The sequence below is a fragment of the Eriocheir sinensis genome, unplaced genomic scaffold (assembly GCF_024679095.1).
Source record: "Eriocheir sinensis breed Jianghai 21 unplaced genomic scaffold, ASM2467909v1 Scaffold912, whole genome shotgun sequence".
NCBI classification, from domain to species: domain Eukaryota; kingdom Metazoa; phylum Arthropoda; class Malacostraca; order Decapoda; family Varunidae; genus Eriocheir; species Eriocheir sinensis.
In genome coordinates, this window is record NW_026112289.1 from 10,001 (window position 1) to 80,000 (window position 70,000).

Consider the following 70,000-nt stretch of genomic DNA (forward strand, 5'->3'; position numbering starts at 1 on the left):
CACACACACACACACACACACACACACACACACACACACACACACACACACACACACACACACACACACACACACACACAAAAAAAAAAAAAAAAAAAACTTGCAGCACAAAACAACAAATAAAAACATGCAAACAGAGCAAAAACAATACCTAGCAACACAAGCTATCCCTGCACAAAACAACAACAACAACAAAAAGAACAACTCCCAACCAGTGCCGTACCGGGGGGGGGGTGGCGCATCGGGCGATGCCCCCCCCAAACTACAAAAATAAACAAGATTATAAAAGTAATGTTCGCTCAAGGTACATAAAATTTGTAATTTTAAGGTTATTTAAAGCTCCCAGATTTATGTTGTACTTATCTGCTATCAATACATGTATGTATAAAAAATAAATTTACCCTAGCGATCTAACCCAAACCCTAAAGCTGTATGGGATCCCTGCACTTGCAATAATACTGGACGCAGAAAAAAATATATATATATATATATATATATATATATATATATATATATATATATATATATATAGATATATATATATATATATATATATATATATATATATATATATATATATATATATATATATATATATATATATATATATATATATATATATATATATATATATATATATATATATATATATATATATATATATATATATATATATATATATATATATATATATATATATATATATATATATATATATATATATATAATATATATATATATATAAATAAATAAATAAATAAACTGGCCACACCTTCACTAACCAGAAAAGACACAACAAAATACAACACAACTGGACACACAACAACAACAAAAGCCAACCTGCACACACCACAAAAGATAAAACACCTACCAACACAACACAAGTTGAACCATCACACACCACAACAGAAATAACACATCCCAACACCCCACAAGCCAAACATGCACACACCACAACAGATAAAACACCTGTCCACACAACAAAAGCCACACCTACAAACACCACAACAGAACAAAAAACCTACCAGCACAACACAAGCTGCACTTTTTTTTTTACAGCTGAGGAGACAGTTCAAGGGCGTAAAGAAAAATATAAAGAAAAAGCCTGCTACTCACTGCTCCTGAATATAGATCAAAGGAGTGTCCAAAAACAGAGGTCAGTTTCGGGACGAGAGGTGTCCTGATACCCTCCTCTTGAAAGAGTTCAAGTCGTAGGCAGGAGGAAATACAGATGAAGGAGTGAAGATGCTGGTTGACTCTTGCATAAGGGGTTTGGACAGTATAGGGATGAGCATGAGTAGAAAGACGTGTACAGCGGGCTGGGAGGGGGCACGCATGCAGTTAGTAAGTTCAGAAGAGCAGTCAGCATGAAAATATCGATAGAAGATAGAGAGGCAACATAGCGGCGGAATTTGAGAGGTAGAAGACTATCAGTATGAGGAGGAGAGTTGATCAGACAAAAGAGCCTTTGACTCCACTCTGTCAAGGAGAGCTGTGTGAGTGGACCCACCCCACACGAGATGCATACTCCATACGAGGGCGGACAAAGCTCCTATAAATGGATAGCAACTGTGCGGGGCAAAAGAACTGGCGGAGACAGTACAGAACGCCCAGTCTAGAGGAAGCTGATTTACTAAGAGATGAGATATGAAGTTTCCAGTTGAGATTTTGAGTTAAGGATAGACCGAGAATGTTTAGTGTTGAAGAAGGTGATAGCAGAGTGTTGTCAAAGAATAGGGGATAGTTATTTGAAAGATTGTGTCGAGTGGATAGGTGGAAAAACTGTGTTTTTGAGGCGTTGAAGGACACCAGGTTCCTCTTGCCCCAATCGGAAATAATAGTAAGGTCTGAGGCCAAGCGTTCTGTTATCTCCAGCCTTGAATCGTTAAGTTCCTGTGGAGTGGGTATTCTGTTAAAAGAAGTTGAGTAATGCAGAGTGGAGTCATCGGCGTAAGAATGGATAGGACACTTCGTTTTGGAAAGATCATCATCAATGAACAACAAAAAGAGAGTGGGAGATAGGACAGAACCCTGTGGGACACCACTGTTAATAGATTTAGGGGAAATAAAACAGTCAGAAAGGAAACTGGAGATAAAGGTACAGACAGGATAGAAACTGTTGGAGGGTAGTTTGGAAAGCAAAGATTTGTGCCCAACCCTATCAAAAGCTTTTGATATGTCCAGCGCAATAGCAAAGGTTTCACCGAAACGGCTAAGAGAGGATGACCAAGAGTCAGTTAGGAAGGCGCAGAGATCGCCAGTAGAACGTCCCTTGCAGAACCAATACTGGCGATCAGATAGAAGGTTAGAAGTGGAAAGGTGCTTTTGAATCTTCCGGTTAAGGATTGATTCAAAAGCTTTAGATAGACAGGAGAGTAAGGCTATAGGGCGGTAGTTTGAGGGATTGGAACGGTCACCCTTCTTAGGCACAGGCTGTACAAAGGCATACTTACAGCAGGAAGGAAAGGTAGATGTTGATAGGCAGAGATAAAAAAATTTGACCAGGCAGGGTGTCAGCACGGAAGCATAGTTTTTAAGGACAATAGAAGGCACTCCATCAGGTCCATAAGCCTTCTGAGAGTTGAGGCCAGAGAGGGCATAGAAAACATCATTTAGAAAAATCTTAATAACAGGCATAAAGGAATCAGAGGGGGGATGAGTAGGAGGAATATGCCCAGAATCGTCCAAGGTGGAGTTCTTACAGAAAGTTTTAGCGAAGAGTTCAGCCTTAGAGACAGATGAGACGGCAGTGCTACCGTCAGGGTTAAGGAGAGGAGGGAAAGAGGAAGAAGTGAAATTGGAGGAGATATTTTTGGCTAGATGCCAGAAGCCACTTGAAGAATTAGAAGAAGCAAGATGTTGACATTTTCTATTAATAAAAGAAGTTTTTGTAAGTCAGAGAATAGATTTGGCACGATTCTGGGCTCAAATGTAAAGGTCAAAGTTAGCGGGTGTTCGAAGGCTCTGGAACCTTTTGTGAGCTGCCTCTCTATCTTTAATAGCACGAGAATAAGCATGATTAAAACAAGTCTTTTTAGCATGAGAAGTAGAGAAAGAACATGGAATGTATGCCTCCATTCCAGAGACAATCACCTCTGTGATGCGCTGGGCACACACGGAGGGGGTCTCTCTCCTGGAAGCAGTAATCATTCCATAGGAAATTGGAAAATTACATCCTCAGGTCGTCCCACCGAACTGAAGCAAAATGCCAGAAGCAACGCCTCTTCAGTGGGTCCAGAGGATGTAAACCTGCACACAACACAACAGAAGCAACCCTTGTCCACACAACAAAAGCCACACCTGCACACACCACAACAAAATCAGCACCTGACAACACAGTACAAACCACACCTGTCAACAGTGATGTCCCACAGGGCTCTGTTCTGTCACCCACTCTATGTTGATCAATCATTGATGATCTTTCAAAAAACGAACTGTCCTACCAATTCTTACGCCGGCCAATGATTATACTATGCATTCCTCAACTTCTTTTGCTAGAAAGCCATCCCAACAGGAACTATACCATTCCAGGCTAAAGGCTGCAGAATGCTTAACCTCAGACCTTAATATCATTCCCAATTGGAACAGGAAAAACATGGTCTCCTGCAAAACCTCAAAACATCACTTACTTAACCAATCAACTCAACACAATCTTCCAAACACTTATCATCAATGCTTTGAACACTTTGCTGTCAAATTCTCCTACACTTAACATCATCGGTCTATCATTTACACAAAATCTCAACTGAAAACTACATAACTCCTCTCTCACTACATCAGCTTCATCACAGTTAGCAGTTTTGTATCGGCTCCACACGTTCTTCACAACACAGATGCTGTCTGTATACAGGGGCCTTGTCTGCCCTCGTATGGAGTGTGCACCTCACGTGTGGGGGGGGTCCACTCACTTACCTCTCTTGGAGAGATTAGAGTCTCTTCCTCATACCGACAGTCTTCTACCTCTTACATTTTGCCACCATGTTGCCTCTATGTATAGCTTCTATATTTATTTACATGCACACTGCTCTTCTGAACTTGCTAACTGCATGCCTACCCCCTCCCATGGCACCACTCCACTTGACTTTCTACTCTAGCTCATCCATCCTTATATTGTCCAAACCCTGTATGCAAAAGTTAACCAGCTTCTTCACTCTTTCATCCCTTACACTGGTAAACTCTGGGACAGTCTAATTTCATCTGCATTTCCTACTGCCTATGACTTGACCTCTTTCAAGAATGTTCCCAAGACACCTATCCACCCAAAATGGACCTCTCTTTCAGCCAATTTTAACTTTTATTTGCTGTGGGAGCAGTGATTAGTGAGCTTTTTTCTATACACTCTTCTTTTTGCCCTTGCGCCCCCTACTTCATTGAAAAAAAAAAAAAAAGAAAAAAAAAAAATCCATGCAACACAAGCCACACCACACCTGCACACAACACAATCTAAACCTGCAAACAAAACACAAGCCACACCTGCACACACTGAAACAGAAACATCTACCACCACAACTTGACGAAACCTGCCAAAACCACAACATAACAACAACTGTCAACACAACAAAAAAATGCACCTACCCACATCTTTCAACACCTGGAGACAAAACACACACACACACACACACACACACACACACACACACACACACACACACACACACAAAAAAAAAAAAAAACAAAAAAAAAAAAAACACCCACTTATGACACCAAGCCACACGAATAACAAGCAAGCAAGCAAGCAAGCAAGCAAGCAAGCAAGCAAGCAATACAACAATAATGACAAGCAGGCCACACCACAACACAACTCAAAACTAATGCAACTCAACATATCAAAAACAAGTAAAACACACCACACCACCATTTTCTATTACCCTCGGAGAGCATGTACCATCCTACCTGTTACCCCTTCGGGGAAACTCAACAGAACTGCAGGAGAGGATGCCCACCGCTGTCATACCCCAGGAGTTTATTTTTCTACTTCCTCTATTTCCCAACATGACCTCTGCATGTATCGAAACACAAGAGAAATTAATCAAGATCATGGTATTCGCCGGCTGCCAGGGATTGAACCCACAACCAGCGTGACGGGAGAGCCACTCCTTACCAAGTCAGCCAAAGAGGTACCCCGGTGGCTTAGTGGGTTATGGGAGGTTCATTCAACAGGCATAGTCGCCGCACTACACAATGACAACCAAACCACAACACATCACAGCACCAATGACATCCAAGCCACACTACACCACACCACCAATGACAACCGAGCCAGACCAGAAAGTGATACAGAACTTGAGGGAGGAAATAATAAAACAGACTAAGGCTAAGGAAAAACTAGAAAACTAGAAAGATATAGCATAAATAAAAAAGGAAAAACTTGAAAGATGAGATAAAAATAATGAAAATGAAAAGGGAGCAGGGTGTGAGGGAGAAAAACAAAAACATGGAGAAGATGAAGAAAGAAATGATAAAAGGAGAGGTTTGGATGGAAGTGTGAAACAAAAAAAGATATAGAAATAAGGCATGGAGAAAAAAAAAAATAATAAATAAATAAATAAATAAATAAATAAATAAATAAATAAATGATAAAAAAAAAAAAAAAAAAAGACAAATCTCTCTCTCAATATCTATCTATCTATCTATCTATATATCTATATATATATATATATATATATATATATATATATATATATATATATATATATATATATATATATATATATATATATAAAAGAGTATGTGAAAATAATGAGAAGGAAGCTGGATTTGAAAAAAAAGTTTTTAAATGTCAAGAAAAAAGTTATAGAAATATGTAAACATGAAGTTAAAAAGAAATGAAGGAGTGGAAAGGCAAAAAAAAAAAAAATAAAAAAATGTACAAAAAGGACAAAGAAATTGCAGAAATATTAAAGAAAAATTCTCAGAAAGTGTTTACTAAAGAAACCAACTTGATAAAAGAATAAAGGATATTCAGTGATACGTCTACAATGGAAAGAAACATAGGAATAGCATTCAACTACATGGATAAGGACATAGCTGGGCGTTATCGCGATAGGTTATCGCCATACTTTATCGCTGATAACAAAATTGGGTTATCGGCCATCCGCTACTTATTTAAATATATATCAGTATCTTCGTTACTTTTGTTACCAAACTGGCGATAATCGCTACTTTTTTCCGACTCAGAAAAAAAAATGTAGTCTCCTCCCTACATGTGGCCCGGGCGCCCGGTGTTGTATGAAAAAACTTCGGGGTATGAAATATCTTCGGTGAAGATATTTCATACTTTGATCATCACCATTAAAACACTATAGATTATTTTTTTTTTATGTAAGACTCAAAAATCAATATATCAAAAAGAAAAATCATTTCACTTTGCCCCCCAAAATTATTATTCACTGCCTCAAATTTGATATTCCATATTCATTTGTGAGCATGCCATGGTATTGAAGGCACCCGGTGTTGTGTTATTTGGTGTCCCATCGTCAAATGTTGGCGCTTTTGTTTACAAATACTCTCTCGTGAACTACGCATGTTCAGACCAGTAAGTGTAGCCCTATAGAGTCCCACAAAGCTTTTTAACACATTAAGACATACAGTACCACCATCCTCGCTGTTTCTAAAATGGCACTCTGTACATATAAATACAACTCGCACAGAGTGTCGTTCTAGAAACAGCGGGGATGGTGGAAGTGGTACTGTATGGCTGATTCAGCCTTCCAGCAACTCTTAATTACGGTTAAAAAGCTTTGTGAGATTGTACAGGTCTACGCTTGCTGGTCTGAGCATGCACAGATCACGAGAGACCAGTGTTTGCAAACAAAAGCGCCAACATTTGACGGTGGGGACACCAAATAACACAACACGGTTCAGACGTTTCTAGTATTACCGTCCATAGGTACGTGTCAACGTGTGGTTTTCAGGTTTTGTAAGTTTTCTAAAATAAAAGTAATGAAAATTTGAATTCATCAATGTTTTTTTATTGGAAATAATATAGTATCATTTTCGCCTATCGGACTTATCGCTATCGGAATTGTGGATTAATATCGGTTATCGCCTATATTTGTGTTTCCAGTTAACGAATATCAGTTATCGCCGATAAGGTTTTCCATTATCAGTTTTCGGTTATCGGGAATAAGGTTTTCTGTTATCGTGCCCAGCTATGGATAAGGACATGATGAAAAAGATAATAACCAATATGATTCAACCAAAATTGGAATATGCAAAAACTTTGTGGTCTCCCCTTACGAAGAAACACATAAAAAACAACTAGAAATAATGCAAAGGATGGCAACAAAAATGGTTCAAGAACTGGAGGGATTGTCATATGAAGAGAAGTAAAAGGAAATGGACCGGCAAACATTGGAACAAAGAAGAGAAAGGGGAAACCTAAAACAAATTTATAAATTATGCCAAAAAAAAAAATATAAATAAATAAAATAAAAAAAGGAATAGACCATGAAGAGTTACTACTAAGATAAATAAACAAGAGCAACACACGAGGACACAGTTAAAAAATTGAGAAAAGGAAGACGCTTGAGAGACAAAGAAATATAGCTTCCCGCAAAGAAACATAGAGGTTTGGAACAGACTAAGAGAGGATCTAGTATCAGTGAAGAGTGTCCACAACTTTAGGGAAAAGCTGGACAAATATAGATATGGAGACGAGACCACATAAGCGTAAACCAAGGCCCTGTAAAACTACAACTAGATAAAAACACATGAAATACAAAAACACAAAACAAAACACCACATCCAGCCACACTAGAAAAAAATTAAACACATCCTGCCAAACAAGGCAAAAACATCACCACATCCTGCCAAACAAGGAAAAACCATCACCACATCCTGCCAAACAAGGAAAAAAACATCACCACATCCTGCCAAACAAGGAAAAACCATCACCACATCCTGCCAAACAAGGAAAAAAACATAACCACATCCTGCCCAACAAGGAAAAACCATCACCACATCCTGCCAAACAAGGAAAAACCATCACCACATCCTGCCAAACAAGGAAAAACCATCACCACATCCTGCCAAACAAGGAAAAAAACATAACCACATCCACCAAGCCACACACTACAACACAACACCAAAGACACCATCCAAAAAAAACTTTACTGATGATCCCTACATAACAATCCACACACACACACACACACACACACTCACACAGATGGACACAACTGATCTCCAGACATGCTCCAAATTCACACCACAGCTGCATGGGATTAAATCCTGGACGTGAATTACTAAGGTGGGAGCCGTGCTAGGGTACAATCGTGCTGTCCCGAAGAAGCAAAGGCTGTTGACAGAGTACAACATCGAGAAATGAGCGAGGAGGAGGCGGGAGCGGCGGCCTTACCGACCCTCCTGCTGGCAGTGCTTTCACCGCCGGGCACAGGGGTCAGGACAAGACAGGCAGCAAAAAGGCAAGAGTTTGAGTGTGAGGGCTTCGCGGATGACATGGAGAGAACCAGAGACAGAGACGGTATGTTGAGAAGGAGGCTCATAGACTTGGAAAGGGAGATGAAGGATATAAGAGATAGATTGGGGACACTGGAGAGAGAGGTGGACATTCTGAAGACAGAGAAGGATGTTTGGAAGAATGCATATAATGACCTGCACAAGCAGGTAACATTGAACGAGAAAAAGGCAGAAGACGCGGAGGTTAAAGTCAAGGAATTTAAGGAAACGCATAAAGTCTGGAAAGAGGAGCAAGAAAAGGAGAACGTTAGCTTTAAGAAAATTGTGGAGGAACAAGTCAAGGCTAAGGATGAAGCTATAACTGAAAAGGTGATCAAGGTGATAAAAGAAAAACCAGAAATAGTGAGGGACTCTGCTGAAAAAAAGAAGTCTGTAATAGTGGTGGGCATTAATGAACAGCACATGCCAGTCAGACATACAAGGGAAAAGAAGGAAAGGAAGGCAGTGGAGCAAGTAATTGAAGCAATTCAGGAAGATCATGAGCTGGTAGGGGAGATCGAAGAAGTATTCAGGCTTGGGAAGTACGAGGAAGGAGCCCAACAACCAGTAAAAATTAGATTTAGGTCTCAAGCTGCTGTGGAAGAAGTGGTGGGAAAGGCATGGAAGTTAGCAAGAACAGAGGCCTACAAAAAAGTCTGGGTAAGAAAGGACACAAGTGTGGAGGAAAGGAACACGATAAGAGAATTAAAGAATCAAGCTAATGAAAAGAATGAAGGAAGATCAGAAGAGGAAAAAAAGAAGTTTTTCTGGAGAGTGATGGACATGGACCTAAGGAAGTGGTACAGAAGGGAAGAGGAGACAGCTTGAAGGTGGCACACACTAATGTGAACGGGTTAATATCGTCAATGTTAGAAATAGGAGATTACCTGAGCAAGGAAAAAACAGGTGTTATGGGGATTATGGAAACCAAATTGTCTGGCAGTATAGATCCATTCAACTTAGGGGATAGTAAATATAATGTATAGACAAGAAATAGAGAAAATAAACAAGAAGTGATGCTATTGATGAAAAAAGAACTGACTGTGGTGAGTGTCACCTATGGCGAAGGGAAACAGAGGTCTTAAATGTGGGAGTAAGAATGCAGGGGAGGATGCAGAAATATTGTAGTGGTGTATGTCCCCCAAAAACCAGCTCATGGACAGAAGAATTGTACAAGAAGCTGGAAGATACAATAGACTGCCTAAGGAGATTGCTGGAAAAGGATAAGATTCTGATAATGGGGGATTTTAATTGTAAGGAAGTGTCATGGGAAAACTGGTCAACGGAAGGAAGTGAAGCTTCATGGGGGAACAAGGTTTTGGAATTGGTTATAGATAACGTCCTCACACAGTGGGTGGAGGAAAATACAAGATTCAGAGGAGAAGACGAGCCATCTAGATTGGACTTGATAATCACCAGGGAGCTGGATCTCGTAGAGGAGATGAACTATAAAAGCCCTATAGGGAAGAGCGATCACGTACTTATCGAGTACATATTACGAGAAGGAGGTAAAATAATCAGGAATGAGGACTACAGGAAAGAATGATCCAACTTTAATAAGGCAAATTTTGAACAACTCAGGAAGGATTTTGAGGAAGCACAATGGGATACTTTTTTTGAGGCTGAAAATGTGGAGGAAAAATGGGCTATCTTCCTATGGATTTACAATGAAGGAGTGGAAAAGTAGGTACCAAGGATGAAAGAAGGCCAAAAATCAGGAGAAGAGTGGTACAATAGAAAGTGTGTAGACGCCAAGCAGGAAAAGGAGAAAAAATAGGAGGATGGATCAATGGAATGAGTACAAAAGGAAGAGGAATGCTTATGTCAAAGTAAGAAGAGAAGAAAAAAGGAATTTTGAGAAAAATATTGGATATAAGTGCAAAGACCAGCCAAAACTGTTTTATAAGTTCATAAATGAAAAGTTGAAAAATAGAGATGAGATTCAGAAAGTTAAAGTTAATTGTGAAACTTTTGATAGTATAAGTGAAATAATAGAAGTGATGAATAATTGTTTGCAAACAGTGTTCACAAGGGAGAGTGAGTTTGAAGGTGTAGATGCAGTGCCGGGGAATAGAGTGGGTCTGGAGAGAATACACACATCACCAGATGAAGTTAGGAAATTATTGGAAGAACTGGATGCGAGGAAATCAGCAGGACCGGATGATATATCAAATTGGGTGGTAAAAGTGTAACCAGCAAATAGCTGAAAAGTTAAGCAACTTGATTATTGTCTCACTAGCACAAGTGTAGTAGCAAAGATGTGTGAGAAAATTATAAAAAACAGATGGGTGGAGTATTTAGAAGAAAAAAGTATATTAACAAATAGCCAATTCGGATTCAGAGAAGGATGGTCTTGTGTAACCAATCTGATCAACTTCTATTCAAGAGTAATTGATATAATACAGGAAAGAAACGGTTGGGCAGATGTGTGGATCTGGACTTAAAGAAGGTGTTTGATAAAGTACCACACAAGCGATTAATATGGAAACTTAATCATGTTGGAGGTCTGGGTGGTTCAATATTGGATTGGATTGTGGACTTTTTGATGAAGAGAGAAATGAGAACTGTAATCAGGAATAATAAATCAAGCTGGATGGAAGTGACCAGTGGAGTCCCCCAAGGATCGGTGTTGGCTCCGATTATGTTTGTAACTTATATTAATGACATGACAGAAGGGGTGACAAGCTATATGAATATGTTTGCTGATGATGCTGAAATAATGAGGAGGGTGGCTAATGAAGAAGACTGTGTAGCCCTGAGCCAAGATCTCGATAGAATAAGTGAATGGTCACGCAAATGGGAAATGACATTCAATACAGAGAAGTGTAGCGTGATGGAGTTTGGTAAGAGCAGTAGACGAATATCGGGGAACTACTCTCTGAGTAATGAAAGAATCATGAAAAAAACTGAAGAAAAAGATCTGGGAGTGATCGTAACAGACAAGTTATCCTTTGGAAAACATATAGACCGGATAACTGGGGAAACATACAATCTTCTTAGAAACATAAAAGCAGCGTTTACATATTTAGATGAAGAAATGGTGAAGAAACTAACAACATCGATGATACGTCCAAGACTGGAATATGCAGCATTAGTGTGGTCACCTAGATTGAAGAAAGAAATTAGAAAGTTGGAAAGAATACAAAGAGCAGCGACTAAATTACAGGAAACTCGGAAGAAAGACTAGAGAAATTGGGACTAACAACACTGGAGAACAAAAGAGAGAGAGAGGAGCTAATAGCATTATACAGGATACAAGAGGAGTTGGAGAAATTGGACAGGGAAGACCTAGTGGTACGTGACAGAAGTGTAACAATAGGCAATGGTAAGAAATTGAAGAAGAGCGACTGTAGGAGAGACATCAAGAAATACAGTTTTCCATACAGAAGCATAACAACATGGAAAGGACTTGATGAGGAGACTGTGTGCAAAAACGATTCATGAATTTAAAGCCAAACTGGATAATATGCGTTACGGAGACAGGACAGGACAGGACAGCACGAGCCTAGTATGGCTCTTTTCCTGTAATTGGCAACTAGGTAAAGACACACACACACCCATACACACGACACCGAAGGAACAACACGTCGGCCGCTCCGCTCCTGCCCCACTCCCTGTGCCGCGATCAGCTGATCGCCTGTTGTTGTTGTGTTTACATGGGGTCTGGAAGGGATGTAAGCGTCGGTTCCCGTCTCCAATAAGTGAATTCCAGAAAGATGAGCAGAGAGGAGGAGCAGTTAACGTGGTCAACACCGTTACGAGGTGCAGAAGGAAGGTATGGTTGCAGTGATGAAGAAACTGAACAAAATAGGTCATTCTCTGGCTTCGCCAGCCGAGAGACAACTATTTACAAACGAATGTTAATGCTGGAAAGAAAACTGGACAAGTGGATCGGAATGATAAAAAAGAGAGATGGAGGAATCCCAAAATAGGGAATTCCATAGAGACCTTAAAGCTAGGGTTCAGGGATTGGAGGAACAGGACAAGCAACTGATCAGAGAATGAAGAGTTGAAGGGAAAAGTGGCAGAATATGAAAAGTCGATGAAAGATGGACTGGGAGAGGTTATAAAGGAAAATGAAAGTTTAAAGAAATTAGTCACCCAGGAGGAGAAGAGAGTCAGGGAGGAGGTATTGGGTGAAATGAAGACCTGGAGAGTGGAGAGTGAGAAAGCAAACGTGAATCTTAGAGAGGTAATCGAGCAACAAATGAAAGAAGATAAGGAAGATGTAGAAAAGGAAGTGGTTAAGGTAATAAAGAAAAATGAAGAACTAGTCAGGGAAGTTGCAGACAAGAAGAAGAGTGTGATAGTATTCAGTTTGAAGGAAAAGATGATCACATATAAGCCTAAAAGAGATAGAGGAATTGAAATCAATTAAGGACCTACTAAAAAATTTAAATGATGACGAACGACAAAGTATTCAGGAAGAGGTGGAGGAAATCCACAGGATGGGTCCATACACAGAAGGAAAGACCAGGCCAATAAAAATAAATTTAAGATCACAGAAGGCAGCTGAGGATATTTTGTACAGAACAACTAAATTAAAGGAAACAGAAGATTGCAAGGATATATACATAAAGAAAAATAGAAATGAAGAAGAAAGAAGGAAATGGAACGAGCTACTAGCAGAGGCGAAGGAGAAGAATAATGAAAGATCTGTGGAAGAAAAGGAGATATTTTTTTGGAGAATAGTAGGGGACCGAATCAGAAAGTGGTACACAAGAGAGAGGATAAAGAAGAACGAAAGTTAGAAAAGATAGATAAGAGTAAATGTTTAAGAGTGATGTATACAAATGTAGATGGATTACTAACTAGTAAATTGGAACTGCAAGATTTCATAAAGGAGAAAGAACCAATGATCGTATGCTTAACGGAAACCAAACTGAACGAAGCTATTAAATTAGAGATAAATAAAAACTATGATATATGGAGGAAAGATAGAATGGGCAAAGGGGGAGGTGGAGTGATGATAATGACACAAAAGGAGTTAGTAGTGAAAGCGGTAGAATACGGAGAAGGTAAAGCTGAAATTGCGAAAGTAAATATGGAAACAAAAAACAAGGAAAGGTTGACAATTATAACCACATATGTACCACCTAGAACAAACTCTTGGTGTAAGGAAGAGCACGACACTATGATCAATGACACTATACGGAGTTTAAGCAAAATGCTTAAGGAAAACAAAAAAGTTATGCTAGTTGGTGACTTCAATTGTAAAGAGATTGACTGGGAGATATTCGAGAGTAATAGTGGAGATAACGCATGGGGAGATAGATTCTTAAGATTAATGATGGAGAATCTTATGATACAAAGAGTGAATGAACATACAAGATATAGAAGTGACGATGAACCGGCAAGACTGGACCTAGTACTAACAAAAGGAATATACATCAAGGATGAACTAAGGTATGGATGTCCACTGGGCAAGAGTGATCATGTAACCATAGAGATTGATACAGAAGTGGAGGTTACTAAAGAGGACGAATCTTACAAATCAAAAAGGCTAAACTATATTAAGACAGACATGGAAAACCTTCTGAAGTTTTACGAGAAAGTGGAATGGGATGAGTTACTGAGAAAAAATAAAGTACAAGAAAAGTATGATATCTTTATGGAAGCCTATAACACTGGCGTCAAAAAATATGTACCCGTATACAGACCCAAAGTTAAGGGTAGGAAGGACTGGTTTAATGCCAGATGTGCAAACGCAAAAGAAAAAAGGGACAAAACATGGAAAAGATTAAAAAGAAGGAAGAATCAAAGAAACAAAGAAGACTTCAGAATGGCGAGAAATGAATATGTGAAAATAAGGAAAGAAGAAGAAAAGGGATATGAGAAGGATATTGTGGAAAAATGCAAAGAACAGCCTAAGTTGTTTTACAGATTTATAAATGGGAAGACTAAACCGAAAGAAACAATAGAAAGACTGAGAGACGGGAATGTGGAAGTCAATGACCCTAAAGGTATGGCAGAGTTATTAAATAGAAAATTCCAGCAAGTCTTCACCAAAGAAACAATCTTTATTGAGCCACAAGAGAATAAAATATAAGTTCATATGGAAGAGATTATGGTAAACAAAGAAGAGATCTATAAATTACTGGGAGAACTAGAAGAGGGAAAAGCAGTAGGACCGGATGGAGTCTCTGGGTGTATTTAAAAAAAATGTAGAGATGAATTAACTGTTCCAATATACGACATCATAAGATGCTCAGTAGCAACAGGTACAGTGCCCAATGAGTGGAGAAGGGCTGAAGTGGTCCCCATATATAACAGTGGAAGGAAAGATGAACCTTCAAACTACAGACCCATATCCCTGACAAGTGTTTTGTGCAAAATATGTGAGAAAATAATAAAGAAGCAGTGGACTAAATTTCTAGAAGAGCACAAGTTAATTACCAGCAAACAATATGGATTTCAAAAGGGCCGATCATGTGTTACAAACTTACTCAGTTTTTACTCAAGAGTGACAGACAGAACACAGGAAAGGGATGGATGGGTTGATTGTATTTATCTAGATTTGAAAAAGGCCTTTAACAAAGTTCCACATACAAGACTATTATGGAAACTGGAAAATAAAGGAGGATTGAAAGGAAATATGAAAAAATGGATGGCAAGCTACCTAATGGGAAGGGAGATGAGAACTGTGGTCAAGGACATAAAATCAGAATGGAGAAATGTAGAAAGCGGAGTACCACAGGGTTCAGTATTAGCACCGATAATCTTCCTGGTATATGTAAATGACATGGCTGAAGGAGTTAATAGCTACATAAACCTATTTGCTGATGACGCTAAACTACAAAAACATATAAGAAACAAAGAAGATTGTGAAATATTGCAAGAAGACCTATACAAAATTTGGAAATGGAGTATGGATTGGGAGATGGAATTTAATGTGAAAAAATGTCATGTTATGGAAATGGGTAAAAGTGAAACAAGACCAATCTGGATATACAAAATGGGAAATGGTGAAACATTAAAAAAAGTGCATGAAGAGAGAGATCTGGGAGTAGTGATGAGGGATGATAATCAACCAGAGAGTCATATAAATCGGATCTTTAGAGACACATATAACTTGGTGAGAAATATTGGTGTAGCATTGAACTACATGGACAAGGACATGATGAGAAGGCTAATCACTACCATGATTAGACCAAAATTAGAATATGCAGAGGTAGTGTGGTCCCCCCATAAGAAGAAGCATATAAAGAAACTAGAAAGAATACAGAGGATGGCATCAAAAATGGTCCCAGAGTTGGAGGGATTAATATACGAGGAAAGATTAAAGGAAATGAACTTAACAACACTGGAACAAAGAAAATTGTGACATCCATTCACACCATGCACAATACCAAACCCCAACAAACAACAACACAGCACACATGCATAACACCCAGTCTAACTACACATTACATCACACCACACCACACATCACCTCACATGCCATCCATTCACACCATACATAATACCAAACAGCACCACAAACACACCACACATACATGTCAACCAGCCACACTACACATGACATCCACCCGCCTACACACTGCAGGGAACTGTTTAATATAATGGCACCTTGCCATATTTTGTTTACACTTCATCATCACCCTTCATATTTCACTCCATGAAGAACATCAACATCATTACAATTTTTTTACCACAAGAATATAAATATTTTTTGTTAACAAATGGTTAGATACAGGCATTAGCATAACAACAGCAAAAGCTAATACATACTCTTATCTACATGCTGACAGGGAAACTCACATTATGCTATTGTCTAAAAACATCAACAGACCAAATCTCACAAACCAGAAAGAACATACTGTCAACTTGAATGACTAGTATGCACTTTCCAAAACATTCCACTCAACTCACTGAGCAAAAAACACTTACACAAGTGCCACATTCTTAGCCACATGTGTAAGGTCAAAGGAAGGACATAAATTCACAAGATACTCATATTAGGAGACTCTTTTCATTAAAAAAATTGAAACTTTTGGGTTACTTAGTTACAGTACAATTTGATATATAAAAATAAGTGGGTAAACAAAATAAAATATTTTTAGGTGCATGAATTACAAAGTAGCATTTGATGCTTGTGACAAATCCTAGAAATTATTGTTTCATCTCATAATACAATATCATAATATTATATATATATATATATATATATATATATATATATATATATATATATATATATATATATATATATATATATATCAGTGGTGGGCACCGATCACTTTTTTGCTGTTCTGATCCCCGATCATCCGATCACTTTGGGCAACTGATCCGTCGATGACGTCACTGACGGTCGACGGATCTGTGAAAACAGAATAGTGGGAACCACGCCTTAAGCTGCCTCCACACTAGGCCTCACGAGGCGACTCATGTATGCCCACGGACTCACAAAAACAACATAATACGGACGGGCATGAGGCCGCTGCTGGCAATGGACATGTTTCCGGTTCTGGGAAGAGACTAGAAATGCATTGTGCCACATACCAATGATAACGTAGTGCACATATTACGTCCTATAAATCACTAGTTGACTGGATATTGGAGAGATATCACATATTCTCATCTCACGGGGAGAAACCAAAAATTAGCTCGTAATGTCATCAGGCTCAAGCGGAGTACAGCAGACGACAGTACTAGTGTTGTGTCCATTGTTTTTTTCATCAGCTATGGCCACTCCAGCTCCAAACTGCACCCAACAGGTATGTTATAGGTGCTTACAGAACACCTTAAGAGTGTTGGAAATATGCTATATTATTAAAATGGGAGTGAAATCAAACGATTTGCCTCTGCTCTGCAGAAAATAGTTGAGTTCACGATTAAAAGTTAGTCCGAGGGGGAACTATAGAGAATAATCAAGGTTGTATTCATATCAGTATTATGGAAATTTACCAAGCCTAACCTAGAAAAAAACAATGGCTCTGGAACGTCAGAGAGAGAGAATTAACGCCTGAAGATGAATAAGAAGAAAACGAATGCAGACCAATATTCTATGATCAGAGGATGTGACAGTAGAGAGAATAGTTAGAGTTCACGATGAAAAGTTAGTCCAAGGGGAAACTAAAAAAATACTGCAGGATTCACGAGCACAGACAGAAATATCTTACGTGGAGTACTTTTGTCCATATATATATATATATATATATATATATATATATATATATATATATATATATATATATATATATATATATATATATATATATATACTCTTACACATTGGCACGAATCACCAACGACTGCGGGTTACGTCTCCAGGCAATGGTAGCCACTGGAAACATACACCACGACACGAAATCTTGGAGTAACACAAAGTTGGTGGCCTGCTGACTGCATCGTGACGTCACGACCATTCAGCACCCGTTTCCAGGTCAGGTGATTTTTCCTCAACTTTAATCCATATTTTATGCCACATTTACTATTTTACATGAAGAAAAAATAGCACCATAGCTGAATTTAGGGCCTATTTTATCCATACAGACAGAATTTGAAATAAATATGTTGACCAGAAGCATGTCCACTCTGGCGAGAGGTATTTTGGGGGCAGGAGGCGTGAACGTGGCAACATCAACTGCGTGCTGCTTTCAAATCAAAGCTGAAAATGTTGAAGACAACGTTGAGTGAACTCGGGGTAACACTCATATGATGATCGATATTCTGAAACAGCACCCCTGCATCTGGCAGGTGAAAAATAAACATTACAAGAATAACAAAGACTGGCAAGGTGGTGCAAGAGTCGCCTCGTCAGGCCTAGTGTGGACGCGGCTTTAGAGTTGATAGATTATGTCACTATAGTAACATACAGCCTAGTCATATTCACATACATGAATTACTCTAGTTAGAAGATAAAGCCTTAGATTATATAAAAATGCGTTTGTCCCTCACCAGGTACAGCGGTTAGTCGGTTTAACTGGGTTAATGGAGTGAGTGCCAAGTAAATAAAGCGACTTTGCGCCTGCGCGTCTTGTTCACGATACCTTACCAGGATTAAATAAATCAATGATCAATAATTATCGCTTAATATTATAAATAAATAAGCTTATTGAAGAAACTATTTAGCAACTTGTACAAAAATAATTGTAAGAAGTGAGTAGTGAGGTTTCAAAATGTCTGCAGTCAGTTGTTGCCATGACAACGTTGACCACATTTTTTTTTTATGTGATCGGTGATCGAAAGTTAGTTTGTGAAGTTCCGATCTCCACAGTCTGATTACCTTTTACAAAGGTGATCCAATCTTTGCATTCTGATTGCCAATTGCTGTTCCGATCAGATCGGAAGATCGGACGATCGGATTGATGATCGGATGTATATATATATATATATATATATATATATATATATATATATATATATATATATATATATATATATATATATATATATATATATATATATATATATATATATATATATATATATATATATATATATATATATATATATATATATATATATATATATATATATATATATATATATATATATATATATATATATAGATATGCAAGCTATTCCTCTCTTAAAATGGCTCTCTGTGCCTTTTTTTTTTTGGAAAAAAAAAAAAAAAAAAAAAAAAAAAAAAAAAAAAAAAAAACCCCGTTTTTATATAAAAAAACAAGAAAAAGGTTTTCTCAATAAATGCATTGCAGAAAATTGAAACAATTTACAACACCTTGCTGGGGCATGTAAATTGAAAGCATTCAATAAAAATGGAAGGAGGCTGGAGTGGAAAGAATCTCAGCCACATAAAGAAGTATGTATACATATCAACTGACATTTCTTTTTCTTCTACAACAAACCTGAATGGCGTAACAATATATGTGTAAAATAAATTTCCCAAAAGATCTGATTCATATTGCTAACAATGACAGTTCTATTTTTAAAGTACAGTAATACCTCACAATATCTCGATTAACTTTTCGCAGTCTTGAGGTTTTTTTATTAGTAAATATTTAATTTCATATCGCGGATTTTTCGCTATATCATGGGATTTTGAGGTATAGAGGTATTTTAATATATTTATTATTTTACTTTTTTTTGCAGTAAAAGAAGCATTTTCTGGCCAAAAAAAAAAGTAAACAATATAAAAAAATTAAGAAAGTATTAATAAAAACATATGAAAAGAATATTAAATTGAAATAAAATACGTAGCGTACAGCAGATAAGTAGACAAAGACTTGCACGTATGGAAAACGCAGCTACGGCCGCTTACGCTTGAGCTAGTTTGCTCACGTGTGATCGTACACGGCACACTATTGGCTGATGGATGGGAGGCGACCATCCAGAGCACTGTGTTCTGTATCCTGGGCCCTGATTGGCTCAGCGACCGTATCATTTGTTGGTTCGTGAGTGATTAGCTCGGAGACAAAGGGAGAGTGTGTTACAGCTTGGTACCGTTAAATGCTCGAGAAGTTGGCAGTGAGGACCCAGACAGGATGAGGCAATGGCTACACTTGAACAAGACTAAAGTCCTAAACTTGCTCAAAATGATTACTACAAGCTTATCTTGTTTCATGGAACTCTTTGCGGTACTGGAATAAACACGAGGAGAGCTACTGAACCGAACAGCTGATACGCTGTTCTTATTCTTGTGACCACAACTTGCCGACCACACAAGTAACCGACATGTTATTGACTGAGTTTCTGACTAGAATTTCGATGAGTTTCGTGTGAAATGTAGCTGACTTTGAATCTCTCGAGAAACTAGTGGTTGGGTGACCTTGTTCACACGGGCTAAGGTGAGATTCACAGGGTGCTTATATAAATAATATATATAAAATATCATATATAAATTACAGTAATCCCTCGCCATATCGCGGTTCACTTATCGCAGTCTCGCGGATTTTTCGCTATATCGCGGGATTTTGCAGTAAAATTATAATTTTCAAGACAAAAAAATGAAAACGATATAAATCAACGTAATTAGGAACACACTTAAATAAGAACCTACATCACCCACCTATTTTTTATTTTTCCGTCGCGGCCTATTGCGCCATTAGTCTTTTCCCTGGTTCACTCCTCCACACTTCCTTTCTCTCTTCTCCCTCTGTCACCGTATTTTTCTCCTTCCTTCTCATTTCATTCTTTTCCTTTCACCTCCCTCCCAGTTTTTCTCTTTTAATCTCTTTTCCTCCCACTCACGTCTTTTCTCTCTCCCTCTATCCTCACCTTTACCTGACCTCAGGACCTCACCTGACTCTCCCTCAGGACCTGACATGACTCCCCCCCACTGTTGTTTTCATCCTCTTTATCTCTCCTTTTCCTCCACTACTTTTCCTTGTTCTCCCTTCTTACATCCTCTATCAGTATTTTTCATGACTCACTCTGTCCTTCTCCTCCCTTTCCCCTTCCGAATTTACCTAGTTGTGAAATAAAAGAAGTGAGCTACGCTCATATTGTCCTTTCTCTGAGTATTCTTCCGCCCCGCCAAACTAATTCCTGCGCGAAGTTCGTATTTACGAAAAAAATGTCGAAAGTCAAAACAAGAATTATAGTGTCATTTATTGGGACCGCGTCGTAACAATGAAACGTCAGAGGAAGTGTTTATAAGAGTGTGGGAAAGATTTGTAAGAGTGTAGGGAGGGTTTATAAAGCCTTAAAATATATATAAATAATAAAAAAATATAAGGTTGCTACTTCACGGATTTTCGCCTATCGCGGGGGATTAGGAAACCTAACCCCCGCGATAGACACACAAAGGAGCACAAAGGAAGAACAAACAACAGCAGACCTGCTGGTACTTACGAGGCTGTTTGTGACAAGCTACACTAACTATCTAATCAAAGGTGGAAGATGAAGATGGAAGATGAAGATGCCAGCCAAAGCTGGCAGGAAAGAAAAAAGAACCATGCAGCATGGAAAAACTGCGTGGAATTTATGTAGGAAAGAACTACCATTACTGCTACCACTAACTGGGTGATAAACACGGACAAGGACACCAGTATTCTAAAGAACTTAACGTTATTACGACAATGAGTAATATCTTAGTTGCTGGTTGGATTAAAAATACTTGTCTAATCTATTCTTGAAGGACGTAACTGTTATACTATCAACGATATCACAGGGTAGAGTTCCAAACATTAACAACTCGATTGAAGAAGAAGTGTTTAACTTCATGCGAAGAGAATCTTTTACCACTTATCTTCAAATTGTGACATTTAAACACTTCTATTAAATCGCCTCGCATTCTTCATTTTGATAGGCTGAATAAATTTATTTCTTTAAGCCTTTGTTCATATGATAAATTTCTCAACCCACGAATCATCTTTGTTACTCTTCGTTGAACCCGTTCCAACTTTTCTATGTCTTTTCTGTAATAGGGAGACCAAAACTGTACACAGTACTCTAGACAGGGTCGAACCAATGAATTATACAGTTTTAATATTACTTTTTACGATTTATTATTAAAGACTCGTCTGATGAAGCCAACCAATTTGTTTGCAGTTTTAACTACCTCTGAACAATGCTGACCAGGCTTTAAATCGCTTGATATAGTGATTCCAAGATCCTTTTCTTAGAGGAGGGATTACTGTATATAAATAACAAAATAAATACAAGCTCGCTACTTCGTGGATTTTCGCCTATCACGGGGGGCTCTGGAACCTAACCCCCGCGATAAACGAGGGATTCCTGTACCTTTAAAGCATGCATGGGAACTGTCCCTAAGGAGAGGCATAAAAGGGAAAATGTATACAAACAATAATGCATGTGTATATAACTTTGCCTTTTTCACTGACATTTATCTGTCTTTGAACGTGGGTTCCCTTTTAGAGCTGTAAGACAAGAGTACTCGGAGCAGAAAACAATAGAAGGAGAGCCTCAGTTAGGGCTGCCACACTGATCGAAAACAAATAAGGAACGCAACATCCCATCCTCCAATAAAAAACGAATCCATATTTTAAGGAACGGATGGTAACACAAAAGTTTCTCTGGCCTACCCATGACTGACAGCCACTGCCCGTTGCTGGTGAAGGCAGGAGGAATGGGGGAGATGCTACGACGCGTATCTTACACGTATTTCAGGATGACCCTTGACAAACATAATATTAAAGACGGGTTTTGTGGTTCACCAAAAAATGTGCTCAATAAATTTTTTAAACACTGAATTTTATCTGCTTAACCATTCAGACAGGCAAATACAGAACAAATGGCATTCTGTATTTTAAGGAAAGGTTGGTAAGTTTCCAACCATGACAACAGGCGTTACTTCAGTCAGTTACGGGATCTACAGTTCATTAGGAGTATTTCAGTAGCTACTTAGCGTCATTGCATGCGACAGAGTTTCTTAAAACGTCCTTTTCTCTACATAATATTGACAAATGGCATCGTTTCAATTTAGTGTTTCTGAAGAGAACGATATTTTCACACCGGGAAATTCTTACTTATCCTACAGTGATGCTTTAAAATGGTCTGTGGTGCAACAGTAACCTCTTGAGCTCTTGTGTCCACTCCCACCTGGCAGGGTTACCCATAGGAAGCTCAGGAAAAGGTCATTGCCATAGACCTATGGAGGTGAAGCCGGCAAGGTCAGTTCACCTCAGGTCCTCAAAGTGATAGGACGTGCTCGGGCTAGCTCTTGGGTTGACCATGTCTGGTGGGATGAGTTACAGTGGTGCAGTGAGGGGAGGAGGCAGGGCCGGTGGGGGTACAGTTGAGTTAGTAAATTCTCTCAATTGAAGAGTCGGAGAGGACTGTGGAGGCCATGAGGAAGGAAAGTCGAGTCCTTCGTTCATCAGGTCCTCAGACAGGCGATGTACATAGTACACCGTCACAAGATGGGGGCTGGCAGGTAGTCAAGAGCCATGGCAGCTGCTTAAAGTTGAAGAGGACCAATCCTGCGGTTGTGGAGTGATTCAACTCCTTCCAGGCTCTCTCTGAGCTGAGGGAGGGAGTGAAGGAGCAGGAGGTGAAGGAGAGGAGGGCAGATGAGAAATCCCTGCCCAGAGGTAACATTTTGGTTGTTGGGGATAGCCAGGTCAGGTTGTTAGATAGGGCCTTCTGTGCTAAAGATAGGACACGTAGGACCAGGGTGTGTTTTCCTGGGGCGGGGATTAGGGATGTCAGCGACAGGGTGGAGTCGTGCATGTCAGGCAAGGGAGTCAAACCCATCGTCTGCCTGAGCGTGGGAGGGAACGACATAGGCAGGTTAGGTAGTGAGCAGCTCCTGCGTCGCTACATGGAGGCTCTTCGAAGAATTACGTTCAAAGGCGGGGTTCCTGTGGTGTGTGGGGTTCTGCCAAGGCGGCGGGTTGGTGCCATTTGGCTGTTCAGGGCTATTGCATTAAACTGCAGGTTGGCAGATTATTGCAAAGCCAATGGATGGACATTTGTTGAGGCCTGGGACAGTTTCTTTGGCAAGAGCCACCTATACCAGAGGGACGGGGTTCACCTTTCAGGGGAGGGGGTACAGATCTTGTCTGATGCCCTTGAACGTGGATTGGGGGCCCTGCAGGGTTTTTTAGGGTAAGTAAGAAGGGGCCTAAGATGGCAATACCAAGTGGGAGCACTAAATGTAGTAATAGTAATAGCAGCAGCAGGGTAAGGCAAGGGGTAGGTCTAAATGTGTACTATACAAACAGTAGAAGTATTAGGAATACGAATAAGATAGATTTATTGAGGGGAAAGGCGTGCATAGAGAAATTTGATATGATAGCTATAACAGAGTCATGGATAAACACTGCAGACAGACACTTTCTCCCAGAATTAGAGATTGAAGGGTATAAGTTATTCCACCAAGATCGAATAGGCAGGAAGGGGGGTGTGGTCACACTCTTCATCAGGGACAATCTTAAGTGTGTCATTAACAACTCAATCAAGGAAGATAGCAATACAGAATCCCTCTGGGTAGAAACAATAGGTAGGAAGGAGAAGCTTGTCATCGGAGTACTTTACAGACCGCCCAGCCTTACCAGGGACAGTAGCCAACCCCTTTTGCAAGAAATTAGTAGGGCGTCAAGATATAGGAATGTGTGTGTAATTGGGGATTTCAATTATAGGAACATAGAGTGGGATACTTTATCCGGAGACCAAGAGGCACAGGATTTGTTAGATGTGATACAGGATAGTTTCCTTAAGCAGTTAATTAGAACACCAACGAGGGAAGAAAATATTTTGGATTTGTTGTTAACTAATAAGCAACACTGAGGTTGGGGATTCATTAGGTAACAGTGATCATAAGGAAATTAGATTTAATATTAAATGGGAGGATAGAGTCAGCAGTAACAACACATTAATACCTGACTTCAGGAAGGCAGACTACATGGGTTAAGAAAACAACTGCAGAGGCTTAGGGGAGTGAGATCAGAAGTAGGTCAGGACCCAGAGCAGGGAGGGGCGTTAATCTTTGGTGAGGTCACTAGTCAGGTCAGTAGCTTGGAGTACAATAGTCTGGTCAGGGAGATTAAATTAGGACAGAAACAGTTTATACCTCACAGGGAAGTCAGGTCAACAGGTAATTACCCACGATGGATGACAGACAGGCTAAAAACTGAAATAGGAAGGAAAAGAGGACTATATGTTAGAATTAAAAGGGGGGAAACTCACCTAAGGGATAGTTACAACGATTTAGCTAGAGCAGTAAAGAAAAACACACGTATGGCAAAACGTAATTATGAGATTAGAATTGCCAGGGAAGCAAAGACCGATCCAAAGGGCTTCTTTCAGCTTTAAAAGACCAAGGTTAGGGATAAGATAGGGCCGCTTAAGTCGGGAGAATCACTGATTGATAGTGATGAGGAAATGAGTGAGGCGTTAAATAGATATTTCTTAACTGTATTTACCAAAGAAAGATTAGATGATATACCTCAGGGAGAACAGATCTACAGGGGAGGAGAAGTAGAAGAATTAACCGACATCAACATAAGTAGGGAGCTCGTGATTAGACAGATAGATAGACTCAAAGTCACTAAGGCGCCAGAGCCAGATGAACTTTTCCCCAGGGTAATAAAGGAATGTGAAACTAAAATAAGTGGGCAGTTAACAGAAGTATTTAGGAAGTCACTAGCCACATGGGTGGTGCCTGTTTCATGGAGGCAGGCACACGCTATTCTAATATTTAAGAAGGGAGACAAATCTTCTATGGAAAACTATAGGCCGATTAGTTTGACGTCAGTTATAGGTAAAATGATTGAGTTAATAATAGCCGATAGTATTAGGGACCATATTGACAGACATAATTTAATTCACGACTCACAGCATGGGTTTATTAAAGGAAAGTCGTGCCTCACTAATCTTATATCCTTTTACAATAGAGTATTCGAGGCAGCTGACAATGATGAGAGCTATGATGTGGTTTATCTTGATTTTAGTAAGGCCTTCGATAAGGTACCTTACCACAGACTGTTAAATAAAGTCAGGGCTCATGGGATAAGAGGGAAGGTATTTGATTGGATTAAGGCGTGGATCAGCGACAGGAAACAGAGGGTTACCATTAACAGTAAAAAATCCGAATGGGGTAATGTTACCAATGGGGTTCCTCAAGGTTCAGTTTTAGGCTTGCTTTTATTCATTATCTACATCAATGACATAGACAATGGGATAACTGGTGACATAGGTAAATTTGCAGATGACACCAAAATAGGATGAACTATTAGGACAGGGGAGGATGCTAAAGCACTGCAGGAGGATCTCAACAAACTGTCAGCTTGGTCAGAGAAATGGCAGATGAATTTGAACATCACCAAATGTAGCGTACTAAGTGTAGGAAAACGCAACCCATTACACGGGTATAGTTTAGACTCCACAGCGATAGGCAGGTCTGAGTGTGAAAGGGATTTGGGAGTGTTAGTGAACTCTGACCTAAAACTAAGGAAGCAATGTATTAGTGCAAGGAATAGGGCTAACAGGGTATTAGGCTTTATTAACAGGACAGTAACCAACAGGAGAGCAGAGGTCATCCTCAGACTCTATTTAGCATTAGTTAGGCCACACATAGATTATGCTGTCCAGTTTTGGTGCCCACACTACAGAATGGACATCAACTTCCTAGAATCAGTTCAGAGGAGGGTGACTAAGATGATTCAGGGGCTGAGGAACCTCCCATATCAAAATAGGCTGAAACATCTAAACTTACATTCACTAGAAAGACGAAGAGTACGGGGAGATCTGATAGAAGTATTCAAATGGGTCAAGGGTTACAACAAAGGCGATATAAGTAAAGTACTGAGAATTTGCCAGCAGGATAGAACTCGCAGTAATGGATTTAAATTAGAAAAGTATAGATTTAGGAGAGATATAGGCAAGCATTGGTTTAGTAATAGGGTGGTGGGGGAATGGAATAGACTCAGCAATCACATAGTTAGTGCAGGGACGATAGCTTGTTTTAAGAGTAGACTGGATAGCTACATGGACGAGGACGACAGGTGGCAGTGAGGTGTGGGTGCAGTAAGGTGGCAGGGTACTGGTGCGTGCCTAGTACCGCCGGTATAATGAGGATCAAGCCTCTACCTGTAACCCCTGTAACTACACCTCACCCATCGTGAGTAGTGGGGGGGATTCTGGAGCTGCCCTGTGTAGGCCACCCGGCCTCTTGCAGTTTCCCTATGTTCTTATGTAAGACATGGCCCTGCCATGGCTTGCGCAGGACCCCCAATTCTTGGCAATATTTTTTAAATCTGACACACCAGAACAAGAAACGCAAAAAATTCGCGAGATTATGTGTTAATCATTGCTCGGTCGACGGTAATTCTTGACTGCCAGATGATGACGGCTCTAGTCTCAGTCCACGTTGTAAACTCGTAGAAATAGCATTGGTGCGCTCGTGTCATGTTTTCAACAATAAAGTGAGTTTTTCACACCAGACTCATTGTGAGCCATGGCAGATGTTTCTCACAAACAAAAATGGCATCGGCATTTCCTAGTGTGTTAGAATTTATTTGGTGAGTAGTTCATACACCTTCTTTCAGCACAAGAATATCCACCGATACACATGGAGGAGGGGAGAAGATAATGAGCAGAAAGGATTGATTGATTATGTGGCAATAGACAAAAGGCTTAGAAAAGAAATTTGTGACGCGAAGGTAGTAAGAGGAATGTTCGATGGCTCTGACCATCTTGCAGTGCTGGCAAAGTTAAAGCTGAAAGAAAAGTGGGTGTTTGAAAAGAAAGGTGAAGTAAAAAGGGAAATACTGAAGACAGAAGAGTTACAGGAAAAAGAAATAAAAGATGAGTATAACCATGAAATGGCAGAGGCCTTAAGTGAAAAATGGGAAAGTGTAAAAGATAATACAAATATTGAAAAAGTTTTTGGAACATTTAAAGAAATAATGGAAACTACAACAAAAAAAGTGTTAGGGATGAAAGTGGTGAGAGATGGAAAAAGGAAAGGAAATTCATGGTGGACAGAAGAGATAAGGAGGACAGTAAAAGAGAAAAGGGAACTTTTTAAGAAAACTCAAGAAAGAAGTGTGGCTGAACAAGTAAAAAGGGAAAGGAAAAAGAAATATAGAGAATGCAAAATGAAATTAAAAAAAACAATAAAAGAAAGTAAGAAGAGAGTTGATGAAGACTTTGGAAAAAGACTAAGTGAAAAATATAAAGGGAACAGGAAATCCTATTGGAAAGAAGGAAAAAACAAAAGAAATGCAGAAAATATCTCCTCAAGTAAAATAAATGAAGTTATGGATGAGCATGGAAAGATGTTGAAAGACGGGGAAGCTGTGAAAGAGAGATGGAGAGAATATTTCAAAAACTTAATGAATTTTGAGGATGGACGTCCAGCAGCCGTAACAGCAGCAGTTTTGAGTAGAGGTAGAGGAGGAGTATATAAGGAAAGAAGTATATCACATGAAGAAGTATATCAGGCAATAAAAAGATTAAAACACAGAAAGGCAGCAGGAATTGATGGAAACACAGCAGAAATGTTGAAGTGTGGAGGAGATGAAGTTAAATGGATGGTCAAGATATGTGAAGTAGCATGGGAAGGGGGGGGGTGCCTGCAGACTGGACGAAAGCCATCATTGTCCCAGTTTACAAGGGGAAGGGAAGGGCAAGACAGGGGAATGTGGGAGCTATAGAGGTATAAGTCTCCTGAGTATACCCGGAAAGGTATATGGAAGAGTCATAATAGAGAGGGTGCAGAGACTTACAGAAGAGAAAATCAGTGAAGAACAAGGAGGCTTCAGGAAGGGAAGGGGATGTGTGGATCAGATATTTGCCTTCAGGATGGTAGTAGAAAAAATAATAGCAAAAGGAAAGAAACTATACGCTGCCTTCATGGATTTGGAAAAAGCTTATGACAGAGTCGATTGGATTGCATTGTGGGATGTTTTAAAGATTTATGGTGTGGGAGGAAAACTGCTTAGTGCAATAAAGTCTTTCTATGAGGATGCATTTGCATGTGTCAAAATTACTGGAGAAACAAGTGAACATTTTGAGATAAAAGTGGGCTTAAGACAAGGGTGCGTCATGTCACCATGGTTATTCAGTATTTATATGGATGGTGTTATTAGAGAAATGAAGGGCAAAGTTGGAGAAGTTGGAGAAAGACTGTTCGATGAGGGAAGGAACTGGGTACTGAATTCAATACTGTTTGCTGATGACACGGTGCTCATTGCAGAAAATGAAAGTGACCTACAAAATTTGGTCAGTGTTTTTGATAGTGTCTGTAACAGGAGAAAGCTGAAAGTAAATGTCAACAAAAGTAAAGTGATGGTTTGTGAGCGAAGTAGAGGTGAGGTTGTAGATACTGTATGCCCATATAGAGTGGGAATTGAATGTGAAAAAGAATGCAAAATAATTTTGAATGGTGAAGAAATGGGGGAGGTCAATGAGTTTAAGTACCTTGGATCAGTTATGTGTAAGCATGGTGGTACGGAGGGAGAGATAAGAGAAAGGGCATTGCAAGGAAGAAGGGTGGTAGGGTCTTTGGGACGAATCATGAATGGCAGAAGTGTGAGCATGGAGGTAAAGAGGGATTTGAGAAATACAATAATAGTACCAACCCTCACATATGCAAGTGAAATGTGGGCCTGGAAGGAAAGGCAGAGGTCTAGAGTGCAGGCAGTGGAAATGAGTTATTTGAGGAGTGCTTGTGGTGTGAGTAGAATGGATAGAATGAGTAATGAAAGTGTGTACGAGTGTTTTGGAATGTGTCACAGGGGTGAAGGGAAGAAGTGTGGAGTGGTGGAAGTGAAGCGACAGACTTTAAAGTGGTTTGGCCACATGGAGCGAATGGAGGAGAGTAAGATGACCAGAAGGGTGTATGTGAGTGAGATAGAGGGAGGGAATGCTAGAGGACGACCTCCAGTGAAATGGAGGGATAGGGTGCAAGAGTACGTTAGGGAGAGGGGGGAAAGATCTTTGAGAAACTTTGAGCAGGCAAGGAGGGAGTGTCTGGATAGAGAAAGATGGAAGCTCTTCTGCCGTGGCCATCCCCTGGTGGGAGCTCCTAGGAGCAGGCGTCGATGAAATGATGATGATGATGATAGTTCATACAAACCAAACATACCCAATGGCAAGAAGAGAGCAGTGTTAAAGACGACTGCTCTCTTCTTGCCAAGAGCTAGGTTTGGTTCATGTGAGCCACTCACCAAATACATTCTAACACACTCAAGAAATGGTGAAGTCGTTTCTGTTTGTCAGAAACATCTGCAATGGTTCCTAATGAGTCTGGTGTGTACATGCATGCGTGCGTGTGTGTGTGTGTGTGTGTGTGTGTGTGTGTGTGTGTGTGTGTTTGTTGTTATTCGATCCATGTGTTTATGTGGTTGAGTCAAGATGGGTGGGTTGCCCACGCACGCGCAGTGGTGACAATGAGAACTGGCATGCAGGAACCACAGGCATGCCACACCCACAGCTGTTTCTTCCTTCCATTTAACTGCAGCAACAAGCCCACAACTTGGGTAATGGCAGCACAAGCCGCGAAAGCCCTTTCTTTAGCAGACGACGCCATGTTGATACAGGGCAAGTGCTTTGTTTACGTTGTGGATGTGGATACTGGCAACAAACCTTCGCCGTGTGTGACGCACACCCGGAAAAGTTGGAATTGCCAGTTGCCCTAGCTGGCACCAACTCGGTGGGAAAAAAAAGCGCTGTGTGACACCAGCTTACAGATAACCGTGAACTCGCTCCCGGTTGGGCGTATGGGTGTTGCCCATAGCCCCAACGGTTGGACGAAAATGGCCATTGTGACACCACCTTAAGGCAGTGAAGCCGCTGATAGGGTGGGCGTCGGCGATGACGTCATCTGACTCCCCGCGAACCATAAGCGTGTTTTCAGAACTGGCAGCCAATCGTAAGGCAGCCGCCTTCAGCTGAGGCTTCAAAACTACCCGTTCTCTCTCTCTCTCTCTCTCTCTCTTCCCATAGCCACAATGTTTGGAGGAAAACTTCCAGTGTGATACTACCTTTAAAGGTAGCATGCATGACACCGATGGTAAGTAGACGTGACCCGTACGTGTCAAAGCAGCACAAAACTCAGGGTGATAATGCGCGAAAGTGGGGATGGTAAGAATTTAGGACTAACCAAAACTCGAGAATTGCAAAACTCGAGAGGGTATATATATATATATATATATATATATATATATATATATATATATATATATATATATATATATATATATATATATAGTAAAACCCCGATTATCCGAAAGCGGATTATCCGAAAAACCGGATTATCCGAAATTGATCTGGATAATGCAATTAAAAAATTTTTTTTTCTATACTAAAACGTTATAAAACATCAAAAATAAATAAAAGTAACTACATATGTACTATATTAACACATTTAAAATTGATAAGAACAGTTAAAATGAATATGCTTTCTAATACGTATTGCCAAAATAGCTTGTAACGAATAGATCAATGTATTAGACAAAAAACATTAAACAAACTCTCAACAACACCACGTCCGCACCTTCGCCCCAGCAAGGACGTAGGTGCGGCGAACGAACAAACTACTGCACGACTACTCTCACACCGTACTCTCAAGACAACGACACAAACACGACCTCCCTCTCCACTCCATGCCACATTCCCCTTCCAACATACGAGTTGCGCGATAATATGAGTCATCATACTGTGTCTCCACCTGCACGATGCATCAAGGTCACACTTGCAAGCTTGCACAACCATTCACAATCACACTCTGCAACATTCACAATTCAGATCTGCAACGCTCACAAGTATCAACATACACTGGTCCAGACAAGGAGACACACAGACAAACATACAATAAAACATTTACATCACATGTTTTAAGCGTACTACTTTGTTTAGCGTAGCGTGTGTTTGTTTGGTTTCATTGTTTACATCGTCAGTCGGCGGCAGTCGCGTCACACACTTCACACTGGGCAGTCGCATCGCGTTCTACCTGTGCTTCGACCTCACTTCTTTCTACATCACCATGCCGAAAGAAACCGGGAAAAGGAAGAAAGTCGTCCTTACCATACAGCAGAAGCTGGAGATATTGGACAAGCTGAAGGCGGGTCAATCGGGAACGTCCATCGCCCACGAATATGGCATTGGGAATTCTACTGTTACGGACATCAAAAAGACAGGGCCATAGTTAAGGCAGTTCACTCAGAAGCATCTCCCAGCTGTCTTCCACCACAAGAACAAAGATTCAGGACCGAGGACCATGAAGCTGGGTAAATACCAAAACCTAGACGAGGCGTTGTTCAAGTGGCAGCAACAGCACGTATCTTCTGGATTGCCAGTGCGGGGTGTAGATCTACAGTCTGCAGCGGAAACCCTGGCAAACGATTTAGGTATTAATGACTTCAAAGCTTCTACTGGGTGGCTCGTTAGGTTCAGAAAGCGTCATCTTTTAGCAAACAAGAGGGTCTGTGGAGAGATTACTAGTGCTGCTATCGATGTTGTGAGTGACGAAGGACTGCTAACCCATCAACTCTACAATTTAGACGAGACCGGACTATTCTGGAGGGCACTGCCCAACAACACACAGGCAAGCACAGCTATTAAGGACGCGCCAGGAAGGAAGCTGGACAAGGGCCGCATTTCCGTCTTGTTTGGCGCTAATGCTGACGGTACACACCGGGTTACACCAGTTGTGGTTGGGAAAGCAAGGAGGCCCCGTGTGCTGAAGGACTGCATGGACCACCTGCCTGTCCACTATTTTTCTTCAGCAAAGGCTTGGTTCACCTCTGGCATTTTCAAGGACGTGTTTCACAAGATCATTGTCCCTTCCATCACCAAGCACCAGATCACCGAACTGAAGACGACACCACACAACGTGAAGGCTTTAATCCTCCTCGACAATGCCCCTGCCCACCCTGCCAAGGAGGATTTAGTGTCACGAGACGGCAGGATCCGTTGCATGTTTTTGCCCGCCAACACCACCTCAATCATCCAGCCAATGGATCAGGGCGTCATACAAGCAGTAAAGATGCGCTACCGCCGGCACTTTATGCAGGAAATTCTGTGTGTGACGCTCACGGGGGAAGAAGAAGGAGACACCAGAGCCCAGAGGACAATAGCAAACCTCAAGAGGTACAACCTGAAGACAGCAATCTACAACCTTGAGAATGCGTGGAAACAGGTGCCCCCTTCTACAACGGCCAATGCCTGGAATCCCCTGCTACGAGGCCATGAGGATATGCGAGAAGTGTTTGAAGGATTCGACCGGGAGGTGCGAGAGGTGAAGGAGGGCCCTGGGTGATTACGAGATAGTTACAGAGGAGGACGTCCAGGAGTGGCTCACTGTGGATGAGGAGGACTCAGGTTACGCTCTCCAATCAACCAAAGAAATAGCTGAGGAAGTGATGCACGGCCATGACAACGATGATGATGACGACGACGACGATGATCCTTCTGATCCTTCCATGTCTTTGGCAACAGTCCGGTCCTGCATCGAAGGAGTGCTTCAGTTTCTTGACCAGCGACCAAGGGACATTTCAAATAGCAATCAACTGTACCCGATGATGCGAGCAGCACTGAGTGACGTTTTTTCAGCCAAGAACACCTTCGTCCACCCAGTCTTCTCGCCCTTCATCAAGTGCCTCATCCTCCTTGTCTACGTTTGATTTGGACAGTGAAGATGGAGCAATGGACGATCCGTCAGGATAGTGGAAGATATACATATGTATGGAATAATTCTTGTTCTCTGTTACGTATCATCAGGATAGTGGAAGATATATGTACAGGGGGGTCGTCTAATATGCGAGAATATGGGCGGTTCAAAGCCTCGCATATCGCAAATTCGCATATTAGGAACCTTAAAAAGCATGTAAATAATGGTATATGGGCAGTCAGCCACATTTTTTTAACTTAGTTTCCAATGTAATAAACTGCTTTTTCGAGTTCTTTGGAGGCGCCATAATAACAACAACAGCAACAACAATAGCCCACAGGCTAGCTTGCAATGGCTGCTTTAGACGTACTGATGAAGAGAACACGTGGAGCCGTCTCACAGAGTAGAGTTGCCAGATTGCGCCATTGTTTATTTCCCTTCCTTCGGGAAGTGAGTAACAGCAAGTTCATTATTTGGTAGGAAATGGATGTTAGCGAAGTCGGGAACATGAAATGAATGAAAAAAAAACTTTTACTACCGAGTCAAGTCACCGCTCCCACGTGCTCCACCCCCCAAGGGGGGGAGGGAGGGAGGAAGGAGGTCGCATATGAGGTGGTTCGCATATCCCAAGTTCGCATATCAGGCGACCCCCCTGTATAGAATAATTCTTGTTTTCTGTTACGTATAAGGTATGTACGTCAACACGAAAAAAAAAAAAAAAAAAAAATAAAAAAAAAAAAAGTTTTCCATCCACAACACAATTTTTTTTAGATAAAAAGCAGCAGCGACAGCATCCTCATCCATCCTGGCTAATGGTCCGTCCATACTAGCTACATGTGTTCTAATGAGAAAATAAGAACCAAGGTGCAAGATCAAAGTGATATTCATCCAAACGAGAAAGCAAGACACAATGCCGATGATCAAACTGGCGGCCATAAATCCGGATTATCCGAAAAATCGGCTTATCCGAAAGAGGCTTCCCCCCTTCCATTTCGGATAATCGGGGTTTTACTGTATGTATGTATATATATATATATATATATATATATATATATATATATATATATATATATATATATATATATATATATATATATATACAGCACCCTCTCGAGTTTCGCGGTTAGTCCTAAATTCTTACCATCCCGACTTTCGCGCATTATCACCCCAAGTTTGGCGCAGCTTTGGCACGTACGGGTCACTTCTACTTACCATCGACGTCACGCACGCTACCTTTAAAGGTAGTGTTACATTGGATGTTTTCCTCCAAACATTGTGGCTATGGCAAAAGAGAGAGAGAGAGAGAGAGAGAGAGAGAGAGAGAGAGAGAGAGAGAGAGAGAGAGAGAGAGAGAGAGAGAGAGAGAGAGAGAGAGAGAGAGAGAGAGAGAGAGAGAGAGATTTACATAAAAAATAAGACCACACATACCCCATGGTCCAAACTAGGTGGTCTGTCCTTACACCTAAGTGAATCTACACTAATCAGATGGCTCCAAAACGTTGCTTTTCTACTCTAGTTAATATTAAGTTCAAGGAAGTGACGGTCGAGCTTGTTTTTAAAGGAGTCAATCGTGTTACACTGGACCACTGACTGTGGGAGCTTATACCATTCTCGCACTACAACATTGGTGAAGAAAAATTTGATGCAGTCTGAATTTACTTGTCGACATTTGAGTTTTACGCCATTGTTCCTCGTTCGCAGTGTCATCGATCATAAACAATTTTGTTGTCTACATTCGTGAAACCATTAAGTATTTTAAAACATTCGATCAGTTTTCCTCGGAGGCGATGTTTCTCAAGAGAGAACATGTTAAGCGTGGAAAGCCTTTCTTCGTAAGATTTGTTGCGCAAGGAAGGGATCATTTTTGTTGCCCGACGCTGAACACCTTCTAATTTAGCAATGTCCTTTGCATAGTGAGGAGATCAAAACTGTACCGCATATTCCAAGTGGGATCTGACTAAACTATTGTAGAGCGGAAGTATTACATCTTTATTCTTGATTAAAAAGTTTCTTTTAATGAAGCCCAACATTCTGTTCACTTAATTTGTTGCATCGATGCATTGATGTGAAAATTTTGACCCCCAGGTCCTTAACGCACTAAACGCTTGTGAGTTTAACTGTGCGCATTTCGTAATCGAACTTCTTATTTCTTGTTCCAACTTGAAGGACCTGGCACTTGTCTACATACACCCTTAAATTGCGGAGGACTAAATGCCGGATATTTTTCCTCAGCGAGTTAATATTAACATTATAATAAAAAGCGAAAATATAAGTCTAATAGTATGTCATCAATGAGAAAAATGTAATTTGCTGTATTACAGCAGTTCAGAGTGGTACATGAATAATCAGAGCAAATAATAGGCCCTAAAAATTTGCGCTCTTTCCAAAGTGCAGGAAAAATGTGACATGTCGGGTAGAATGAGGTGGAGCGGGTGGAAGCGGCTTCCATTTGTTTGTTTGCTTCCCCCCTCTCTCTCTGCATTTGTTTGTTTTTCCTCTCAATGTGTTCTCTCTCTCTCTCTCTCTCCGGGCTGGGCCACAGATAATAATTCTTACTGCCACACTGCGATAAAGATAAACGTTCAACAGAATACAAATGTTTTTACACACACACACACACACACTCTCTCTCTCTCTCTCTGCATTTGTTTTTCTTCCCAATGTGTTCTTCTCTCTCTCTCTCTCAATGTGTAGAGAGAGAGAGAGAGAGAGAGAGAGAGAGAGAGAGAGAGAGAGAGAGAGAGAGAGAGAGAGAGAGAGAGAGAGAGAGAGAGAGAGAGAGAGAGAGAGAGAGAGAGAGAGAGAGAGAGAGAGAGAGAGAGAGAGAGAGAGAGAGAGAGAGAGAGAGAGAGAGAGAGAGAGAGAGAGAGAGAGAGAGAGAGAGAGAGAGAGAGAGAGAGAGAGTGTTGAAAGTAAGATTTGATGAAACTGCAAACTTTCTTGATCCCATAGTCGCGGTAGCTCAGTCGGTATAATGCTCATTTCTGCCTGGGAAGCTCGTAGTTCGATTCCTTCCTGCTCAGTGTAGGTGGTTAGCATGAAGGCATTTCAGAGCAAAATACATCACTGAGCTATGTACAGCAGCTAATTTTCATAATATCACAAGATATGAAGCTACATCGGTAATATTTTCTCTTGTTCTCTCACCCTGAAGATGTACATGACAAACCACAGAAAATGACTCAAGCCTGTTCATTTGGTGGTAAGCTATTTTTTGCTCTCACTCTCTCTCTCTCTCAATCAGGTAATGAACTATCATGATGTAAAAAAAAATCTGATTTACACCATGGACCAAGACAACTGGGGCTTTCCGCACACACACACACACACACACACACCTGTGTGCAAAGAGGCTTACTGTTACATATTATATCCAAATTATAATGAATTACACATGACATAATTCTAGTCTGCCTTGACAACCTCCATTTTCTCTTCCACTACCACGTTTTCTATTATGTTAGGGTAGATTACTACCCGGCGGGTTAGGAGAGTTTCCAGGCGCCTCCTACATTTCCACAAACACTCGAATGAGGGCCTTATCGTAGAATTTCAGGCTCTGGTGAAGGGATGAATAAGTTGCCAGCGATCACGAGAACACATTTGAAAGGAAGCGCGCCAGGAAAATTCAAAACATATGGCATGAAAATTCATGATTATACAAGCGATCTCAGCGTCACGGGATCGGAGAGGCTTGATTATATAAGCGATTGCAGTGGTTTAAGGGTTAAAGGGCATCTCCCATCTATCCGACCAAGCTGAAATTTTGTGCAAATCCTCTTGGAGGCTTTGCCTGTCTTCGTCAGTGAGAACTGAGTTACCAATCTTTGTGTCGTCTGCAAATTTACTAATGCGATTATTGAGTCCAACATCCACGTCGTTGATGTAAATAATGAAGAGCACTGGGCCAAGACCCGAGCCCTGAGGGACGCCACTAGTGACCGGCGCCCACTCTGAGTTAAATCCATCAATCACTACTCTTTGTTGTCTGTTGCTCAACCTATTCGCGATCCATCGGTGTATTTGACTGTCAATACCTATTTGTTTTAATTTATAAAGTAATTTATGATGTGGGACTTTATCAAACGCTTTCTGGAAATCAAGATAGACTACGTCCAATGATTTGGTTACATCATAAACTGAGAAGAGATCGTTATAAAAGGTCAATAGGTTTGATAGGCAGGATCTTTTGTTACGGAAGCCATGTTGTGAATCCCCAATTAATGAGTGGCTTTCGAGGTAACTCACAGTTTTGTCTCTAATTATGCTCTCAAGTAGCTTACCTACAAATGAGGTTAGACTAATGGGTCGGTAGTTACCTGGTATTTTTTTGTCTCCTTTCTTAAAAATCGGTGTCACATTAGCCTTTTTCCAATCCGAAGGGACGATGCCTTGTCGTAAGGACATATTGAATAAGGTTGTGAAGGAGGAGAGTATTTCGCTCTTTGTTTCATTAAGCAGTATAGGATATACTTTATCGGCTCTGGGACTTTTATTTGTTTTAAGTGAATGGAGAGCTTTAAGGACTTCATCGGTTGTTATTTCAAAATTAGGCAATGCATGCTCGAGATTTACATTAGTACTGGTGTTGGTGGTAGCGGGAGGAAGACTGTTAGTATTAAACAGCGAGGAAAAGTAATTGTTTAAGAGGTTTGCAATGTGTTGGCTGTCAGTCACTAGTGCACCGTCGCTGTTAGTTAAAGGTCCAATTCCACTTCTGATCGCCTTTTTGTTGTTTATGTAACTGAAGAAAGATTTCAAATTATTTTTACAGTTGGCTGCAATATTTTCTTCATATCGACGCTTTGCCTGACGCACTAATCTTTTTACTCGTCGCCTGGCATCTATATAAAATCTAATGTTTCCGGGCGTGCTTTGTTCTTTCTTTAACCCGTAAAACAATTTTCTCTCCTTTACTGAGTGTTTAATTTCGCTATTAAACCAAGGTGGGCTTTTATTAGTGTTAATTCGCTTCTCGCACAAGGGGACGAATGTGTCCTGCAGAGTGAGTAAGTGATTTTTAAAGCTTAGCCAGGCTTCCTCTACATTACCGTCTTCTGATAGTTGTATTTGTTAGTTTTTGTCGGATTTCTACGAAGTTAGCTCTTTTGAAATTGGGCACCTTTACTTTATTTTCAGTCACTGATGTTTGAGCTCTAATGTCGACTCGCACTAATTTATGATCACAAGAACCGAGGTGTTCTCCTACCGTAACATTGCTGACTAGGTTATCTTGGGTTGTTATAACAAGGTCGAGTATCTTATTTTGTCAAGTTGGTTCAGAAACCATTTGGCTTAGATAATTTTCTTCTAGAAATTCGATCATTCTGTGACTCGCCTTCTGTACCTGACAGTGTCGCCCAGTCGATATGGGGGAGGTTAAAGTCTCCTAATATCAGTGAGTCGTTGTTATTAAGTGACTGCCTTAAAAGGCTGTAGATTTCAAGGTCGTCATCGAGTGATTGCCCGGGAGGCCTGAAGGTGACAGATATATTTAAATTGACTTTTGCAATGTTTACTCGTACGCACATATGTTCAATGTTACTGCCTTTTGGTGTTTTGTCAGTGGGTTGCAAATAGCTTTTGACAAAAAGGGCGATGCCACCGCCTCTACGGTTTACACGAGCTTTGTTGAAGAGTCTGTAGCCATCTATGTTGTGTTCGGATCTTAAATCAATATTTGTGGTGTCAATAAATGTTTCGGAGAGAGAGAGAGAGAGAGAGAGAGAGAGAGAGAGAGAGAGAGAGAGAGAGAGAGAGAGAGAGAGAGAGAGAGAGAGAAACTTATTAACATGTTAACCGTGTTTGAACTTCCCGCCGCCTCCTCCCTGTCGCGTTTAGTACAACTCGGCGCAGCCTCAATACCACGCGAGCCCCCGACTCGAGAGGAGGTGTGTAGCTTCACTCTGGTTATGAGCCCCTCTCATGAAAGGTGAGATAGACAGAATGAAAACAAGGAGAAAGGAGAAGGGTGTGGGGAGGGAGGGTCAGAAAGGAGAGTCAGGTCAGGGCTTTGGTCAGGATGACCTGACTCAGGTCAGGGCTTTGGTCATACCTGTCACACACACACAGAAGGTGAAATGAGAAGGATGTGGGGAGGATGGGGCAGAAAGGAGAGTAAGATCAGGGCTTTGGTTAAAACATAAGCTGACTCAGGTCAGGTCATTTCCTAACTTGTCACACACACACACACACACACACAAGGGGAATAAGAATGGTGTGGGGAGGGACAGGCAGAAAGGAGAGTCAGATCAGTGGTTTGGTAAGTTTATGATCTGACTCAGGTCAAACCATGACCTGACTCTCCTTTCTGCCCCTCCCTCCCCTCACCTTTCTCATCTTCCTTTCTGTGTGTGTGTGTGTGTGTGTGTGTGTGTGTGTGTGTGTGTCATGACATGACTTGACTCTCCCTTCTGCCCCTCCCCCTCACACCTTTCTAATTTCCCCTTATGTGTGTGACGCACACCTGGAAAAGTTGCCGGTTGCCCAAGCTGCCGCCAACGCGGTGGGAAGAAGTGTGACACCAGCTTACGGACAACCGACAACTCGCTCCCGGATGGGAGTATGGGCGTTGCCAGTAGCCACAATAGTTAGTGGAAAACGGCCAGAGTGACACCGCCTTAAGGCAGTGAGGCCGCTGATTGGGTGAGCGCCGGCGATGACATCACTGGACTCCCAGTGAATCACAAGCATGTTTTCAAAGCTCAGCCAATCGTAACGCTTCATCTGTGACCTTAAAACGACCCATTCTCTCTTCCTGTTTTCTTCCTTTTTCCAAGGCAAGTATTTTGAGATAACAAGGGAGTAAAGGAGGAAAAAAAGTGAGCTCCGGGGGGCAGCATGAGCCAATTATAATGGCGCCACTATAAACAGTTGCCTGCGCCATGACAGGCTTGGGGCCGACCATCAGGCCCAGATGGATAGTCTACTGGCGCCATAGGCCACGGAAAAAAAAAAAAAAAAAAAAAAAATCCACAGGTCGGAACAAATAAGGGCTTTTTCAGTGTTTTCAATACCTTAAGTTTCGCGATCCTCGAGTTTAGCGCTATACCTACGGAACGAAGCGAGCCCCACTTAGCGCGAACCGCAATTAGAGAGAGCCACCATCTACCAAGAAAAAGTTAATTAGCGCGAAAGCCTCAGTTAGCACAAGCAGCCACCACGATTGAATTTTGAAAATTGCGCCAAGCCACCATGATGCGCGGCACAAGCCACAAGAGCCCTTACATTAGCAGACGACGCCATGTTGATACAGGGCAAGTGCTTTGTTTACGTTGTGGATGTGGATACTGGCAACTGACCTTGGCCGTGTGTGACACACACCCGGAAAATTTGGATTTGCCGGTTGTCCAAGCTGCCACAACGCTGTGGGAAGAAAAGGCCCCAGCGTGACACCAGGTTACAGTGAACCGACAACTTGTTTCGGATGGGCACACAGGCGTTGCCAGTGGCCACAACAGTTAGAAGAAAACGGCCAGTGTGACACTGCCTTAAGGCAGCGGGGCTGCTGACTGGGTGAGCGCTGGCGATGACGTCATCGAACTCCAAGTGAATCACAAGCGTGTTTCCAGAGCTCAGCCATTCGTAGGGTTGTTGTTTTTAATGCGAGTGATTATTTTGAGTAATTATCAAACCCAAAAGTCAGACCCACGTGTGCACCAAATAATTTTTTCATATTGGTTACTTTATTCAATTAGCACAAATTCAGTTAGCGCGACCGTGTTCATCCACCTAATTCTCGCGCTAAATGGGGCTCTACTGTGTGTGTGTGTGTGTCTATATATATATATATATATATATATATATATATATATATATATATATATATATATATATATATATATATATATATATATATATATATATATATATATCAATTGTCAAACCACTTGTGCAGGAATTGAACCCGTACTTTCTGAATAGAAATCAAGGCGCATACCAACCATGCCACCTGATGAGCTAAAAGACTTCACGCCAGAGGTTGCATTTAAGCAGCCAACCTGACGCCCCCACCCTCTTACGAGGAATGAAAGGTAAAGAAGTCCCGCTCACGGGTTCGGGTTCGATTCCTGGCACAAGTGGTTTGTTGAGATGTTTTTCTGTCGGTTAAAGACAGTTCCTTGATATATATACCACGGCGTTGTCGTCTGGGATTGATTAAAATTCTTTCCGACTGCCCCGAGCGTGAGCAGGACTTCTTTACCTTTCATTCCTCTTAAGAGGGTGAAGGCCAGGTTGGCTGCTTAAATGCAACCTCTGGCGTGAAGTCTTTTAGCTCATCAGGTGGCATGGTTGGTATGCGCCTTGATTTCTATTCAGAAAGTACGGGTTCGATTCCTGGCACAAGTGGTTTGTTGAGATGTTTTTCTGTCGGTTAAAGACAGTTCCTTGATATATATATATATATATATATATATATATATATATATATATATATTTATATTTATATATATATATATATATATATATATATATATACAGTAATCCCTTGCCATATCGTGGTCTCACTGTATCACGGATTTTTAAATTGTATCGTATCGCTGAGTTTTTGATAAAGCGCAGGATTTTCCAGTAAAATAATCATTTTCTAGCCAAAAAAATTAAAACAATATAAATCAACGTAAGTAGGAACACACCCAAATAAGCACCTACGTCATCCACCTATTTTTTTAATTTTTCCGTCACAGCCTACTGCACCGTTAGTTTTTTCCCTGGTTCACTCCTCCCCACTGCCTTTCTTTCTTCTCCCTCTCCGTTCCTGTATTTTTCTCCTTCCTTCTCATTTCTTTCTTCTTTTTCTTTCACCTCCCTCCCAGTTTTACTCTTTTAATCTCTTTCCCTCCCACTCACGTCTTTTCTCTCTCCCTCTTTCCTCACCTTTACCTGACCCTCCTTACCTCTCTCTTTTAATCTCATTCCCTCCCACTCACATCCTTTCTCTCCCCCTCTTTCCTCACCTTTACCTGACCCTCCCTACCTCTCTCTTCTTCTCCCATCCCATTTCCCTTGTTTCCTCCTTTCTCACACCCTCTTATCTTAAGTCTTATCTCTCACTCTTCCTCCCTTTCTCCATTAGATTATATGAACACACACACACAGAAGGGGAAATGTGAAGGGTGTGTGGAGGGAGGGGCAGACCTGACCTGACTCTCCCTGCTGCCACTCCCTCCCCACACCCCTCTCATTTCCCCTTCTGATTGTGTGTGTGTGTGTGTGTGTGTGTGTGTGTGTGTGTGTGTGTGTGTGTGTACAACTAGGTAAAACACACACACACACACACACACACACACACAGAAGGTGAAATGGAAAGGGTGTAGGGAGGGAGGGGCAGAAGTGAGTCAGGTCATTTCCTGACTGAAGCCCTGACCTGACTCTCCCTCAGGACCTGACGTGACTCTCCCCGCTGTCCCTCCTTCCCCACACCCTTTTCCTTGTTTTCATCCTCTTTATCTCTCCCTAGCTGTTTCCTCCACTACTTTTCCTTGTTCTCCCTTCTTACATCCTCTATCAGTATTTTCTTCATGACTCACTCTGTCCCTCTCCTCCCTTTCCCCTTCCGTATTTACCTAATTGTGATATAAAAGAAGTGAGCCACGTTCATATTGTCCTTTCTCTGGGTATTCTTCCAGTTCGCCAAACTAATTCCTGCGCGAAGTTCATATTTACGAAGCAAATGTCCAAAGTCGAAACAAAAATTATAGAATCATTTATTGGGACCACGTCGTAACAAGGAAACGTCGTGGGAAGTGTTTATAAGAGTGTGGGAAAGGTCAATAGGAGTGTGGGAAAGATTTGTAAGAGTGTGGGGAGGGTTTATAAAGCCTTAAAATATATATAATTAATAAAAAAAACATGCGGTCGCTACTTCGCGGATTTTCGCCTATATATATATATATATATATATATATATATATATATATATATATATATATATATATATATATATATATATAATACGACTGCATCATGTTACGAATGGCTTGGGATTAGAGGGAAAGACAACGGCTGAGTCGATAAACTATAGTGGCACGAATTTGTGAGTGTTTATCACAATAGAATTTCACTCAATTAAGTGAATCAAACACCACAGAAATATTACCAGTGTGTGTATGAATGAATACAAAGAAAAGCACATAGTTAGATTTAACTCTAGATGTCTCGTGGATCATTAATAATTAAAAACAAAAAATCCGGATAGGCTACTCTTTAGCTCACTATCGCCTATGGCGGCACAAAAACAGTCCCTCCGCCAAGTTTGTGCTCCACATTTGATGATGTTAGGTGCACCTATTGAACGGACTACACTACCACCAGGCTCCAAGCCTGCCATATACTCTAATTCCTAGTTTTTAAATATTATAACAAAATTACCTAATCTCAACAGTAACTATTATTATCTATATTAATAATGTTAAAATTATCTATAATCAAATGCATTATTAATTATGATATACTGCAAAGGTTAAGTGTGACAAATCTGGATGCAACAAAGGTAAAACTCTGTAAACCTAAAAAATTATATTAAAACTATAAAAATGATATCAGATATCAGCTCGGTGCAGACTGAGACAGTGAGACATGTATCAGAACTCATACAGGTGATGCTTACACTTTGCTCAGGCAGGTTCCAATATTGACTACCAAATGTGGCACCACAAATTATCTACTAAATGTGTTTACTATGAGACAAGATAAACAATATTATTACAAATTAGAGAAATTTATGACATCACTGATACCAAACCATGGAGGTTGATTGAGCAGGATTCTATGATTTTCTCATGGTATACATCCACCTACAGACCTGCAAAAGACAAGTACATAAGTACATATAATACAGACAGCAATTATCAATAAGCACACAAAATAAAGCAAACGTGTGTGTGTGTGTGTGTGTATATACCTATTTGTAGTCTACTGGGCCCGAGCTAACCTCTAATAGTCCTGTCTCCATATATACATTCATCCAGCCTTTCCTTCATTTGTTGGACACTGCTCGCCTCTACCACCTCTTCCCTCAATCTGTTCCATGTGTTAATACTTCTATGTGGAAAACTGTACTTTTCAAGTCACTCAAATAGGTTCCTTTATTAATTTTTTTCCATGTCCTCTCAAGCCCTGCTTTCTCGCAGTTAACCCTTTTTATACAGCGACGCTGACGTCGGCATCCTGAAGCATTCAGTACAATATACGGGACGCTGACGTCGGCATCCTGAAGCGTCCAGTACAATATATGGGACGCTGACGTCGGCATCCTGAAGCGTCCAGTACAATATATGGGACGCTGACGTCGGCATCCTGAAGCATCCAGTACAATATACGGGACGCTGACGTCGGCATCCTGAAGCATCCAGTACAATATACGGGACGCTGACGTCGGCATCCTGAAGCATCCAGTACAATATACGGGACGCTGACGTTGGCATCCTGAAGCATCCAGTACAATATACGGGACGCTGATGTCGGCATCCTGAAGCATCCAGTACAATATACGGGACGCTGACGTCGGCATCCTGAAGCATCCAGTACAATATACGGGACGCTGACGTCGGCATCCTGAAGCATCCAGTACAATATACGGGACGCTGACGTCGGCATCCTGAAGCGTCCAGTACAATATACGGGACGCTGACGTCGTCATCCTGAAGCGTGCAGTACAATATACGGGACGCTGACGTCGGCATCCTGAAGCGTGCAGTACAATATATGGGACGCTGACGTCGGCATCCTGAAGCATGCAGTACAATATATGGGACGCTGACGTCGGCATCCTGAAGCGTCCAGTACAATATATGGGACGCTGATGTCGGCATCCTGAAGCGTGCAGTACAATATAGGGGACGCTGATGTCGGCATCCTGAAGCGTCCAGTACAATATACGGGACGCTGATGTTGGCATCCTGAAGCGTCCAGTACAATATATGGGACGCTGATGTCGGCATCCTGAAGCGTTCAGTACAATATACGGGACGCTGATGTCGGCATCCTGAAGCGTCCAGTACAATATACGGGACGCTGACGTCGGCATCCTGAAGCATCCAGTACAATATACGGGACGCTGACGTCGGCATCCTGAAGCATCCAGTACAATATACGGGACGCTGACGTGGGCATCCTGAAGCATACAGTACAATATACGGGACGCTGACGTCGGCATCCTGAAGCGTTCAGTACAATATACAGGACGCTGACGTCGGCATCCTGAAGCATCCAGTACAATATACGGGACGCTGACGTGGGCATCCTGAAGCATCCAGTACAATATACGGGACGCTGACGTCGGCATCCTGAAGCATTCAGTACAATATACGGGACGCTGACGTGGGCATCCTTAAGCATTCAGTACAATATACGGGACGCTGACGTCGGCATCCTGAAGCGTTCAGTACAATATACGGGACGCTGATACTTGTGAGCGTTGCAGATCTGAATTGTGAATGTTGCAGAGTGTGATTGTGAATGGTTGTGCAAGCTTGCAAGTGTGACCTTGATGCATCGTGCAGGTGGAGACACAGTATGATGACTCATATTATCGCGCAACTCGTATGTTGGAAGGGGAATGTGGCATGGAGTGGAGAGGGGAGTCGTGTTTGTGTCGTTGTCTTGAGAGTACGGTGAGATGAGAGTGCAGCAGTAGTTTGTTAGATTTCGCACTCTACGTCCTTGCTGGGGGCGAACGGACGTTGTTGTTGAGAGTTTGTTTAATGTTTTTTGTCTAATACATTGATCTATTCGTTACAAGCTATTTTGGCAATACGTATTAGAAAGCATATTCATTTTAACTGTTCTTATCAATTTTAAATGTGTTAATATAGTACATATGTAGTTACTTTTATTTATTTTTGATGTTTTATAACGTTTTAGTATAGAATTTTTTTTTTTTAATTGCATTATCCAGATCAATTTCGGATAATCCGGTTTTTCGGCTAATCCGCTTTCGGATAATCGGGGTTTTACTGTATACGGGACGCTGATGTCGGCATCCTGAAGCGTCCAGTTCAATATACGGGACGCTGATGTCGGCATCATGAAGTGTCCAGTACAATATACGGGACACCGATGTCGGCATCCTGAAGCGTCCTGTACAATATACGGGACGCTGACGTCGGCATCCTGAAGCGTCCAGTACAATATACGGGACGTTGACGTCGGCATCCTGAAGCATCCAGTACAATATACGAGATGCCAATGTCGGCATCCTGAAGCGTTCAGTACAATATACGGGACGCTGACGTCGGCATCCTGAAGCGTCCAGTACAATATACGGGACGTTGACGTCGGCATCCTGAAGCATCCAGTACAATATACGAGATGCCAATGTCGGCATCCTGAAGCGTTCAGTACAATATACGGGACGCTGACGTCGGCATCCTGAAGCGTCCAGTACAATATATGGGACGCTGACGTCGGCATCCTGAAGCGTCCAGTACAATATACGGGACGCTGACGTCGGCATCCTGAAGCGTCCAGTACAATATACGGGACGCTGATGTCGGCATCCTGAAGCGTTCAGTACAATATACGGGACGCTGACGTCGGCATCCTGAAGCGTTCAGTACAATATACGGGACACTGACGTCGGCATCCTGAAGCGTACAGTACAATATCCGGGACGCTGACGTCCGCATCCTGAAGCGTTCAGTACAATATACGGGACGCTGACGTCGGCATCCTGAAGCGTTCAGTACAATATACGGGACGCTGACGTCGGCATCCTGAAGCGTTCAGTACAATATACGGGACGCTGACGTCGGCATCCTGAAGCGTTCAGTACAATATACGGGACGCCAATGTCGGCATCCTGAAGCATCCAGTACAATATACGGGATGCTGACGTCGGCATCCTGAAGCGTTCAGTACAATATACGGGACGCCAATGTCGGCATCCTGAAGCATCCAGTACAATATACGGGACGCTGACGTCGGCATCCTGAAGCGTTCAGTACAATATACGGGACGCTGACGTCGGCATCCTGAAGCATCCAGTACAATATACGGGACGCTGACGTCGGCATCCTGAAGCATCCAGTACAATATACGGGACGCTGACGTCGGCATCCTGAAGCATCCAGTACAATATACGGGACGCTGACGTCGGCATCCTGAAGCATCCAGTACAATATACGGGACGCTGACGTCGGCATCCTGAAGCGTTCAGTACAATATACGGGACGCTGACGTCAGCATAATGAAGTGTCCAGTATAATATACGGGACGCTGATGTCGGCATCCTGAAGCGTCCAGTACAATATACGGGACGCTGATGTCGGCATCCTGAAGCGTCCAGTACAATATACGGGACGCTGATGTCGGCATCCTGAAGCATCCAGTACAATATACGGGATGCTGACGTCGGCATAATGAAGTGTCCAGTACAATATACGGGACGCTGACGTCGGCATCCTGAAGCGTCCAGTACAATATACGGGACGCTGATGTCGGCATCCTGAAGCGTTCAGTACAACATACGGGACGCTGACGTCGGCATAATGAAGTGTCCAGTATAATATACGGGACGCTGATGTCGGCATCCTGAAGCGTCCAGTATAATATATGGGACGCTGATGTCGGCATCCTGAAGCGTTCAGTACAACATACGGGACGCTGACGTCGGCATAATGAAGTGTCCAGTATAATATACGGGACGCTGACGTCGGCATAATGAAGTGTCCAGTATAATATACGGGACGCTGACGTCGGCATAATGAAGTGTCCAGTATAATATACGGGACGCTGATGTCGGCATCCTGAAGCGTTCAGTACAATATACGGGACGCTGACGTCGGCATCCTGAAGCGTCCAGTACAATATACGGGACGCTGATGTCGGCATCCTGAAGCGTCCAGTACAATATACGGGACGCTGATGTCGGCATCCTGAAGCGTTCAGTACAATATATGGGATGCTGACGTCGGTATCCTGAAGCATCCAGTACAATATATGGGACGCTGACGTCGGCATCCTGAAGCATCCAGTACAATATACGGGACGCTGACGTCGGCATCCTGAAGCGTTCAGTACAATATACGGGACGCTGATGTCGGCATCCTGAAGCGTTCAGTACAATATACGGGACGCTGATGTCGGCATCCTGAAGCATCCAGTACAATATATGGGATGCTGACGTCAGCATCCTGAAGCGTTCAGTACAATATATGGGATGCTGACGTCGGCATCCTGAAGCATCCAGTACAATATACGGGACGCTGACGTCGGCATCCTGAAGCGTCCAGTACAATATACGGGACAGCGACGCCTATGTTGCTGTCTTTATTACATTTACTTTTATTTGGTGCTGAGTGATCCCATATTCTGTTCTGACTCTACCTAGAGACTCCGTATGGCGTATATGATACGGTGTCTTATATGACTTTCAATGTTATTATAGTGTAATGACGTAAGCGTGTCTTACGCGCATTTGTACAGGTAACTCTCAATTTATGCGAGTATTGTGTCCTTGAAGAGGTCGCGTAAATCAAACAAGAGGTAGGTTTCTATCGAAAAATAAATATTCACTTCATTGAGTTGAGAGAGAGAGAGAGAGAGAGAGAGAGAGAGAGAGAGAGAGAGAGAGAGAGAGTATATCCATATCACCGAGATATCCACTCAGGAACTCAGTCTCAGCCTCACTCGTGTGAGGGAGAAATGAGGGACACCATGAGCGACTGGCTAGTACCGGTACCGTACTGTGTAGCTGGTACCTTTAGTACTGGTACTGGTACCAGCCCACCCCTATTGTTGAGTAGCGTGGCAGCGTGGGTACTGTATTGTTGTTCAAGTGGCGCGCGGGAAGAACTGAGCTTAGCTGTGTGGCCGCCGCACCGTGTGAATCTAGTTGCGGGAGACATCTGGTGGCCACTCCATAAAATATCGCGTATAAGTGAAAAAATGTGTTTATTAAACATTTATTTGGATTTTGGACCCCACGTCATTTAAAAAACGCGTAAACCAAACTTGCGTAAATCGAAAGTTACCTGTACTTGACAGTAACAATCAATTCTAATGGAAAATAACAAAAATAATGAGAAAGAAATGATATATGTGTATCTGCAGAGTTTTGGAGTTCCTCTTCCTTTGAGCTGCAAATTGGCTGGGTAGTGAGTGCTTATCTCACCACCCCCTTGGCTCAAGGATGCAGCCTCCCCTCCCCCACTGTCACTGTTCTCTTTCATTCTTCCTTCCTTCCTTCTACCTCCCCCCTCCAGGGTGTGTGTGTGCGTGAGACAGAGAGAGAGAGAGAGAGATGCATGCTCTCCCTCTTTCTCCCTCCCCCCTCTTCTCTATCTCTCTCCCTCTCCCTTCGTATCGTATTGGGGGGGGAGAGAGAGAGAGAGAGAGAGAGAGAGAGAGAGAGAGAGAGAGAGAGAGAGAGAGAGAGAGAGAGAGAGAGAGAGAGAGACAGACAGACAGAGAGAGAGATTTATGTTGGTTTCCTAATTACATTTTGTTTTAGTTCCTTATGAAAATGATCCCGTATTTTGCTCGGGCAGAAAACGGTAGAAAACGACAAGCCTGTTTTATTATATGGACAGCAATTTTTTTTCTCAAACACACACACACACACACACACATGACACGCAATTGTTGTGTGTGTGTGTGTGTGTGTGTGTGTGTGTGTGTGTGTGTGTGTGTGTGTTTACAGTTACATATATGCGTATCGTATTTTCCTGCCAGCTCCATTCTCTCTCTCTCTCTCTCTCTCTCTCTCTCTCTCTCTCTCTCTCTCTCTCTGTGTGTGTGTGTGTGTGTCCTTTATGTGTGTAATTCAACCATGGACTTGATCACTTGCTGGATTCGCGATCGCCAGCTTTACCCTTTATGGAATGTGCTTAGAGCTCATTACCTCTGATTTTCGGGTAACGCTGAGACTTATACACAACACACACCCTCCCCCTTGTTCAGGGGGGAAGAGTAACCTTCGCAGATTAGCGGAAAATCTTATTTTTCAAGAAAAAAAAAATTACAAGCGAGGATTCGAACCCTTGATCTTACATGATGGCACGAGCCAAGATAGAGGTTTCTTGTACGTGTATAACTCTCGACCCGACTGTCGTGGTAAAAAACGACTCATGCCAAAATAAAGGCGGCAGGCTCGTCGATATTGGTGCCCGTCTATGTATAGTAACCTCCATAGGAGACTCGATTTCGGGTCATATAAAGCCCGGCGCGTGGGTCATTTTACCTACTAAGCCATGACGCCCTAATTCTCTGGAGAGCTGAGTCAACTCTACAGTTAGCGTAAAATTGCTATAGCTTATTCTTCCCGTGAGATAGAACGCGAGAGAGAGAGACACACACACATCTGGGTTTGATTTTTCTCCGAGCTAGCGAACTGCGTCATCAAGTATTGAGGTACACACACACACAGACTGAGAGAGAGAGAGAGAGAGAGAGAGAGAGAGAGAGAATGGTATTAGTCTATGAACTATATTCATTTATTTCTCATTTTCATATTGTACACAACTACACACACACACACACACACACACACACACACAAGATTGTTGTGGGAAGGAGGAGCCGCTGAAGTTGACCCAAGTTAGGGGACACGGACACACGGTGTAGGCCTATAGTTGTATTGAGGGGAGACAGTGGGGGCAGAGGTCGAGTGATAAGCGCTAGGGTCAACTTGCCCCGTTTGGGAAGGTTCAGATTTGAGACAGACAGCAGCAGAGTTGGACAGCACTGCCAAGTCAGCTATGGAGTCCTCAAGTGACGAAGATTTTGTTCCTGATTTTGAGGATTACGACAGCGATGACGACTTGTCAGAGGAATCTGAGGACGACCAAGAGATCAGTGATACTGAAGCCAGAGAAATGGAGGGAGGATGGAGGCTCATTGCTGACATATTCAATGACAGTCGTGAAGACCCGCTGCCTGAATATATGAGTAATCAGTGTGGCATACGTGCAGCTCATGAACATCAATTTACAAGTGCTAGTGGTGCATTCAAACAGTTCCTTGACAAAGACATAATAGGGAAGCTGTGTGAGTGGGCCAACAAGCGAGCTACAATGTTTTTTACTGAACATCCTGAAAAAATGGGCAAAGTGAACTCAGTGAAGTGGAAGAGAGTGACAGAAAATGATATGTACTCTTTTATAGCCCTATTGATTACCATGGGACTAGTGAAGCTCCCAGTGATGGCACAGTATTGGAGGAAGGATTGGTTAGTGTGTGGGCCGCCTGTTTTTTGCAAGGAGGTCATGAGTAGAGATAGATTTTTAGCATCCTAAAGTTTCTGCGTTTTCACCTCCAGAAAACGTGGAAAAAATAAGCCACAGACCAGAATTGAGCCATTCCTTTCCATGCTTCATGACAAGTGCAAGGCCATACTTGAACCTGGCAAACATGTGGCTGTTGATGAGGCTTTACTGCTCTGGAAATGAAGACTAGGGTTCAGACAATATATCAAGTCCAAGAGAGCCAGGTTTGGACTGAAAATATTTGTGCTGTGCCCTCTGACCCTAACTGGCAAGGATTTTCTTGGAACTTTGAGCTCTATTATGGAAAAAACTCATATCAGTTTGATGATCCAGGAGCAGAAATCCTCTCAAAATCAGAAAAAATTGTTGTATACATGATGTCAGGGCTGCTTGATGAGGGACGCCACGTTGTTACTGACAACTGGTATACGAGCTTGAGGTTGGCAACCTACCTTGAGGACAGAAACACCACTATCACGGTGTAGTGAGAAGCGGGAGAGGCCCCCCAAGAGAAATAAGCCAGCTTCCCCTAGAAAAACACCAGGCAATCTTTGCAAGGAAAGGCAATGTTCTGATTGTGAGATGGGAGGATAAAAAAGACATAACAGTCTTGACCACAAAATACAAGGCTGATATGGTAGAAAGAGTGAGGGAGCACTTTGGACACCAGCCAGTGTTTTACAACAAGCCCCTCCACATTGATAAATATAATAAAATGATGGGAAGTGTGGACAAGGCTGACCAGTTTCTTGAGCCATATGCTTCTGGACGTAAGAGCTTGGCTTGGTTCAAGAAATTAGGAATTCATTTTTTTTTGCGGATTGCCCTAAATGCATATCTTGCATGGAAAAATAAGACCAACTCCACAGCAGGATTCATGCCCTTCTTAGAAACTGTAGCAAGAGAACTCTTGCTAGAGCACAACCCAGGAGCATCAGTCTTTTCTAAGAAAGAGGAGAAAAAGAAAGCCACCATCACTTCACACCATTTTGTCAAATGGGAAAAAATTGGCAAAAGAAAAAGATGTAGGATGTGTCACCCGGTAAGAAGAGACACCCCCTACTTCTGTCCAGCCTGTCCTGAGAAGCCTGGTTTGTGTTCCATGAAACACTTCAACGAGTGGCACGATCAAGAGGGTGTGCCACAGAGCGAGGCAAGACAACAAGGGGCAGAAAGAGTGACAACAGCGAGGCAAGTCAGCAAGGATGGGAATGAAGCAGCAACACCAAGTACAAGTGAAGCGACACCTACCACCCCTACACCAACCTCTCGTGATCCATCACCAACCTCTCGTGATCCTACACCAACCTCTCGTGATCACCCCTCTACTAGTCGTGATCCAGCACCAAGCACTAGTGACAACAGACCAGAGAGAATCACAAAGAGGAAAAGTACAAGAGCAAGAGGAAAGACAAGCACCAAGAGAAGGAAAGAGTAGATAAGGAATATGGTTGTCTGGAATTGGAGAGTGAGGAAGAGGTCCACCCCTGGATAATATAAAACCTCATATCGATGAAAATTCCAGGCGATAACCACCAGGGGTGATGGATTTGTGTATGCGTATGTTTACACCAACACAATCCAGGCAAAGACCTATCTTATTGTAAAGTTCTCGTGATAAAATAAGGATGGGGAGGGGTGTGCGATAGGGAAGGAAAACAGAGGAAATAGGAGGGAGGTTCTCTCTCTCTCTCTCTCTCTCTCTCTCTCGCTCGCTCTCTATATATATCGTGTGTATTCGTGCTGTCAAACTCAATCAATATAAAACTCACCATATATTTTTGTTTAGTGATTTTGAAAGTCATTTCGCCTGGATTCACTGATCATGTCGCACTTTGACTTTTTCATAAGAAAATGTATGGGGAGGTAATTCATGAGCGAAAATGGATAACACTACGGTATCTGGGAGGAGACGTTATCGCCACCCACATGGGGGATATTTGCTTAGCCCCTTCCCTTTCCGCGGATGGGAGGGAGAGATGAAGACCAGTGTATGTGCGTAGAATATGCGATGTTGTTATCCGCTACATTATACTACAATATTTTGGCAATAAGTGAAATAACAATAGTTATAACTCCTGCGTACCAGAGCTATAATAATAAAGAACGAAAGCAAAACACGACAGCTGCCAAACATTTTGCTTTTGTCATACTTTTCTTCTGAATGTTTGTGAGGAGGAGGCGAGAGAAAAGAGCAAGATACAAGATAACGAAGGGTGAAGGGAATATAACAAATAGGGAGTGACTGGTTGAAAATGAGGTATATAAATAATGTTCATCATAGCAGAACAGTTTCGTACAATGAAGCAGAGATGTATTGTTGGTGCAAGACTGAAATAGTTTCAAATGAAATACAAACACTCTCTCTCTCTCTCTCTCTCTCTCTCTCTCTCTCTCTCTCTCTCTCTCTCTCTCTCTCTCAGTAGCAAGAAAACATGTTTTCATGTTCCTCCTTCTCCTCCTCCCCCACATGTCATCGCCCTAGCTTACATCATGCACTCTCGGACCTCCCTTACCCCCATCTTTCCGGTGACTAATAGGTGATTTTCTATAACATTTTTCTACATACAATGCATGCATAATGCAGTGTCTTGGAACACACACACACACAAACACACACACACACACACACTCACACACACACTCATACACACACACACCTGCACACGGTAGTCTCGCCACTCATGGCAGGTCAATGCCCAGCGTAATAAAAGGCGGTGGCACGTCCTGGAAGAGTCACATCAACAACAACAGCAGAGCTGCTCGAAGCTCTGATGCTCTGCTGTTGTTGTTGTTGTTGTTTAAAGATTTATCCCCTAGTATCACTAGGGGACACGGGCCTTAGTCCGAAGACGGCCCGTAAGCAGTGCCAAAAATGCTCTCTCCTGGCGTGGAGGAGCACGGGCTTACCCTACTGGCAGCTGTTGTTGTTGGTGCTGATAAAAATAATTGAGGCCGTGCGAGCAAAAACGTACAAAGCGCCATTTTTTTAAATGCGGGAAATCGCGTTTAAAGTTTTGCAATGTTTAAATTATCATAACTTCATTGGTTTTTAAGGTGGACACTTCAATCAAAGACCAAAATGAAGGTTAAGGTATGTAGAATATTGGCATGTACTCAGTTATATATAAAAAAAAAATATATAGGTCCGAAAAAGTAGGTTTTTCAAAAACATTAACTTTTTAATATGTCATACACAGTTCATGATATTCATAATAATCCGGAACATGAAGGAAGTTACAAAACATAAAATATACTAATAAACAATAAATGCTAAGAGTTTGCACTACGCGCTAGACGGAAAAGCTTGCACGTTTGCAGTGATGCTATTGGCGCTCTGTACATTTTCGCTCGCGACTGCTTTCTTATCTCACTTTCAACTGCGTAGGTGATAATGTAGGGTTATTTTGAAGGACTCCCAGGCCTATTTCCACTGCAGTTTTGTACAAACCGACATTCCTCGCTTATAAAGGAAGGGTCAAAATAGTGTTATACCACAAAATCGCATTTTTGGCCAGATGGCGCTTTGTACGTTTTCGCTCGCACGGCCTCAATTATCAGTTATCTTTTCCTCTCCCCTGTGATAATTCTCTCTCTCTCTCTCTCTCTCTCTCTCTCTCTCTCGGAAAGGAAGTACCTGGTAAAGGAGGCATGACGTATAGGGGTATGGAGAAATAAGGAACATAAGTGATGAAAAGAATGAAATACAGTAACTCAGTCTCAAAAGTTTCCGGGAAACGCATAGGACGGTAGAAGACAAGGCTTACCAGACCAAAAACTCAGAGACTTGTGATAATATCCTATACGATAAGGAGAGAGAGAGAGAGAGAGAGAGAGAGAGAGAGAGAGAGAGAAATTAGTTTACCAAAAATGAACGGGATAGACGCTTTTTCTGCTGTTTGTGACCTACATCTATCAGGGAGAGGGAACGAGAGAATAGAATCAAAACATTACTTACAGACGTAGCTTTATATCTTATGCCAAATTTTGACAAAAAGTAACCGTCGTAGCTCAGTGATACAGCATGCAACTCTGTTGTTTTATATTGTTGATGCCCACCCAATCTCCTTGCTGGGGATCGAACTCGAGTCTCTCCCGTGCGAATTGAGCACGCTGCCCACTGAGCTACGGCGGCTACTACGTGTTTGAGTCACAGCTTCAAGATATATCTTACTTCCCTCTCTCTCTCTCTCTCTCTCTCTCTCTCTTAGAGGTAGAGAGAGAGAGAGAGGGGGAAGGGGATGGAATGGGAGTGTGAGAGGTTAGGGGAGGGGGAGAAGTGATGACAGAGGCTGGGATCTGTGTGTGTGTGTGTGTGTGTGTGTATGTTTTTCGGGGCTGCCTGAGAGAGAGAGAGAGAGAGAGAGAGATTTACATATAGATTTACATAGAAAATCAGACCACACAAACCCCATGGTCCAGACTTGGTGGTCTGTCCTTAAACCTAAGTGATTTTACATTAATCAGAAGACTCCAAAACGTTGCATTTCTACTCTAGTTGATATTAAGTTGAAGGAAGTGACGGTCGAGCTTATTTTTGAAGGAGTCAATCGTGTTACACTGGACCACTGATGATGGGAGCTTATTCCATTCTCGCACTACAACGTTGGTGAAGAAAAATTTGGTGCAGTCTGAATTTACTTGTCTACATCTGAGTTTTACGCCATTGTTCCTCGTGCGCAAAGTGTCATCGATCATAAACAATGTTGATCTGTCTACATTCGTGAAACCATTAAGTATTTTAAAACATTCGATCAGTTTTCCTCGGAGGCGACGTTTCTCAAGAGAGAACATGTTAAGGGTAGAAAGCCTTTCTTCGTAGGATTTGTTGCGCAAGGAAGGGATAATTTTCGTTGCCCGACGCTGAACACCTTCTAATTTAGCAATATCCTTTGCATGGTGGGAGACCAAAACTGTACCGCATATTCCAAGTGGGGTCTGACTAAACTGTTGTAGAGCGAGTATTACATCTTTATTCTTAAATAAAAGTTTCTTTTAATGAAGCCCAACATTCTGTTCGCTTTATTTGCTGCATCGATGCATTGCTGTGAGAATTTGAGGTTTGACGCGATTTTTACCACCAAGTCCTTAACGCATTGAACGCTTTTGAGTTTAACGCCGCGCATTTCGTAATCGAACTTCTTATTCCTCGTTCTAACTTGAAGGACCTGGCACTTGTCTACGTTAAAGGCATCTCCCATCTATCCGACCAAGCTGAAATTTTGTGCAAATCCTCTTGGAGGCTTTGCCTGTCTTCGTCAGTGAGAACCGAGTTACCAATCTTTGTGTCGTCTGCAAATTTACTAATGCGGTTATTGAGTCCAACATCCACGTCGTTGATGTAAATAATGAAGAGCACTGGGCCAAGAACCGAGCCCTGAGGGACGCCACTAGTGACAGGCGCCCACTCTGAGTTAAATCCGTCAATCACTACTCTTTGTTGTCTGTTGCTCAACCAATTCGCGATCCATTGGTTTACCTGACCGTCAATACCTATTTGCTTTAATTTGTAAAGTAATTTATGATGCGGGACTTTATCAAACGCTTTCTGGAAATCAAGATAGACTACGTCCAGTGATTTGGTTACGTCATAAACAGTGAAGAGGTCGTTATAAAAGGTTAATAGATTTGATAGGCAGGATCTTTTGTTTCGGAAGCCATGTTGTGAGTCCCCAATTAATGAGTGGCTTTCAAGGTAACTCACAATTTTGTCTCTAATTATGCCCTCAAGTAGCTTACCTACAACCGAAGTTAGACTAATGGGCCTGTAATTACCTGGTACTTTTTTGTCTCCTTTCTTAAAAATCGGTGTCACGTTAGCCTTTTTCCAATCTGAAGGGAGAGAGAGAGAGAGAGAGAGGAGAGAGAGAGGGGGGGATGTGAACAAACACGCAACAGATTTACAGTAGCTACTAGTCCTTTACGTGATAATGTTAATTCATATAGGGTGAAAGAAATAGGATAGAAAAAACAGAGAAAGGTATGATTAGACGATGCTTCTCAAAATAATTTTGCTGCAGGTGAATCCCATTATAAAATAGTCTACCATAAAGCCATGCCTTTATGGCCATTTTCTTTGGTTGTCATCTCCAGAAAACGTATGGATGGATAACCACGTTTTTATTGTGGGTGACTTACAACTGCCTGGCCGTAAATTGAAGATTCTCTCTCTCTCTCTCTCTCTCTCTCATTTCATAATAACAGAGAAAAGGAAAAAATAAAAGCAAAAACAGATGAGAGGAGCAGGGAAGGGAGGGGCGAAGAATTATTATGTTGATACATGACGTACCAAAAGTGCGAGGATGTACTGCATGGCAGCTTTGTGGGCGAGATAATTCCACACTCGCAAGTATCATTTTTCCCTCACTTTATTTGTGTTATTTCGTGGTAGAAACCAAGGATATTTGACTACCAGTGGCAGAAACCGTCTGCAAAGATCCACTATGAGTGCATGAAATTCCCTCATATTCTGACATTAGAAAAATATTTGGAGGATCGTAAAACACCGTATCATATCCGGCCATCATTCTGAAAGATCTCGTACTATACCCGAGAAGAAATAAAACACACACTGGCTGAAATGACCATGACGCAGTATACGCGTCACTCGGATATGCTACGAGAGACGAAATGACGCGTATACTGCGTCATCGGATGCAAGGGGTTAATCACTGTGTGTGTGTGTGTGTGTACAGTCGTCCCTCAAATAGTACGGTTTCGGTTTTATACGGATTGTCATGGAAGATTTTTTTAAGGAGTTTTAAATTTCCCGCTCGTCACACCAAGTAGCCATGGCGTGAGTGGCAACACCGTTCTACCAAAACACCTGTTGAAAGCACCCCCAAAGCATTCGAGATAGGTGTTCACCTTGCAGAAGAATTCAGATTTAGGAGAAGTTACGTTTTGGGATGAGTTACGTTGCAGTAGGGAGAGCATATCATGTGAATGAGAGCAGTGTTCGCTGTATCTATCGTCTTGGTCTTGGTTCGGGAGGTACTTGTCCCTTTCGGTCCTAACTACAGCCTTTGAAACGGCTTACTCCCTCTTGCCGCAGTAACTGCCTGTGCTCCATGAGCGCTGCAAGAGTGGAAATAAAGGTCGTCCTTTTACTAAGCCTTAAGGTAACAGCATCTCACTCGCAGCAAAATGTCGTACGCTGATCTTCCTGGCGACGTTTAACATGCATTACTAGCTATCGTGGCTGACGAACTCCTTACAACAGAAGATGAAAAGGAAGCTGCAGTGGTTATGGTGGCACAGAGAGGTGAAATGCAATGGAAACACTCATATGTGTTTGTTTGGGCTGCCATATTTGCTGATGACGTCATCAGAGCATGAGGCGCTCCATCTCTCAAAGCCGGGAGCCAGTGGATGTGCCGAGTTGGGAACTCGTGCTGCCGCGTCACGCATCTGAGAGCACTCGGGACATTCTGGGAGTCCCGATTCCCTCTCTCAAATGCTGCCCAGGTGTGTTTCTAAGGGGGGCACTAATTTTCTATGGATTTTTGAATAGTACGGTGATCCTGGGTCCCTAACCCCCATACTATTTGAGGGACAACTGTAGTTACCAAGTTGTAGTTTTACAGGCTTTATGCTCATGTGGTCCAGTCTCCGTATCTGCATTTATCCAACTTTTCCTTAAAGCTTTGCACACTCCTCGCTGATACTACATCCTCACTTAGTCTGTTCCAAACCTCTATATTTCCTTGCGGGAAGCTATATTTCTTTATGTCTCTCAAGCATCTTCCCTTCCTCAATTTTTTACTATGTCCTCCTGTGTTCCTGTTGGTAATTCCTTCTGTTAGTAGTAACTCCTCGTTGTCTACCTCATCTATTTTGTTCAATAATTTATAGATTTGTATTAGGTCTCCCTTTTCTTTCTTCTAGTGTTAGTAAGTCCATTTCCTTAAGTCTTTCCTCAAATGTTAATCCCTCCAGCTCTGGAATCATTTTTGTTGCCATCCTTTGTATTCTTTCTAGTTTCTTTGTTTCTTCTTATGGGGAGACCACACTGCCTCCCCATATTCCAACTTTGGTCTGATCATAGTGGTAATTAATTTTTTCATCATATCCTTATCCATGTAGTGCAGTGTTTCTTAAACTTTTTTGTGCAGCGGACCCCTTTTATTAAAATTACTCATGTAGCGGACCCTTTATTATTATAATTTTATTATATTAAATTACTTCCATCCCAATGTGACTTAGCCACTGTAAAAAGCCATCAGGATTTGGTGCTACAAAAATAGGAATTTATGACGTTTTGGCCGAAAATTTGACTGAAATCGATATTAAAAATTATCCTGCGGACCCCTTGGAACATTCCACGGACCCCTGGGGGTCCGCGGACCACACTTTAAGAAACACTGATGTAGTGGAATGCTATTCCTATATTTCTCACTGTTATACGTATCACCGAATATTCGATTTATATGACTCTCTGGCTGGTTATTATCTTGCATTATTACTCCCAGATCTCTCTCTTCATGTACTTTCTTTAATATTTCACCATCTCCCATTTTATATATCCATTTTGGTCTTGCTTCACTTTCTTCCATTTCCATAACATGATATTTCTTCACAATGAATTTCATCTCCCATTCCATACTTCATTTCCAAATCTTGTTTAGGTCATCTTGCAGAATTTCACAGTCTTTACTGTTTCTTATATGTCTTAGCAGTTTTGCATCGTATGCAAACAGGCTCATATAACTGTTTACTCCCTCTGGCATATCATTTACATATACTGGGAAAAGTACTGGTGCCAATACCGTGTGTGTGTGTGTGTGTGTGTGTGTGTGTGTGTGTTGCATGTATGTAGTGTGTACTGTAAACTCAAACAAAAATTTTGTTTCTTATCTGCTTCAAGGGGCTCACACACATTCACAGTCCCGATCATCCCTGATCTTCCTTCATCAATCCTGATCAGCAAAATGTGCCCAGACTCCCAGCAAGATTGCCAATATTCAGGGTTAGGGATTTGACCGGCGTCATATCTACACTTTTCTGCCTGTGTAACGCAGACAGATTGGCTGATTAAAGCCTGTAAACCACCAACCATGTACAATTTAATATTCCTCCCACCAGCAATTGATCTACAACAACTGCAGGTCAGCCTGTGGTAGGCCTCATGATTACCATAGACATAGAGGCAGCAGCTCTGCATAATGCCTGCAGCACACCAGCCATCAAACAGTCGCCACAACATCTGGTGGGTGGGTGTAAGGAAACACACCTCCAGGTATTTTTTCATCATTTCTGTGTATAACATCACTATGGCTTTCCTCAACTCCCATCCCTTTTCATCCATAACCTGAGTCTTCTTGTCCTAATTATTGTGGTATTTCAACTCCTTGTCGTATAGGAACACTTGTTCCTCATAACAATCAACTACTTAAGCCTTCATCTTCTCCACTGTAAACAATTTGATTTTGCTTCTCTCCCATGAGTCAGCTGGTGATGGAGGAGTATGTCTATCCTCTGTCATCTCCCTGTCAAGAGTCATCATCAAGATTGCCATTCTTGTCTTCGTGGGTCTTCTGTTGCTTTGGGTTATTTTTCCTGGAAGACGTCTTGTTCGTGTGCAGAGAGAAATGCTGGGGGTCGGTGCTCCAAAATCAGCTGTGTGTCAGAGACGAAACTGTGGGTTTCTATGAGGCTCAGCCGCCTAATCGTAGGGAAAACCTTGCTAATCAAGTCAAAAAAAAAACAAAAAAAAAAAAAAAAAAAAAAAGCCTTTCCTGGTGTCTATCACCAACCTGCTGCCAGCTGGCCACAGGCCATACATGACTTTCTTGGTGATGGTGTACAGTCTCCCCACGGTAGACTGCTGGTAATAAGAATTGTCAGGTCATGTCACATGCCTACCACCGCCTGACCTATGGTTGCTTTTGGCCTGCCATTTCTGGCCAGCAGTCAACCCTAGGGTGATGGGCTGGCAAATATGATGAGTAAATTTCAACTTAAGACTGACTGGCAGTAGACCTCAGACTTGCCTCAGGTTGCTGGTGCTTGACTGTCAGCAATTATAGGTGTAAAACTGGTCGGTGTCTGAGCCTCTCTACAACAGTGCCAGATCAACCAAAATACATCACAATCTCATAAGTAAGATTTTTACCGCTTTAAAGTGTGTATTAAATATTCTATATACACTAAATAAGTTTATATAGTGCTATGAATGAGTTTATTTTTATAACAACAGCAAAAAAAGACTAAAACTGAAAGAGGCTGAATCTGGAGAAAATGCAAAGAATAACCATCAAGATGTTACCAAAACTAGAGGACAATTTATGATGGCAGATTATAAGATATGCAGCTGATAGCACTGGAAGATAAAAAAAGGTGTCCTAATTACATTGTATAGAATTGTGAATGACCTAAAGCAATCTCATAATAAATCTTTTATTGAAAAGAAGTGAGGAAAGAATTAAGAGGTCAGCAGGAAAAATCAAAGAAAGGGAAAGTCTTCATGACACAAAGAAGTAGTTTTCCCCTTAAAAATATAAATACTTAAAAGATATTAAAACAATAGACCTGTTTACTCAAACCTACAAAGCATAGTAATATGAAGCTAATGACATAATAAAGGCTACATATCACTGTACTGATGTTCTTTTGGCTTAGAAACACATCATAATGAAATATATGCAGTTTTTTTTACCCAAATGTCACATCGATGCCGAACGTTCTGTGATTGGTTGTGACGAAGGCCCCTCGCAGGCCTCCCCTTGACTCAGCCAGCTGGTCACCCCTCAGCTAGGATTTTTATCTGTCAGTATCAAATCAGCATGTCACAGACAAAAAGAACATATTAGTTTTGTTTTCTGCCTATGTCCAAAAAACAAACACAACGAAAACATAAGAGAAAAGTTTATAGCTCTGCCCAAAGACAAGACAAAGGGGAAACAGAGGTGGGTGTCTGCTGGGCGTGTCTTCCCTATGTTGGAGCAGGCATGTTACTGCTGTGAAGATCATTTTCATATACATATCAAATGTACTTGTGCATGGATAAGTAACTCTACTATGTAAAATTCTTTGACTATTTGCACTCTAAAGTAGAGCACATCTTGACTCACTCTCCCTTTGCTGAAATCTCCATCTTGGGAGATTTCAATGTTCACCACCAGCTTTGGCTTTCATCCTCTACAACTTTGCTCTCCTCAACGACCTAGAGCAGTTGGTTCAGCACCCTACTTGTATTCCTGACCGTCTTGGAGACAGGCCCAACATTCTAGACCTCTTCCTTACCTCTAATCCTTCTGCTTACTCTGTCAAACTGTTCTCTCCGTTGGGCTCCTCCAATCATAACCTTATTTCTGTATCCTGTCCTATCGCTCCTGTACATTCTCTGGACCCACCGAAGAGGCGATGCTTCTGGCATTTTGCTTCAGCTCGGTGGGACGACCTGAGGATGTACTTTTCCGATTTCCCGTGGAATGATTACTGCCTCCAGGAGAGAGACCCCTCTGTGTGTGCTCAGCGCATCACAGAGGTGATTGTCTATGGAATGGAGGCATACATTCCATGTACTTTCTCTACTCCTCATGCTAAAAAAAGCCTTGGTTTAATCACGCTTGTTCTCATGCTATTAAATATAGAGAGGCAGCTCACAAAAGGTTCCAGAGCCTTTGAACTCCTGCTAACTTTGATCTTTACATTTCAGCCCGGAATCGTGCCAAATCTATTCTCTGACTTACCAAAACTTCTTTCATTAATAGAAAATGTCAACACCTTGCTTCTTCTAATTCTTCCTGTGACTTCTGGCATCTAGCCAAAAATATCTCCTCCAATTTCACTTCTTCCTCTTTCCCTCCTCTCCTTAACCCTGATGGCAGCACTGCCATCTCATCTGTCTCTAAGGCTGAACTCTTCGCTCAAACTTTCTGTAAGAACTCCACCCTGGACGATTCTGGGCACATTCCTCCTACTCACCCCCCCTCTGACTCCTTTATGCCTGTTATTAAGATTCTTCCAAATGATGTTTTCTATGCTCTCTCTGGCCTCAACTCTCAGAAGGCTTATGGACCTGATGGAGTGCCTCCTATTGTCCTTAAAAACTGTGCTTCTATGCTGATACCCTGCCTGGTCAAACTCTTTCGTCTCTGCCTATCAACATCTATCTTTCCTTCCTGCTGGAAGTATGCCTTTGTACAGCCTGTGCCTAAGAAGGGTGACCGTTCCAATCCCTCAAACTACCGCCCTATAGCTTTACTTTCCTGTCTATCTAAAGCTTTTGAATCAATCCTTAACCGGAAGACTCAAAAGCACCTTTCCACTTCTAACCTTCTATCTGATCACCAGTATGGATTCCGCAAGGGGCGTTCTACTGGCGATCTTCTTGCTCTCTTAACTGACTCTTGGTCATCCTCTCTTAGCCATTTCGGTGAAACTTTCTCTGTTGTGCTAGACATATCGAAAGCCTTCGATGGAATCTGGCACCAGTCTTTGCTTTCTAAACTGCCCTCTTTCGGATTCTATCCCTCTCTCTGTTCCTTTATCTCCAGTTTCCTTTCCGGCCGTTCTATCTCTGCGGTGGTAGACGGTCACTGCTCTTCCCCTAAACCTATCAACAGTGGCGTTCCACAGGGCTCTGTCCTATCACCCACTCTCTTCCTGTTATTCATCAATGACCTTCTTTCCATAACAAACTGTCCTGTCCACTCATATGCCGATGACTCCACTCTGCATTATTCAACTTCTTTCAATAGAAGACCCTCTCAACAGGAAGTACATGACTCCAGACTGGAGGCTGCAGAACACTTAACCTCAGACCTTGCTATCATTTCCGATTGGGGCAGAAGGAACCTTGTGTCCTTCAATGCCTCAAAAACTCAATTTCTCCACCTATCAACTCGACACAATCTTCCAAACACCTATCCCCTATTCTTCGACAACACTCAGCTGTCACCGTCATCAACACTACACATCTTCGGTCTATCCTTAACTCAAAATCTTAACTGAAAACATCTTATCTCCTCTCTCGCTAAATCAGCCCCCTCGTGGTTGGGCGCTCTGTAGCGTTTCCACCAGTTCTTTTCCCATTCCCAGATGCTATCCATATACAAGGGCTTTGTCTGCCCTCGTATGGAGTATGCATCTCACGTGTGGGGAGGCTCCACTCACACAGCTCTTCTAGACAGAGTGGAGTCTAAGGCTCTTCGTCTCATCAGCTCTCCTCCTCCTACTGATATTCTTCTACCTCCTAAATTCCGCCGTGATGTTGCCTCTCTTTCTATCTTCTATCGATAATTCCATGCTGACTGCTCTTCTGAACTTGCTAACTGCATGCACGCCCCCCCCCCCATGACTTTCTACTCATGCTCATCCCTATACTGTCCAAACCCCTTATGCAAGAGTTAACCAGCATCTTCACTCTTTCATCCCTCACGCTGGTAAACTATGGAACAATCTTCCTTCATCTGTATTTCCTCCTGCCTACGACTTGAACTCTTTCAAAAGGAGGTTATCAGGACACCTCTCCTCCCGAAATTGACCTTTCTTTTGACCACCTCTTTTGATTCTTTTTTGGGAGCAGTGAGTAGCGGGCTTTTTTTTATAATCGTATTTTTTTGTGCCCTTGAGCTGTCTCCTTTGCTGGGGGGGGAAAAAAAAAAAAATTGCAAACAATTTGGAGCTTTGGGGCTTGGGGTGAGCTGCTACAGGTTGTGGGAGTGGTAAGCCAGGCTGTTATTGTGGGACTGTTAATGGGATGTGATAGGCAGTGGGTGAGGTTTGACAGACTTTTGGGGGTAGCTGACCAAGTGTAGATGGGTTGTGATAGGCTGTGAGCGGGTGGGATATGTGGCAGACTTTGGGGGATATGTAACTAACTGTTGGTGGGTTGTGATAGATAGGCTGTGGGTGGGGATTGACTGACTGTTGGTGGGTTGTGATAGGCTGTGGCTGGGGTGTGACAGACTTTTGGGGGTATGCAAATGACTACTATGGGTTTATAGGCTGTGACAGACTTCGGGGATATGTTACTTACTGGCTGTTGGTGGGTTGTGATAAGCGGTGACAGACTGTGGGTGGGTTATGTTAGCCTGTGGTTGGGCTGCACATCTTCACCATAAAAACACCGTTCACTATTGCAGATTGACCTGTAATATTTATTAAGCGTTTAAAGAAGTAGACACAGAATTGGTTGCAAGGGGCTGCAAATTGGTACAGCCTCTGAGTTATAAAAAATTAGCAGTTACCAGAAGATGTCCTAGACATGAAGGCAGTGGCTGCTGTAAGAATACACAACGAGTGGGTTATTTGATTGGTCAGGCTAGTCAGGTTTCTCAGCATGCATGCATGTGTTCCACTATCAATGGTAAATCTCATGGATGATGTCAAAATTGATCAATACTCATTAAAGAATTGTGAAAGTGTGGGAAAAATGTATACCAAGGGATTTATCATAAAATGTAGTTATATACAAAGTGCAATAAGGTTTACTTGAAAGTTGTCAATTTAATATAATAATAATAATACAGGTAACTCTCGATTTACGTGAGTATTGTGTCCTTGAAAAGGTCGTGTATATCAAAAACAATGTAAATCAAACAAAAGCTAGGAATTTCTATCGAAAAATAAATATTCACTTCATTCAGTGGAGAGAGAGAGAGAGAGAGAATATCCGTATCACCGAGATATCCACTCAGGCACTCAGTCTCAGCCTCACTTGTGTGAGGAAGAAATGAGGGACACCATGAGCGACTGGCTAGTACTGGTACCAGTAATGAGCAGTCTGGTACCGGTACTGTACCATATAGCTGGTGCCGTTGGTACCAGTACTGGTGCCGTTGGTACCGGTACCTGCCCACCCCTATTGTTGAGTAGCGTGGGTACTGTATTGTTGTTCAAGTGGTACACGGGAAGAACTGAGCTCAGCTGTGTGGCCGCGGCGCTGTGTGAGTCCAGTTGCATGAAACATCTGGTGGCCACTCCATAAAATATCACGTATAAGTGAAAAAACGTGTTAATTAAACATTTATTTGGATTTTGGACCCCGCGTTATTTAAAAAACACGTAAACCAAACTCGCGTAAATCGAGTTACCTGTAGTCAAACCTCGGTTTACAAGTTTAATTCGTTCTGGAATATTGCTCGCACACCAGAACAAATTTCCCCATTGAAATTAATGTAAATCTCATTAATACGTCCCATACCTAAAAAAATATTTATATAAAAGTCATTTTACATGTTATTTTTTTCTGAATTAGTTATTTTACTAACAAATATTGATGATAAGTAATATGAAACACAAATCAATGTGTTACGGTTGTTATGGAGACTCCCGTAATCGCTAGTTACGCTCGAGGGGTTTAACCCTTTCATAGCTAAACCCTGAAAAAGTGCTTATCTGTTCCGACCCGTGGAGATTTTTTTTTTCTTTTACATGTGGACTATGGTGCCGGTAGACTATCCATCTGGGCCTGATGGTCGGCCCCGAGCCCGTCATGGCGCAGGCAACTGTTTATAGTGGTGCCATTATAATTGGCTCATGCTGCCCCCTAGAGCTCACTCTTTTTCCTCTTTTACTCCCTTGTTATCTCAAAATACGTACCTTGGAAAAAGGAAGAAAACAGGAAGAGAAAACAGGTCATTTTAAAGCCACAGATGAGGCCTCACGATTGGCTGAGCTCTGAAAACATGCTTGTGATTCGCTGGGAGTCTGATGACGTCATTGCTGGCGCTCATGCGGTCAGCAGCCTCGCTGTCTTAGGGCAGTGTCACACTGGCTGTTTTTCTCTAGCCGTTGTGGCCACTGGCAACGCCCACATGCCCATCTGGGGGCGAGTTGTCGGTTATCCGTAACATGGTGTCACAATGGGCCTTTTGTTTCCCACCATGTGGGCGACAGCTTGGGCAACCGGCAAATCCAACTTTTCCGGGTGTGTGTCACACACGGCCAAGGTCGGTTGCCCATCTCCACATCCACAATGTAAACAAAGATTTTGCCCTGTATCGACGTGGCGTCGTCTGCTAAAGTGGGGGCTGCTGCGGCTTGTGCTGCCATTACCCAAGTTGTGGACTTGTTGCTGCAGTTAAATGGAAGGAAGAAGCTGTTGTGGGTGTGGCATGTCTGAGGTTCCTCCGTGCCAGTTCTCATTGTCACCACTGTGCGTGAGCGGCCAACCCACCCATCTAGACACCGACCACATAAACATGTGGATCGAATAACAACAAAGACACACACACACACACACACACACACACACACACATCAGACTTATCATGAACCATGGCAGATGTTTCTCAAAAACAAAAATGGCTTCACCATTTCCTAGTGTTTTAGAACTTATTTGGTGAGTGGTTCATACAAACCAAACATACCCAATGGCAAGAAGAGAGCAGTGTTAAAGACGACTGCTCTCTTCTTGCCAAGAGCTAGGTTTGGTTCATGTGAGCCACTCACCAAATACTGCCTAACACACTCAAGAAATGGTGAAGTCGTTTCTGTTTGTCAGAAACATCTGCCATGGTTCCTAATGAGTATGGTGTGTGTGTGTGTGTGTGTGTGTGTGTGTTGTTACTCGATCCACATGTTTATGTGGTTGAAGTCTAGATGGGTATGCTGGCCGCTCACGTGTGGTGGTGATAATGAGAACTGGCACGGAGGAACCACAGACACGCCACACTCACAAATGTTTCTTTCTTCCATTTAACTGCAGCAACAAGTCCATAACTTGGGTAATGGCAGCACAAGCTGCGGCAGCCCTTACTTTAGCAGACGACGCCATGTTGATACAGAGCAAGTGCTTTGTTTATGTTGTGGATGTGGATACGGGCAACCGACCTTGGCCGTGTGTGACGCACACCCAAAGAAGTTGGAGTTGCTGGTTGCCCTAGCTGGCGCCAACTCGGTGGGAAGAAAAAACGCCGTGTGACACCAGCTTACGGATAACCGTGAACTCGCTCCCGGTTGGGTGTACGGGCGTTGCCCGTAGCCCCAACGGTTGGACGAAAACGACCATTGTGACACCGCCTTAAGGCAGTGAAGCCGCTGATAGGGTGAGTGTCGGCGATGATGTCATCAGACTCCCAGCGAATCACAAGCATGTTTTCAGAACTGTCAGTCAATCGTAAGGCAGCCGCCTTCAACTGCGGCTTCAAAACGACCCGTTAATTCTCTCTCTCTCTCTCTCTCTCTCTCTCTCTCTCTCTCTCTCCATAGCCACAATGTTTGGAGGAAAATGTCCAGTGTGATACTAGCTTTTAAGGTAGCGTGCACGACGCCGATGGTAAGCAGACGTGACCCGTACGTGTCAAAGCAGCGTGAAACTCGGGGTTTTAATGCACGAAAGTCGGGATGGTAAGAGTTTAGGACTAACTGCGAAACTCGGATAGCGCTAAACTCGAGAGGGTACTGTATAGTAATTAGCGCATAATGCTTACATTTATATATAATGAATATTAAAGGGAGTCAATCTTCATTAAAAAATAAAATATGTCCTGAAAACTCATAAAACAAATTCTAAGTTACTGGTTTCATCGCCCCATTAACACGAAAATAGATGTCTCCCCAACTTCAATTTTGCGCCCCACTCAATGCTGCGCCCGGGGACATATGTCCCCTCCTAGCCCCCCCTTCGCAACGCAACTGGCTGGCCCACGGGACTCCCGAACCCCTGCGGGCCCCTTTACTCGCCTTACCGTAAGCATGGTAAAATCCTTCTTTCACATGTCAGACTGAGGGCGGTACTTATCTGCATTTTTTATTCCGCCCTCACTCCCGCAGGAGTGCTAGTGAACCTGCCCGCCTTCTCCACGGGGATGGAGCCCCACTCACCTATATAGTCCACTCTGGATTTAGGCAGTCATCAAGGTTTAAGGGGAGGCGCCGCCCAGTATTAGTGGAGGGTACATTAATTTTATTTCAATTGTTCTAAGGTATTTTTTTTTTTGAAGACTTAAGTAAATGCAATAAGATCTGTATGTATCAGCATAATAGCTTTCGTGCTTCTGTACGAAAAAAAATAAAATAAATAATACTTGTAATAAAAGCAGAGCTAAAAATGTTAATGGGGGTCAGCATGTTCACTCAATATGTACGATATTGGGTAGTTTTACTCATGGCACCACTAGTTAAAAATTGTCTATTCAAATTTTTAATGTCTCACTGTTCCTCAGCAAAAAAAAATAAAATAAAAAAAAAAGGTATCACAATTTTTTTTTTACCATCCACTCGTCTTTCAGCAGATGTTTGAGTTTTTTTAATATCTTCACAACTAATGGAGTTATTATTCTCCAAAGTACAAAAAATGCACTTTCAAGATACCAGCAATTTTGTGTGTAAATACAGTTAGTGTACAAAGTTATGATTTTTAGAGGATCTTACAGTGGTAAAATACAACTTAGATACC

General features: G+C 42.0%; 1 protein-coding gene across 1 annotated transcript; it reads left to right on the top strand.

Moving 5' to 3' along the window:
- Window positions 1-8,325: 8,325 nt before the first annotated feature.
- On the top strand, window positions 8,326-33,094 carry LOC126994900 (tigger transposable element-derived protein 7-like). The gene is made up of 2 exons (XM_050854167.1): window positions 8,326-8,628; window positions 32,594-33,094. The coding sequence occupies exons 1-2, from the start codon at window positions 8,326-8,328 to the stop codon at window positions 33,092-33,094; spliced, it is 804 nt and encodes a 267-aa protein (XP_050710124.1).
- The last annotated feature ends 36,906 nt before the right edge of the window (window positions 33,095-70,000 follow it).

Bases quoted from the DNA above. Each gene is read 5' to 3' on its own strand.
- LOC126994900 (XM_050854167.1), top strand. From the start codon at position 8,326: ATGAGCGAGGAGGAGGCGGGAGCGGCGGCCTTACCGACCCTCCTGCTG. The intron at 8,629-32,593 runs GTAACATTGAAC...GGCATTTTCAAG, and splicing joins ATAATGACCTGCACAAGCAG to GACGTGTTTCACAAGATCAT.